Source organism: Acipenser ruthenus, chromosome 5 (genome assembly GCF_902713425.1).
Source record: "Acipenser ruthenus chromosome 5, fAciRut3.2 maternal haplotype, whole genome shotgun sequence".
Lineage (NCBI taxonomy): Eukaryota > Metazoa > Chordata > Actinopteri > Acipenseriformes > Acipenseridae > Acipenser > Acipenser ruthenus.
The window spans coordinates 18,367,521-18,439,609 of record NC_081193.1 but is presented as its reverse complement, the minus strand read 5'-3'; positions in this window follow the sequence as shown (position 1 = coordinate 18,439,609).

Here is a 72,089-nt window from a genome sequence, read left to right as displayed (position 1 = left end):
TTTACTATGTAGTGTGCACAAGCACCCCCCATCACAATAATCCCCGAAATAACTGGTAAATAAATATATAAATACATCTTGCAGATTTGCAATCTGGTCTAATTAACACCCCATCACAGAAATCCCATATAATTTGATAATAAATAAATTATTCCCTAACAAAAATTAAAATGACACATTAGGACAAAACAATAAAAAGCATTGTTAAATAAACATTAAAACACCGTATGGTCACTTTCTGAGTGAAAATTATGTCCAGAAATGCATTTTAACGACAGTTCCGGTTCTAGCCACCCGCATAAATTGACGTCATCCGAATAAATCCAAGTAATAAACGGAACAGCGGTCAAAACAAAACAGACAGATACAAAACAGACATGAAATAAAAACAAGTATTGTGCTATTGTAAACCAGCATAGGTAGCAATTGCTTTCTAATACTGACTCTCTTGTCTCATGACTCACGTCTCTCGTTCCACCTCTGAACACACACTCCCTGTTCAGCCAAAGCTGCTTGTTTTTATATTCTGGCCGAGGGATTAACTGGCTATCAATTACCAAGTTTATCCCCCGACCACATTCAGCACAGGGTTTCTCATATGCGTGGGCAATAGCCAATTTGTCAAAAATCACTCGCTGTTGAGCATGTATTCTCACGATTTTATCTGGATGGGGCATTTTAACCCCACCCAGGCTGTCAAACAATAATAACGATAAAACAGTGTGTTTGTAAATAAACACAACACAGTACATTTAAATAATACAACACATACAAATACAAAATAACACAAAACATGAAATAAGCAGTAACCTACTGGAGGCTAGATCAGCCACCTACCGTAGTGGTTTCCTCCTTTGGAAACAAGTTTAATTTAGTTTTGCTGGCAGTACACAGCTGTGCACTAGATGGTGCTGGCACTTACTAATATATATTCTAAGTTGCCATTGAAACAGAATGCTATATTAAAAAAAAATATATCCTTGTAATCTTCATGTACATGCACAGTGGCTCTCAAAAGTATTCACCCCCCTTGGACTTTTCCACATTTTATTGTGTTACAACATGGATTCAAAATGGATTTAATTAGGAGTTTTTGCCACTGATCAACACAAAAAAGTCCATAATGTCAAAGTGAAAAATAAAATCTACAAATTGTTCTAAATTAATTACAAATACAAAACAGAAAATAATTGATTGTATAAGTATTCAACCCCTTGAGTCAATATTTGGTAATAGTCTCATGGCAGCAATTACAGTCATGAGTCTATTTGGATAAGTCTCTACCAGCTTTGCACATCTGGACACTGCAATTTTTGCCCATTCTTCTTTGCAAAATTGCTCAAGCTCCGTCAAGTTGGATGGGGACCTTTGGTGAACAGCAATTTTCAACTCTTTCCACATATTCTCAATTGGATTGAGGTCCGGGCTTTGACTGGGCCACTCCAGGACATTGACCTTTTTGTTTTTAAGCCACTCCAGTGTGGCTTTGGCTATATGTTTGGGGTCATTGTCCTGCTGGAGGATGAATCTTCTCCCAAGTCCCAGGTCTCTTGCAGACTTCAGCAGGTTTTCCTCCAGGATTTCTCAGTACTTTGCTGCATCCATTTTGCCCTCTATCTTCACGAGCTTTCGAGGCCCTGACGCAGAGAAGCATCCCCATAGCATGATGCTGCCACCACCATGCTTCACAGTAGGGATGGTGTTCTCATGATGATGTGCGGTGTTAGGCTTGCGCCAAACATAGCGCTTAGCGTTGAGGCCAAAAAGCTCTATTTTGGTCTCATCAGACCATAGAATCTTCTTCCACTTGGTCTCAGAGTCTCCCACATGCCTTCTGGCAAACTCTAGCCGAGATTTGATGTGAGTTTTTTTCAACAATGGCTTTCTTTTTGCCACTCTCCCATAAAGGCCAGTTTTGTGAAACACCCGGGCTATTGTTGCCGTATGCACAGTGTCTCCCCGCTCAGCCGTGGAAGACTGTAACTCCTTTAGAGTTGCCATAGGCCTCTTGGTGGCCTCCCTGACTAGTGCCCTTCTCACCCGGATACTTTGAGGACGTTTTTGAGGACGGCCTGTTCTAGACAGATTCACAGTTGTGCCATATTCTCTCCATTTCTTAATAACAGACTTTACTGTGCTCCGGGAGATATTCAATGCTTTGGAAATGTTCTTATATCCTACCCCTGATTGGTGCTTTTGAAGAAACTTATTTGCTTTGAATGTTCCTTCGTCTTCATGATGTAGTTTTTGTTAGGAAATGTACTAACCAACTGTGGGACCTCCCAGAGACAGGTGTATTTAACCTGAAATCATGTGAAACACCTTAATTGCACACAGGTGGACTCCATTCAACTAATTATGTGACTTCTAAAGACAATTGGTTGCACCAGAGCTTATTTAGGTGTGTCATAGCAAAGGGGGTGAATACTTATGCAATCAATTTTTTTCTGTTTTATATTTTAATTAATTTAGAACAATTTGTAGATTTTATTTTTCACTTTGACATTATGGACTTTTTTTGTGTTGATCAGTGGCAAAAACTCCTAATTAAATCCATTTTGATTCCATGTTGTAACACAATAAAATGTGGAAAAGTCCAAGGGGGGTGAATACTTTTGAGAGCCACTGTAGGTATGTGCAAAAAATATATTCCTATAATATACATGTTCCTACGTCATGATGCTCCCTGGTTGGCAGGTTAATTTAAAAACAAACCTCTCTCGCTACAACAAGCACAGCGCAACAGAGAAGAAATAATAAATTCAAAATAAAGACACGGACAACCAAACAATGATGATAACTAGAATACAATGAGGTTCAGACCAATAATAAAAAGCACTATAGTATAAATGATTCATATTCATATGCAGTTATGAATAAATCCACCCACTAACAGACGCCAAAACAAAAGTTTTTTTTGGCTGAAGAATCCATTTCTTAGGGCAGGCTTTAGTCACCTGGGTTGCCTTGGGCATCCTATGAAATTCTGTCTTGCAGCTTCTACCTTGGCTTTTATGGCAGTGAGCCTGAAGCAGCCCCCTGGTCCTAAAACCTACTTCCTCAGCCTCCCGCAATTAGGAATGTTTGCATTAAAAACAACGAATTATGTGAAGTTACTTTTGAATATTAAAACTGCTGTTTCCTGGGACTTGCAGAATCTCGCCTGCTATTAACTTTCTGAAGAAAACCGTTTTATACTGTACTTCCATCATTTGTGTCAAATCTGTATCAGAGGATATTTTTTTACACATAATTGTTTTGTTCTCTATAGTAAGAACAGGTTGACAACAAAGTTCTGATCCACTGCTCAATGGCACCTCTCATTTTTTCTTATGAATATAATACACCATTACTAAGCTCACACCACACTATTGTAGTTTTGAGTGTCTGGTTTGAAGAGCATGAGGCGAAGTTTCTTAATCTCATTATTCATTTATTTTTCCCTAGCCTATCCAGTTACCAGGCTTGAACATTATTGAACCACTACTTCACTGCAGATAACTAAAGGAATTATTGGTAGTATTCATTGAGCAATGTGAATCTCTTTTTTTTAACACAGTCTTAATGCAGGGGTTTCCTTTTTTTCTCTACACCTCTATACATTAGATTACGGCGAATTCTATTGTAAATACAGTATGCATAACTGATGCTAAATGTGAAAGTAAAAATATGCTAGTAAATACCGTTAAGGCGATTATAGCTAACAAAATTGTTACATGCATTTTCTCCACCATGTACATCCATTCATTATACAGGACTCAAATATGCAGTTCTGAAAGAAAAAATCTCTGTTTGTAAGCCATGCTTTCAGACTGTCTTACACGTCCTGGGTTATCTCACATGGAGGGTGAAACTGTCGCCACCTCTTCACTGGCTTGTTTACCAATCAGCTGTTTCCTATTGACTGACATACCCACCCACTGCTGGGTTGAAAAGAACAATGAACTAAAGCAGTAATAGACTTCCTGGAAGGCAAGGCAGACTGAGAGCTTAGTGTCGTACCGGAAGTGTGTTTTAAAATGAAAACACCTGTTTGCTTCTTTAAAAACGGCACATTTGAGGCCTACGTAGCTATTGAAAGTGCAAAATTAGTAAGATTTATGGGATTGTTTTGTTAGATACATTACTTTAACCCATTATGCAGGGTTTTTGCTTGATAACTTAGCAACCGAAAACCCTTTTTGTTTTCTTCCTATAAATGAATTTGCCAAATGTAACTTGTGCAAAATATTTGACCAAAATAAAAAAAGGCATTCAGTAACAGGTCAAGGCTTCACATGTTCACTCAGAAACTGTGCACTCAGCTTTTGCCCTTAGAAGATTTGAGCCACACAAGGTTAGCAATTTTGTTTTTGATCGTTTTAAGCATTTGTTTTATCACTCAAGGAACAAATAACGTACACACGCTTTTTCAGTGTAACAAGGCTGTACCTGCTAAAAAAATAAACTGAAAAGAGCAGAAATCTTGACATTGCAAGGTACACTTCAAAGGGCTGATTATCTGGTAACAGATTATCTTAAAATAGCATTCTGCAGTGTCAGTGAAACACATAGCGCATTATCCTCTAAGTTCTGAAGCAGAGTCGTTTGTGATAAATCAGGTATTAATCGTGGTTTAAATGTTGTCTGACCACAAAACACTCCTAGATACATAGGGCCCCACAACAGTGGCAAATAAGGTGTAGAAGAATGACAGGACATTCTTTAAATAAACCTTGAAACTCAGTAACAGAAAATAATGGGATTACTATGATTACAGAGCATTTAAATCGTAAAGGTAACCCAAAAGATTTTTAAACAATTAGCAGCTAATGGAAGCAACCTTTTAAAAACGATCATTTCTTAAGTGTAGGCTTCAATCATTTCTTAAGAGAAAATGACATATTACTGTAAAAGCACTTTGCGCTGTTAAATCATACAAAAAAAAAAAAAACATAATACAAGATTGTTGAATGCTTTATCATGTACCTTATTATCTTCTTCGTGCACTGGAGAACATATATTTATAAATTGCCTCAAATTATCTCAAACTTGTTTCAGTATCTCCAATGATATTAGAGAGTAAAGTGGCATATGGAACAGGAAGACATAAATCATTGTTCCTAGTCATTGACCCCCAGACACCAGTTATGTCAGAAAATCATGCTTAATCATCATCATGAATATTAATATTTTCTCCAGGAAGTTACAGTATTTTCTTTTTCCATCTAAACCATGCATTTGCACAAGGCCATTCAATATAATACATCATGTGTTTAAATAGCTCATGTCAAGCATTCCAAAGCACATCGCCAAACATCAAGCCAGTCATTGGCCCTATGCCAGTTTACATACAGTTTAAAGTAATAAGGTTTAGTTTTGACTAGTTATGGAGGGTTATATAATTGCTTGGGTCTGATACAGTATTTAGAGGTCTATGGCTATTTCATTGATCTGATCCAGTGGTGTCCTATTCTGGTTCAGGAAGGTCATTGAACTCCATGTTTAATGGTTATGTAAGGAAACTAATTTGATGTCTGCAAACGAGTGCACACAATATGAGTTGCTATGCTAGTAAGTTTCCACTTACTGATTTCAATATTCAAACGTTACACACATATATCTTAAATATTATCATTATACACACCAATGTAGCACCTAGTTATAACAGAAATCAGATAGTGAGCAATTACCAAATTTTCTGTGAGAAAGCTCAGGTACGGCGATGGTCTGTTGTCAGGAGAAGATTCAGGTAACCTTTCTCACTAGCAATAATGAGTGCCTGTCTTATATATCTTGCCTAACTGTGAAGCTGAACTTTGTGAACTCTGCTTGCATTTTGTTTTCCTAATGATATATCTCTCAACACTATCAATTTCATGGAATGATTTACAGTGTTGTTCCAGACACAGTACCTCTCTTCTACAGAAGATCCAATGTACCCCACTTTATGAATTCATTGTTCCCCTGTATCCTGGGTTGGTTGAGTTGAAAAAACATCCTCCCACTTTGCAGCTAAGCTTGGGCACAGTGTTCTCAAGTGGGCTCACAACATTTGTTTAACTTTCATTGACTCCTACAGTTATAATGAAATAATGAACAACAATTTAAAAACAACATTTTACATATTGGTAAAACAGAAATGCAGTGTTAATACATGTTTGCACTGTTTTATTTTCATATCATTGATTCCACACACATATGGTATCTTTGTCTTGTTTTAAGATCCATCACTCTTTACATTTATTGAATAGACCCCATTGTTGTTGCTGATATGACGATTCTAACAGTGGTAATTTTTGGTATTTTTTCAGTCTGTCTAAATTAACTGTTATTAGAGTGCATATAGATTCAGTAAATATTGTTAATGTAAGGGACATCCAAGCCACGTACTGAAGAGAACATAACTAATCCTTAAATCAATCATTTGCCTTATGGGTAATTTACTAAGACATGGGTGCAATGTGACAAAAAGACCTTGTGCAAGTTCCTCTCGTTGCAGAATTTAGATTAAACTGCAGTTTGCTATAAACACTGTCTGGGAGTCCATTGAATTAAGATTTGCAGTAGTGAACCAGTGAGGTCATATTATTTCAGCCAGGAATACTCATGCAATAGAAAGAACAATATTTATTAAAGCTTTGACAAGACAATACTACGTTATACATATTTTCATTACCTCTTTGGCCTTTGCCTTGCCCTTCGAGGATAGCTTTAAGCTAGCTTAAAAGAGAGTTTCCTGCCTGAACCCCCGCTTTGCTGAATGAAAGCCAGCACACAACTCTCATACATGTTGTCAGCAAGTCAATGGCGTACACATGAGGTGAGAAGAGATTTTGGATTTTACATATTTTCAATTTTATAGCAATGGCAACAAGAATGTTAAGATGCATTATGTCAAGCTATTATTTTGTCAGTGAAGTTCTGATTGAACTAATCAGTTGGCTAAATGAATGTTGCAAATTGCAATTATTTTAATCACAATTACAGATCTGCAATAGAACATCTTACGTCCCTTTTATATCAACTGTGCAGGTGGCTGTACGATTGCAATAGATTTCCAAATAAATCATACAAGCTTAAGGCACTGCCCCTTTAGTTCATTACTGAGCGTAAAACATGCACAATCCTTTTATAAATCTGGGCCTCAATGTTCCGCACTAGTGATGGACAATGGAATCTACTCCATCACAGATTGCAATAGCAATATTGCAATCTGTTAGTGACTTTAAGGTTAGGATTCAAAAGTTCAGGGTTAAACGGATTTAAGATTAGGATTAGTTTCAGATCTAGATTCCCTGGAAATGTGGTTGTACCTGTAGCATTTGGGTTTGGATAAATCAATACCTAAATGTACATACTATGCAACATATTTTAACTAATTTTATTTACAATAAGGTGTGGATTACATCCCTTGTGGTGGTAGATATGGTGGAGGTGTGCATACATACATATTTCTCAAAATATCTCGAAAACCAATAGTCATTATAATTGATATTAACATTATTTAGCATAAGTTATTGATCATATGCAGTGCTCAGGAATGATAGACATAAGACAGTTCACAGTGAAAAAGCAGCTCTTTATTTGCTCTACACAACGATGCATATCGCACAGGTAAACCACGGGGTTCAGTCCATTAAATAATAAGACACTAAAGACACACACAAACACAACACGGTCACATGTCCAGAGTGACTGCTCTTAGTGAAAGTGGTGATTTACAGGTTTATACGTGCACAATGGTGAAGTGGAGTCCGGGTTTAATTGCTGGCGGTTTAGCTACAGCTCCTGAAGTGTAACCTTCTATAATGACAAATAACAGTTTAAATAGTCAGGCAAAAACAACACAGTTCGTCCTTATAGGTCTTTCCGTAACCATATCCAAGGAACAGATTGCTTGGCCACATCCCCTGATATACCTTCAGTCACGCCCCCTTCGGTAATGAGTTCAATCACGTATCTTCCAATCCATGACCGCATTAAGGCGATGACTTCTGGTATTGTGACTCTGCCCCCTTTCTGGATGTCCGACTTCCAACTGACCCTGGAATGAACTGTCAAACTATCCAGTCCGGGACACACTGTTCCTGTTATCTTGCGCCCTCATAGGTCGGAAGGGAGATTGTTGACTTGGATTCATCCGCTCTCTGTCACAATATGTCATACACCATCACATTTTTCATCAGACTGATAGCTCTTGAAATTATAGCCAGGGGGATGTATGTTACTGACATACTTATTATTCATGGGCTGGTCATCAGTCATTTATGTAACAACAAAAAAAAGAAGTTAGACATTTCAGCTTACCCGTTTTATTTTATTCTATTTTTTTTAGTTTGTATCCTTGAGCAAACTAAAGATACTGTACTGTCGTAATTTACTGGGAAGAGACTGTGTTTAGGCTCTGTGCTAATTTATTAGATAATATTCTATTAAACAAGACCAAAAATAAATAATGAATACAAGAATAGCTGCTGATTTCGGCAATCCTCTTGAGCAATTGTATCTGCCTGCAGTGACGGTTTCTATTTTAAACCAATGTAAGAAAAGCCGTTATGTAAATGTCACACCAATGTCAGATGTTCTCTCCTGAAACAAAGGGCACTTATTATCTGTATATTGTACCAAAAATAGGAAAAAATAAGATTATTGCTTGGAACAAATTCCAATATCATGCAGTCTCCGTCTTCAATGATTGTTCTGTTTTCTGGTCTTTTAATCTCTCAACACTCTTGAGTTTCCTACAGAAGGCAATACGTCACCATAACAACAGGTATGACAGATTGTGTTTAAATGCAATTTAAAATGGTAGAATAAAGGATAAAATTAGATTTGACAAATGAGAAAATACAATCATGTTAACGACTGCATTTGTCCCATCTGACAGTACAGAAGGAAGAACAAGAATTATTATGAACCTCAAGGAAGGACTGGGATCACAAACATGCAGCAGGCATTGCCTATACAGCAGTTTAAACATACTGTAGAGGTCACATACTGTAGAGGTCACAAGACTCTTTCATCAAAAATATAGGTAGCATGCTATGATTGTAGTGATATTATTCCTGAATCAAACTAAAAGAAAAAAAAACACTTGACCCTGTCCTTTTTTATTTTGATATGGGTTTACAAAAACATTTTTGGTAATTAAGGAGGGATTATCCTATATTATCGTAATATTTATGATGTCACACATCATAAGAACCATATTATGAATTAAACATGCATTGCATTTAAGTGCGCCAAGGTCAGACTGGAAATGACAAATGCATAAGGGAGGCAGCACCTGTGTTGAAAACTGGAAGAAAGTGGGCGGCAAAGAAAGCTGTGGAAGATGCAAAGGCTGCTCTTCGAATTGGTGATATCATGGGGCAAGTTCAGCATGGAAGAGGGGGTCTTGGTTTCAGTTCAGCTCCTCCTACATGGCACAAGGCAGCCCCAGCTCAAAGGAGGAAGCTGGTAGTCAACAAGGTGCAAAAGCAGGAGGAGAGGATGAGGTGTATAAAGGCCATTTCCCAGGCCAAGCAGGGAGAATGGATGAGATGGGAGAGTGTGGAACAACGCAAGATTGGCTGGCAAGACCTATGGTCAATGGAACAGAGTTTCCTCATCAGGTCAACATATGATGTTCTCCCATCACCACAGAACCTAAACCTCTGGGTAGGAGAGGATCCCTCATGTCCTTTGTGTTCATCACCTGCAACATTAAGGCACATTTTGACAGGATGTAAGGTGGCTCTTAGCCAAGGACGGTTTACTTGGCGCCATGACCAGGTGCTGCGATGTTTGGCCTTAGCATTGGAAGACAAGCGTAACATGACCAATAAGTTGCCACCTGTTCCATCAAAACATTACACACAAAGGACAACATTCCTCCGCCCAGGAGAGCAACCACCAAGAAAAGATATTAAAACCAATCCTCGCCCAGGACAACTGGAAGCTGCTAGAGACTGGAAAATGCTGGCAGATGTTGGTCAACGGCTTATTTTTCCACCTGAGATTGCCACCACTAACCTTCGACCAGATATTGTCTTGTGGTCTGGATCAGCACGCCTTGTTCACCTGGTAGAGTTAACAGTGCCATGGGAGGATGCTGTAGATGAGGCGTATGAGAGGAAGAAACTGCGGTATGCTCAACTAGCCACTGAAGCGGAACAGCGAGGATGGAGAGTCCGGGTTTACCCAGTGGAAGTGGGTTGTCGAGGATTTGTGGCACACTCTACAACCCGGTTTCTCAGAGACGTCGGATTCAGTGGCCAAGAGTTGCGTCGCACAGTGAAGAACTTATCTGAAGCAGCAGAGAGGAGCAGCAACTGGCTGTGGTTGAGACGGAAAGATTCTGGCTGGGGATCTCAAGCACAATAGAAAGAAAGAAACGCTGATGTACAGGTAAGTAAGCTGGGCTGAGTTGAGTGGGGGACGGAGGGGGGTGATGCTGGGACGCCAGAATCACCGTCGAGCCCTCTTGAGGTGTCGTGGGCTAGTCGACGAAACACTGAGGATGGAAGGTGCCCACTTGAAAACCCCAGAGATGTACCCTACTTAGCTCAATCCAGACGGTTGTCATGCTGATGCGCTGGGGAGGCCGCACTATGGTTGATCCCCGGAGCCAGCATCGCAGCCGTTGTGTGTGCTGATGCGCCAGGGAGGCAAAATAAGCTGATCCCTGGAGCCAGCATTACACTTCAGCCATTAACACCAGACAGAAGGATATCTACATCATCATATGGAAGGAAACGTAAATGGATGGAGACACATATGGATCACATTAGTTTACTGTAAAGCTACGTCTTAGTTGGTGCTTATCTTGGCGAGAGCCGAGTTCAAATCAGCATGAAGTTTTAACATCTACTCTCGTGTAATGGAAATCATTAGTATCTTAATATTTATGATGTCACACATCATAAGAACCATATTATGAATTAAACATGCATTGCATTTAAAGGGTATATGCATCTCAACAGCTGTCACAAAAGTCTTGACATTGTTTTTTGATTGTATGTTAATAGTGTTTTTTTCTGCAATATTGAATGCGTGCTGACATCAAAAACATATTAAAAATAATGTTCCACTCTGGGTTCCAAAAGTCATTGCAAACGTAGCCATGGTCACTGTTTGTGGGAATTGTAGTTCTGATCGGCATTGAGGCCAAATTCAGCAGGAGACACACTCTGTTGTATGTTATCTAACACTTTTAAACAATGGTGTGATTTATTTCAAATATATATTTTTTAAAAAGTATGAGAGTGCAATGGCTTGCCCCATACTAAGTACTTTGCTATTCAGCAAGTACAAATATATTCTGAGCCTACTTGTTGGATAGGGTCAGGAGGTATCTATGTAGAACCTCTCTGGGGTGGACAAGCTGTGTGTGTTTTTTTTAATAAACTGTCAGTGTAATAGGATTGTGTAAGATCGACCAACGCAGCCCTAAACTGGCAGAGTGTAAAGTAGTTCTCTGCCGCGGCACAAATTTACCCCCATCCCGAATGTATTAACTGAATGAGGCACGGTGTAAACTGCCACATTTAAATGCGTAAATGCGCTGGTGTTCTGAAACACTCAAAATAGGCTAACGGTAGCACAGATTAACAGACTAATCTGAAAAATAGCGCCTCCCCTCCAAATGGGCTACCTCAACTGAACAATCGGTAGGTCATTTGGAGAGGCAATGACCCGTGTTGACAAAGTGTCTTGACTTTATATTATATTATTATTATCCAACAGATAAAACCAAATACACATAATGAAAATGGTATAATGAACCAAGTTTATTATACGACGAATACAAACAATTGTACATAATGAAATAGCCGGTATCAAGCTATAATTTAATCCTTAGGGAGATCAAATAGGGTAATGTAGACTCTAAATACTCGCCCTTCTTCTCAGTACTCTCCCTCTGTTCCTGGTTTGTTCAGGAAGGTTAGGAGCCTGCACACTGCTTTGTAAGAAATGCCACTGAAAATTCACGCTATCAAGAATTTCACGGAAATCATGTACTGGTACTTGACTGCCTACATTTTACATCACTGTACTCATTTAATTTCATTATTATTTATTATTATTATTTGTTTATTTAGAAGACACCTTTATTCAAGGCAACTTACAGAGACTAGACTAGCATCAGCTGCAGAGTCACTTACAATTACGTCTCACCCGAAAGACGGAGCACAAGGAGGTTAAGTGACTTGCTCAGGGTCACACAATGAGTCAGTAGCTGGTGGAATACGTGCTGATCTAAAAAAAAAAAAAATATGTCGAAGTCATGCACAACAATAAAGGCCCGATATTTTCATTTTTCATATGCCAAAGGCTTGGGCTACCCCCTCAGGCAATGACTGAAGTGGGATTTGAACCGGGGACTTCCTGGTTACAAGCCCTTTTCTTTAACCACTGGACCACACAGCCTTTATCAAGTAGAAGCAGCGCTACAGTAGCTGTACCCAGTCCAGCATCAGTGCCATGCAATTCGTTGCTACGGCAATGGAGTCAAACAAATGCCTACTAATGTACAGTGTATATAAAGAAAAACACAAAAGCTTTGGTTTTGTCATTTCAGGTTTGCAGTTAACATTTCTCCCATGTTTATTATTTTGGGATTAGAGGCAGCAAAAATGGCTATTGGAATTACACCGTCATTTTAATTGATGTGTCAACATAAGTTTTAAAGGTTTACAAAACTCAAAAATGTTGCTGAATTTCTCATTCAAGGTTGTTTTAAAAAAATCTATTTTCTCTGCTTGTTACTTTTTTTGCAGTCAACACAGATCATTTTAAACATCTTGTTTCCAGCAGAAGTTTGTTACATTTTTAAAGATTGTTTCAATAGCGAATCGAGTTACGATGTTCATTTTAAAGAGTTGACTCAGTAGGTAGGTTAAATGTTAAAATGTTTCAGCCTTGGTTTTTGGGTGATGTTCTTGATGAGCTATTAATGATAACACGTTTTTTAGGTAACTTACATCAGTAGAATATAATTAGGCTTGCTACTATTCGATTTTTATTTTGTTTCCAAATGGGTGATTAATATCAATGTTTATTTTTTAAGTATTGTGAAATCGACCTTTATGCTTAACCCCCCCCCCCCCCCCCCGGGCCCCCCGCTTCGTCCTGCCACGGAGACTTCAGCCGTCGATCAGGGTATTGTGCACAATACTCATTAAGTGTTTTCCTCTTGCGCCCCATTTTCAAATCAAACTAGTAACTGTCACTGTATACCTATAGCAAAAGCTTACCTACACCTTAACCCGCTAATTTCAAAGTAGGCACTTTGAATGACAGACGCTGTAGCTGGCAAATTAAAGTGCACAGTCGGTCTTGATGACTGACAGTCATCGAATGAGAACATTCTAGCAATGCATCAGCCAACACGATCTATTAGAACACGATGAAATGACTCACGGTGAAACTACACTAGCCAATTAAGGGTCCACTGAGTTGGGGGACAGGACATACAGCAAGTATAAAAACTACACAGACTAGAGATGATTTCTAAATTATTATTTTTTGTAAGAAAAAAAAATATTGAGTATAAAAATAGTGGTCCTTGGCTCACCGCGCACCAGTGACCCTTGTAGTCTGGCAGGGAGCCTGTGGGCTTGCCTGTAAGCCCAGAGTTGCGTTGTCCTCTGACGCTGTAGCTCTGAGGTGGCTGCATGGTGAGTTTACAGTGTGAAAAAAAGCGGGACAGCGTGTGTTCGTCTTCGCTGTCTCTTCGAGTCAGTGCGGGGTGGTAGCGGTGAGCTGAGCCTAAAAATAATTGGATATGCCAAATTGGGAGAAAATAATAAATTGGCGATTACTAAATTTTAAAAAAATACTGTGACTTTTTCGGGCCCCTATATGACTGCTGCCATAATGCTCTTTCCTATCAGCTGCTTTCTGACCTTTTCTTTGGGCCCAAATAAAACCACTTTGAAATCGGTTTTCTTTGTGGACCCTTTTAGGGCCGGCGTGGCTGTTCTGCCGCTTCATGAATCTCATTTTAATAAGAGAGTTAATTTACAAATGAGCCCCACCTATAATTTGCACATGCATAGGCCTAACACGCCTTAAAATGCATGGCTAATGAGCGGCGGAGCGCATTGCACGGTGGAGCACATTTTGGTGGTGCTAACACGGCCTTAACTTGCCAAAAATGTCATGATACGTACGGGGCAATTTTAAGGCCAGTGTAAACTCGACGCTATAGCATTAATGCTGTCGCAAACGGATGATACATGTCCCCCATTGTTTTGTAATGGATGTGAAGGATAATTTATGACTATTTTCTGTTTTGTCATCTGTTTAAAATTACCTTTATGTGCAAACAAGTAACTATCATTAAGATTAACGTGTACTGAATATAACTGCATTACAGTATTATTAAGATTAATACTGTAAATATAATTGTACTACTGCCCCCTGGTGTTTAAAAGTTATTATATATATATATATACACACACACACACACACACACAGTATGTATACTTCCTTAGCACAAAGAAAGCTGCACAGGAGAGAGTGTATTAATGGGAATTGCTGTTGTTATTCTTTATGCAATGCTGTACTGAACATCAGCCAGAAAACTAGAATTATGCTATAAATGAAGTCTAGAGTGCTCGGCTTTCCAAAATTGAATGCAAATAATCTCCAGTTTTCCCTGTACGGTTTCTATTTTCTCTTGTTACTGCCCATATCTCTGAATGGCCTATCTATATACTATATGTACTGATTCTTCCTGATTGAAAAGTTTGATAATATACTGTGTATGCTGTCAGCAGTAACAAGACTAGATGTCAGCAAAGCAGCTGCTATGGGGAGTATGTGGCTGTATCTAAACACATGCCATTTTCCAAGTATAGTGCTGTGAAAGCAGTATCTTTATTATTATTTGTTTCTTAGCAGACGCCCTTATCCAGGGCGACTTACATTCGTAAGCAAATTCAAGAACATTCCTATTACAATGTGCCCAAATGAGCCCATTAACCTTTGTTGCCACTATTATCACAACTTCAGACTTCATCCAATTGAGGAATAGATCAGTCTGAATTACAACACAAGATAATAATGAGTGACTGATCTTTGGAAAAATCAAGAAACTCATTACCCTTTGGTCACTTATTATTTTTGTTTCCTTTTTGTCAGCAGACTTTGAGAAGCACATTTATCCTCCAGTTCACGATCTTATTTGAGACTTGGGTGCAAAATTCATTAAAAAAAGTTTGATAAATATAAATAACGTTTACATGGTTGAGTGGAAGCTGTTTTTTTGCAAAAACATATTTTTTAATGTGAAAATACCAACTTTAAACCAATTCTATGAGTTAAAGGGTTCTGAGAAAATTATTTTAGTTTGAGCTCCCAAGATACAATATAATATAGGTAAAGTCATGAACTGTATGTCTATATTCAGAGAATTCAGAACACACTGATTCCACAAGGTGCCTGTACAGGTCTGGTGGAATACATTCCCTAATTATTATATCCGTGGATGAGAACTGTGGACTATGACAAAGACAAAGTTCCATAGAGTCGGATAGATCTGTGCTGGTCATTAAAAGTTTGCTTTGCGCTTTTCAAACAACATGATGATTGGTAAGACGATTGGTATAGTTCACTCTGGTAGGTCCCCACGTAATTATTATTTCAATATTCGATCACCTCCTGTAGATGTAAAGTTCAATTTTGGTCAGTTCTTTGAACATGCATCCAACCACAGGTCCCTAGGTTATATACCATCAATCATAGTCATTTTGGCTAAATTGTTTATATATGTGCTTGTAGTACTTAAAAATAAAAGCAACATTCTGTCTTTATTTTTTTTAATAATATGAAAGGTTTGAAGAACAAGGATATATGAAGTAGCTACACAAGCCCTTAATACAGACTGCTGTGGGTTGCATTTGTACAAAAGTCAATTTGCTATCCTTTCAATAGTTTGTCCACGTCATATTAATGAAAGATGCTGTGGATTGCTGTTAGCCTGAATGTCAATCTCATACTATACTGTACTTTCTAGACAAAGGGACATAAAGGTATAGTTGACTATTACATTTTTTAAAGCCTGCATTCAATCTGTAATGCCTAATAAACTTTTCCTATGTGAAAGCAGAGACATTTTCTATTGTTATGTGCCAATGCAAAGGTTTTCTAATCATAGTTCTTACAAGGCCTGTTTCCAACAAATGACATTTCCTATTTGACTCTTGATAACAAAACAAAGTTACAAAAAAATAAAGTATGAGCACAATAGGCATACAACATTGGAGCGGCACATACATCATTTACTGTGCCTAATGGCTCATGCAGAGTGCCTATTTTCTATAATGAAACCTGACCGTTCCATTACCAGGTTCTGATATTAAAGTCTTCAAAGATGACTGCCAAGAGCAAGTATAGGCTTGGCAGTTAAAGTTCAGATTGCATAACAATTGCTTATGTACTGTAGAGGCATTGTTGTCTTTTTTTTCATTAGGTTGAAATGCTAAAATTCAAATGCCACTTTACCACTGGAACCCATTTACCGATAAGATGACTGAAGATCAATGGATGACCTCTGTTACAGCTGTCAAGCCAATTACCTGCAGAATCAAAGCAAAGATGTAACCAAACAACTGAACACTGGGAATACGGGCGCAGCCTGGGAAATCTCTGCTAGAACTAGAGAGAGCCTGACCGTTGGGGCTCAGTGGTACACAATGAGGTCAACTCAAATTTTTTCACATTTTCCCAATAGTTCACAGTCACATGGTCATTTCACATTTTTGATTTTGTCCTATCCAGTTTTTAACAGCTCTTCACACACTCCAGACAGCTGAACTACATTAATCACTGGACATGCTGGATTTTAAAACCTATTCTGCCCAGTCCCTGACCACATTCCGGCGCCTCCTCAAGACTCACCTCTTCAAAGAGCACCTGTAGAACTCCTCTGTTTGTATCCTGGGACACTATCACCCTTCATGTAAATGTGCTTTATTTTGCTCTTATCTGCCCCCTATTTTACTGCATTTAATCCTGTACTTCAGAATACTGTAATCTGCCAAGTGTTTAACCTGTAGTACTTTGTATTTAACCACATCCTGATGTAACTATCACTATTTAATCATATCCTGATGTAACTATCACTATTATCTGCCGTATTATTGAATTGTGGTTTGTCACACTTGTACTTTGCTTGAACAAAAGTTATTGTATTTCTTGCTCTTATTGTATTACTTGTATTGTAACACTTGAAATGTATTTGCTTACGATTGTAAGTCGCCCTGGATAAGGGCGTCTGCTAATAAATAAATAATAATAATAATAATAATAATAATAATAATAATAATAATAATAATAATAATAATAATAATCCAGATTTGTTTACCCATTTGTGACAGGGTAGCCGGGGTGGTGACGTCAGGCCAGAGACACTACACACACCCACACACACACACACACACACAGATGTACTCGGGTGCAAAAGTGCACTGTGGCGCTGTGTTTATTAACAACAAAAATGATTGAATATTTAAACAAAAACGATGCTCACAGAGCAAAGTAAAAGTTTAAACCAAAAACAAATCTCGTACACAAAATCCAAAAGAAATAAATACAATGTTTTGTTTTTACTTTCAGTTTCATTTTCTTTACCTGCTCTCGCTCTCTACTCCTAGACACTTCCCCTTAATGCAGAAAGCTGCAGGCTTTTAATACATTTGAGCATCTTTGGATTAACAATAAATTAATCAGTCCGGAGATGGTCACATTCTGCATGAGTTTTAGTGGATGGCTTTCTAATCCCATCCACGCTGCCATTCACAATAACAAACACTGTGTCATATTTTAACTAAACACAAAATACATTTAATCAATTCTAACCATAACAAAACTCTCATACACTCATACACACGTTTTAAAATAAACTTAACATTTTCCCATCACCAGTAAACACCAAACAATATATGTATTTACATGCAGAGTTTTGTCCTGCCCCCTTTTTATGTGTAGAGCTCTCTCCTACTGCCCGGCCACACCATTTTTTATTAATTTTACTATTCATCTCATTATTAGTGAATAACACATCCTGGTTGGTCGATAAATTAATCCACTAAACCATGCCCCTAGAAAACAGGCCAATTTAGGAGTAATGTGTATAGAGTTTTAAAACTCTATCTGGTCCAAACTTTTGAAACAGGAACTATTGTATGATGTTATAATTTCCACATATATCACATACATATCCTGGAACCAACTTGCTGAAAAAGTATGTGCAAATAAGCTTTGTATTAAACATTAGAAATAATGAGATCTCCATTGCTCAGATCCATGCTTAGCATAGCTATTCTACAATGGTAAGTAGAAGCTGAGGAGCAGTACTAATCCTGAAGATGTGTGCACCAGCCATAGCCCAAGAGTGTTCTGAGTCCTCTAAAACTCCTAATGTTGGCTAAGCTTTATCTCCAGAAAACCAGATGTGTTCTTAAAAGTAGTGTTATGCTCCTTATATATAGTTGGCTTTCCATGTTTAAGTTGTGCATATTTGTGCACATCCCAACATTATACAAAGACTAGTGAGGAAATGTATCTTTAAATAAAACAATTCATGTAAATGCCCGAAGTATAAGACATAGCCAATCATTAATAAATAAAATAATATGGAAGCAGGGCCTTACATAACACTATGTAACACAATTTTTGTTCCTGGGTAGTAAGTGTTATTTCCTAATTGCTTATGCCTCAAAAGTATAGAAAATGGCTATTGTTCCCCACAAACTTTGCTTTTGTGACCAGGACAGTGACTATTTCCAATGAGAAAACGGACGAATTTGTGTCTGTTCGTTGACATAAAGTCAGAAAAAAACAACATATGAATCCAAATTAACATGTATTTATACTAAAGTAATACAAAAATGACTACAAAAGATTTAGAAGTGAGTAGTTTTTCGAGATTTACGATTATACTGTAAATCACTTTCACGAATTAGCCCCCAAATATAGTCTCCCATCATGTTCTCGTTATACTGTCCTTGGTAGCGGCGTTCAAAGTCCAGTATATCCTTGTGGAAGCGCACGCCTTGCTCCTCTGAGTACGCTCCCATGTTCTCCTTGAATTTATCAAGATGAGCATCAAGGATATGGACTTTGAGGGACATCCTACAGCCTATTGTGCCATAGTTCTTCACCAGTGTCTCAACCAGCTCCACATAGTTTTCGGCCTTGTGATTGCCCAGGAAGCCCCGAACCACTGCGACAAAGCTGTTCCAAGCCACTTTCTCCTTACTAGTGAGCTTCTTGGGGAATTCATTGCACTCCAGGATCTTCTTTATCTGTGGTCCGACGAAGACACCGGCTTTGACCTTTGCCTCAGACAGCTTAGGGAAGAAGTCTTGAAGGTACTTGAAGGCTGCCGACTCCTTATCTAGAGCTCTGACAAATTGTTTCATAAGGCCCAATTTGATGTGCAGTGGTGGCATCAGCACCTTCCGGGGGTTCACCAGTGGCTCCCACTTGACGTTGTTCCTCCCCACAGAGAACTCGGTCCACTGTGGCCAGTCCCACCTGTGGTAGTGTGCCTTGGTGTCCCTGCTGTCCCAAAGGCAAAGATAGCAGGGAAACCTGGTAAAACCGCCTTGGAGACCCATCAGGAATGCCACCATTTTGAAGTCTCCTATGACCTCCCAGCCATACTCATCATACTTCAAGGCGTCCAGCAAGGTCTTGATGCTGTTGTAATCCTCTTTGAGGTGCACCGAGTGAGCCAGGGGAAGAGACGGGTACTTGTAACCATTATTGAGCAGCACGGCTTTGAGGCTCCTGGATGAGCTGTCAATGAAGAGGCGCCACTCATTCTGGTTACAGGTGATTCCGATTGCCTCGAACAGACTGGTCACATTGTGGCAGAAGCAGAGCCCATCTTGACGGGTGAAGAAGCTGGAAAAAGGTTGGTGACGCTTCCTCTAATCTGCGACTTGCACACTTTCATCCAACAAGTTCCACTGCTTGAGCCTAGACTTCAAAAGCTCGGCATTGGACTTGGTGAGACCAAGATCTCTAATCAAGTCGTTGAGGTCTTTTTGGTTGAGGTAGTATGGGTTTCTCTCCTCAGCTCCACCTCTGAAATTGTCATCTGGATCTACAACGTCTTCCTCGCTCTCTGACTTGCTGCTCTCTTCTAAAGACGGCTGCTCTCTCTCCGGAGGAGTGGGTACGGGGAGCTCATGGCAGTGTGGCACCGGGGCGATGGATGAAGGAAGGTCCGGATACGTCATAGCAGGTGCATTCTTGCCAGTCCGACGTTTGGAAGGGTCCACCATGCAGAAGTAGCAGTTGCTTGAGTGGTCAGTGGGGTTCCCGCCAAATTCTTGGGATAGCGAACTTCATGGCTCTCTTTTCCCCTCTGTACCATCCTACAAAAATACATTTATTTCACCCATGACTAATGTGTAAGAGATTCTCACAACATTTTTCATATATGATATATTTTTTCAATAACATTGAAAATTGTAAAACATTTTAAAATTAAAAACTTTTACAATTTTAAAAATTTTAACAAATTTTATAACATAAAATTCCGAGCAACAATTGTCCATCTTACCTTCCAGAGTTTTTTTGCAGTGCTCGCAGGTGAAATGAGGTGCCCAGGGTTTGTCTTGATCCCTGACAGGCATGCCGAAATATGCCTTGTAGGCCTCACACATCTTAGCAGATGCTTCCACAGAGTACTTTTTCACTATTGTCTTGATAAATTGGCCGCAGACATAGCAAAATGCGTCTGCCGGATGCTTGCAGCCTCTTGATGCCATCTCAGAAAAATGCAGATATGTATCCACTTAGGCAGCTGGAACTAAACTGAACTGGTGGGCTTAAGGCCCCTGTATTTATACTACTATTTATATTACTGGAAAGTTCTAGAAAGTTCTAGAAGTTACTCCAAGTTTACTCAGCACTGAATCTATCTGGAATGTTCTGGAAAATAGGTAAATTTCAAAATATCACTGTCCTGGTCACAAAAGCAAAGTTTGTGGGGAATAATAGCCATTTTCTATACTTTTGAGGCATAAGCAATTAGGAAATAACACTTACTACCCAGGAACCAAAAAAAAAAAAAAAAAATTGTTACACGGTGTGTCTGGTACAAAATGATTAGCTGTGTAGCTTATTGCAGACATATACATTTACTTGAGTTTGCTTTACAAGCCTATATGTCTATCATGTGTGCTTACAGTTCATTATACTCCTGGGTGGTTGTGCACTTCTCATATTCTATTGTCTGGCATTGCGCAGGACAATAGAATATGAGCAGATGCATTGCTATCTAGCTTCTGGTTAATGTATTTAAAATCTTCTACTTTGTGTTCTGTTTTGTTTTGTGTGTTATGGTCATGGAATATTTTAGTTTGATTTCCTGCAGTTTTACTTGTCTTTTCTTATTTCCCTGAAGATGTCATGTAGAGAAACATCAATATAAACACCTTATATAATGTGGCTCTGTGTTCTTCAACTTTCTATTATGAACATTTTCACAGAGTAAATACCACCAGACCCACTTTGGCCTTACTAATATTCTTGCCACTGCTCCTGCAATAGTACCGTTTACAGCATGGCTATCAATCAATCAAAACTACAAAAGAGGAACTGGCTAATTCTAACCTTGTTTTGAGTTTTTGCCATTTATATTTAAGGTCTACAGTCGGATGCTTAAAGCAGCAAAGTGCTGAAATAATAATAACAACACATTTTTTTCCATCATTATATAACTATAAGAAATGGTAGCTGCAGAGGAAAACTCAGAAAACCTACCCACTGGCTATTAGTAGATTCATGAGCATAATCATTGGTGCATTGGTGTGATTTTCTGTGTTAGGCAGACACTTTTCTAGTTGACTTAAACTAATCTACAGTATTGTTCAAAATCAATAATGCTAACCACAGGTCCATAATGTTTATTGCCAATCTATAATGTTTCTATTCTAGAATGCAGTGCCTAGCACACCTCACCAGCATGTTAAAAAACTGTAACCTTACCACTGTGTACATTTCTGTTATCAGGAATAAAGTGAGAGTTTATGACTTTACTCTGACTCATTGGAGTCCACAAGGCTATTTAATCATTATGTGTAACTCATTATATAAACTTTAATTGGATGATTCCAACAATGACACACCTCTACAAAGGTGTTGAAGTGCTGCTTCATGAAGAACATGGTCTCTCTCTCTCTCTCTCTCTCTCTCTCTCTCTCTCTCTCTCTCTCTCTCTCCAAATACTTCCCTTCTACAAACAAACTGGAACCACAGAACTCTGATGAACTCTAAGAACAGTGTCAGGGTTGCACTAATATTCTGTTAATCCAACTATACTGGACTCGATCCTCAAAAGATATTGTTATCTGAAAACCCATCTGTAACTGTTATGTTGAACATAACTCTGAATTTTAGACGTCAAGATCTGTTAAACCATGTCTGCAGTGTACTGTGTCGACTACGCCACTTAGTGAATAGACCGGTTACTAGGAACCCAAACCCAATACCAATTTGGTCTGACCGAATACTGAAGCCAGATGTAGCATTAAGTTCAAACTGGTTTCCCTTCTCACAAGTTTGAAATATGTACCTAGGTTTGGAGCAGCTGTACCACCCACCCCTCTCCCATACAGAGGAACAGACACACTGATTAGTTAAAAGAATACTTTTTTTGTACAAACAGTATATAAAAAAAATAAATAATAAAAAGCTAATTAAAAAGTCACTGTTCTGTGTAGGAAGTGTGTTGACAGGGGTATGCCCAGAGGAAGGCTGATTTCTGATGCCGTGCAGTGGAGCTTTGTATGCTGCGGCAGAGCAAACCGAACGGATACCAGTGATCTGTGGTACACAGAAGGAAAGTGATTGGGAAAGAGAAGGAATCAATAATCGGTTTTCCTGGAGTTGGTCTGGTACCAGCTGAGCCGGCGACAGGTGGAAAATGTATTAATAGAACGAGGGAACGATATGGTCCCATAGTGAGTTAGATAAAGCACAGAACAGTGACTCTTAATCAGGGCTACCAGCATTAGGGGAAGCACCAAGCCACGGTTTATTTCTGCACCTTTATTTTGTTGTTTTATTCTCAGTGTTTTATTTTCCTTTTTTCTTTTGCCTTTTTGTTTTGAATATTATTTTGGAGCACCTGTGCATGCCAGAAGCCTTGTGCACCTGACTACCATTGTTGGTACAACCTTGGGACTGTACATTAAAAAAAAAATGCCCGAAGTATAAGACATAGCCATGGCACAACAGTAGCACCTTGTTGAAAAATAAAACAGTGTGCCTAAGTGGTGTTTCAAATAAACCCTCTGACTCCTTTGTCTCAGTGAATTACACCCTCTCACAGTCAACCAATTATAATTTTTAATTACAGAACGAATAGAGTGGAGTTTCTTTATTATATTGGATTGGAAAGCATACAAACTTAAAATAGAGGAAGTTATCTTGGGCAAGTGGCAGCAACGATCCCCAACAACAAGTGCACTGTGGATATATCAGGGCCTCAATCCTGTAGTCACGCTTCGTATCCTCAATCCCAACCATTTGTTTCCTAGACCTGGCAAGCCTCCAGCAGTCCTTCAACGCTCTTACTTGCGCCTCTCGCACTATTTCGTCCGCTGAAAGTAACCCAGTCTGGCAGCGTCGTAACCAGAGCTGACGTTCTACCGAGGTCAAACTTAGGTTTCAAGCTATAGCGGGCAGTATTTATATGACTGCTTGGTTTTTACTATTCAACCTCCAAATCTATGTTACACGGCAAACCAACAGAGAGTCTTTTGTACTTTACCCGAATTTTTACATGAGCATCAGCATTGATGATGCAAAAAAACAACCCAGGACACGACCTCGGTGTCCTCATAGCTAGTTACGGCCATGCAGTCTGGCTATCCATCACGCCCTGTTATGCTCTTCTCTGCTACTCCACTCCAGCACACAGCTTCCCCACACTGTCCCAGTCCACACACCACTCTGTTCCTCTTGCTCCCATACACCTTGCCACTCTGTTCTGCTCCAAATCTACCAACCTGCGTGCGCCTGTAAAGCTCACAATAAATACAAGGAATTTCCAGGTGTAAACAATCACTTGGTCTATTCAATCAGGCACACCGCAGCACGCAAATTAATTCCTTTTATTTATTTTTTTAACCTGCAGGTGTTTGTAATAGCAGGAGATAATTAGTTTACTGGAAAAGCATTTTACACGAGGATTCTTTCTTCTCACTAATGATTGTCTTTGTTTCAGCACATCAGTTCTCTCACGCAAGTAGGCAAAAAACCCCAAAAATTTAAGCGCATGCCAAAAAAAAGTGAAAGAAAACAATAGAAATTTCTATACATAATTTTAAACATATAAAATAACACTTCAATAAAAAAGCAAACCCAACCATTGAACATGGTTAATATGACTGCTACAATAAAAATTGCCTAAGTAATTATTGCTTTAAATCCATTTCTTGAATCTGACCATCCTCATTTAATCATTTGATTGAACCTAAGAACTTAGTATTGGTTTGAGCCAATAATGAGCAATATTACTTTGAATGTTTTATAAATTAATGTTTTATTTAAAGCAGGTAACCCTTTGTTTTGCAAACGAGTAGCTGAAATAGTTTTGGTTTATGAGAAATTTAGAAGTTGACGTACCACAATGCATATCACCAAAAAGGTCTGAGATCAAGGATACCTGCCTGGGTTCAAGACAATAATATTGTTCATGAGATCTTGCATCTTGCAGGCATGTCCTAAAGGGCAAGAATATCCTAAAATAATTTGGACAACATGGATAATCGTGCAAAATCACCTCTGTGCAGCAAGTTAGAGTAGATAAAGACTTGGTTCAGATATGTCATTTTCTTTGAAGAGTTCAATGAAACGCCTATATAATGGTAATAACTGGACCTTGGGACAGGGATAAAGTGGAGGCTGTTGTATGTATGTGTGCGATTGCACCACAATGGCCACAAAGATGGGTGCTGAGTGAAAGCTTGGCTTGTTTCCATCGAGGAGGAAAGCATCTGCTCCAGAGGAAAACGACAACTGCACAAAACCCTTCCACTCCAAGATGGTGCACATGAAGGCAATGCCCAGCCTGGACGGTCGGCTGAAGCCGAAGTCGCCAGCAGGATGCCGGGACTTGAGTAGATCAGTTTAGGGTATTTGATCCTAAATCGGTATAGAGAGGGTTAGTTTGTGTAGTAGGTTCCTGGACATCTCTTTTAATGGGGGTAGCACTCACCTTGTGTGACAAACTTTTATTTCTAGCTTTGTTTTGTTTTCTTTGCTGGTACCCTATTGTCAGCACCTGTTTTGTTTATTAAATGTGCATGCCTGTGCATTGTGTCAACACCCACTGTTCTGTGTCTGATTCATTATTACTCAGTGACGGCCCATGCAGGTATCATCCACATGTCATATTTTAGATTTGTCCATGTATCTGGAAAACCCCTTCTCTAATTGTTATGAAACTTGAACTGGTGTTAGCAATATTTAGCATTCGATATTGAGAGTATTGGATTCTGAGGCTACATGAAGGTGTCTGTCTCTTCATATATCCATCTGTCAGTTTATCACACATGTTTTGCTTATCCAGTTGTGATGAAACTTGCAAGTAACATTACAGTAAAACCTCTATCATCCAAACTAACTGGGGCCAGGGAGTGTTTGGATAATCAAATTGTTTGGATCATCGAATTACAACTGTGATATCATTGATACGATATTCTTGATCAAAGCCTCCTAACAAATATACACAATACAACACCTTTACCTTTAAATACAGAACACACAGAATACTAGTATGATTCTACGACAGCAGGTCAGAAGATCACTGCACACAACTAGTCATGTTACCAAGGGGCAGTTTGGATAACAGAGGTGTTTCTATAATAGGGGTTGGTCAAGGCTTTATTGTATTAAGCATATGATATTGAGAGTATCAGATGATATGGATATACTGTATGGGGTACTCTATACTATTTGGCATATACTGCTATCATGGTCATCAACTTTTTTTTATATATTGAAACATCTCATTTTGAATACTTGTAATTATTTGTCAGGGATGATCCATAATCCCCACCCGCGTAATAATAAATAAACAAAAAAACATTATTTTAAAATACATTTTCTTTTTCAACACAAAATTAAGTGAAAGGAACAAACAAAAAACAAATGTTTTAACTATCCATATGGAGCCCAATGGCAATAACTGATCTGTGGCCCATGGAATGATATTGACAGACATTGCCTTAGGGAAGATAATAGCAATTATATTTCTTCTGGATAGCATACAAATTACCAATAGTACCTGGATCATGATTGTTGGTTAGGCATAATACTACTAGGGGTGTCTGACAGTATACCGCGATATTAACTCACCACGGTAATACCATAGCAAAAGATATTATCGGGATAACCGTGGGATCATGGTATTGTAAATAAGTCAATCTGAATGGCAGACTTTAACATATACCCATATTGCACTGCTAGATGGCTTGACTAGTAATAAGGGAGAGAAACAATCGTTTTAATGTAATTTACACACATTATGTATTAGAAAAAATACAACTGTTTAAATAAATTAAACTAAAAGACCTTTATTATTATTTTTTGGCTGGCATCAGTATAATGATTTAAAGTAGTCTGCAGCATCTCCACTCCAGCAGATACAGTATGTGTTATGCTCTGTTGAATTTTGTAATTCATGCCGTGTTCTAACTTAACTTGTAGTATGGATTTACACTGCCATAAAACCACTACTTCATTGCACAGGTTTGGATAAAATGTGTCATTAAGCAAGTATAATATCCATGGAATAGTCTAAACTGGGTCTAAAAATAAATACAAAAGCTGTACAATTAGCCCTTAATTCAGTTGCTAGACTCAAGTGAAATAATGTAATTCACTAAAATATCTGAAGCTCCCCACTGCTTGGACGATTATAAAAATAATAATTTAAAAAATACACAGGCAGCTGTAAAAACGAAAGAAAAAAAATGTTTGAAGCTAAATGACTAAATATTTGAATCAAAATATACATTTTTGGACTTAACAGCTAATATTTTACTTTTCACTATGTGCTGTAGATATGAAACGCTATGTACATGGAAGAGCATACCTGAAAAAACAACGTCAAAGAAGTGCTGCTAAAGAAATAATCTGCAGTGCTTGCAATCAGGCAAGCACTGCAAAATAATCAGATTTAGATGACTGTTATTTCCACAAAAAAAAAACAACAAAAAAACAGAGTTGACGTTTTTTGGCTTCAAAAAGAACACAGACGGTGTGGTAATTGAGGATTGCTTTCCAGTGTGCCAAACCTGCAGAAAAAAAATGCTGCAAAAAATGGAAATACATCCAACATGTTTGTCCACCTCCGTGATCATCATCCGGCACTCTACAGAGAGACAGTGGGAACTACATCTTCCAATGGAATTTTTTTTGTATTTTAAAGCTTTATGTGGCTTTGCAAAGCAACCTGTCAGATAGTTAGGACTACAAAAGGTTAGGATCTTATAATACTGGATACTTTATCTAGCTATAATGTTTAAATATTCAGGTGCACAAGGGGTTAATAAATATTTTTTAAGATCTTTATTTTTAGTATATAGCTGAATAAGACATTAGTTTGAGTATGTTAGTAGCATAAACATAATCAAATTGTGGGTATAATTTTGAAACAATTAAACAGACCCAAATTGATGATTCTGTTTCTTATTTTTGTATGCCTAATATCATCAGAACTGCTTGCTTTTATTTTGAGGCAGGCCTTATTTCCATAAAAGCTGTTTTTTATAGAGATATAAAAAGGCCCCATTTTGAAGTGAGTGCAAAGCTTGCCCTCATTTGTCTTAAAAGAATAAAACCATTTTAAGAATGTAAAACTAGTAAGAAACAACTCAAAAGAATAACGTAATTGCTCCAACCGGCAACAAATCTGTTGTTTGATAGTCTCATAATATTGAAGATGTTTTTTCTTCTCAGAAAAAAATGGGGGGAAACTTTGCAATTACTTCATAATCAGACATGTAATATTGCGATAGTCAATATATCGCAATAATTTCTGGACTAATATCGTGATAATGAAAAAGTTAATATTGTGACATTTATACTACGACTACTATGACAACTACGACTAATAATAATAATGATAATCAGATCTGATGTGTATATATATAACTGTTAAACTGTAATCCATTATACACAATATATTATGTACCAAAGATCAAATAGCTCTTAATTCCAGCAGTGTTCTTACATGCTCTATTCATTTGCACCAAGAGCTCCATTATCCTTACAAAAATACGTTTCAGCAGAATAATATTCATAACTAATGTTCTCATTGAAAATGTAATAATGCTCAAGAGACTTAAACAGACTGGAACCATTTATCTTGCTAATGTAAAAATCAATATGCCCTTGACAGCTTTTTACAGTTACTTAGATCTATATAGAGATATTTTTCAAACAGACATGCAGAGTTGATAAAGCCAGGTTTTATAAAAATGTTTTTATATAACCTGTGTAATACATGCTCTTGAGTTTCTATGGCCTTTTTCTTATATTGTTAATGAGTCTCACATTGTGACTACTGTGAAACTTAATTAAGCTTTATAATAAAACATGGAAGGCATTTCAACATAAACTTCAAACAATGGAAAACAGCAGTTCTGACAGAAAGTGGATATTAATTGAATTAACTGAAAGAAGCACATACTGTACAATTCTGGTCAGCTTTCAAGTTTTGGAACAGGAATGGATAATACTATGGGGTGGGTGTAGTAAGGTGGGCCAGTCGCAGCGCAAACATACCTCAACTTGCATTTTTGTTGCAACACTTTCTCATATGTACTAAGAGAAAATATGTTAATGAAAAAGCGCCGCAATGTACTAATTTAAATATTTGTTGTGTCTTCTTAGCGAGATCTCTATTGCGAGAGTCATGTGACATTGTTCAAATAAACAGCGGGAGTTGAGTTGTGGTTTGTTGCAGCAGAGGGTGTCCGAAGGATATACATGCAAGGGTCCAAGAATCAAAACAATATTGTTTTTTCAGAAGGTATTGGGTTTAAAAAATACAATAAAAACAAACACACGTACATTTATAGTAATATATTTTAAATATATAAATCATTGCGCTGAAATAACATGTGTTTTGAGTAAGCTACACATTACATTATGAACAAAAATAAACATTTTCTGAGGAGGAGCTGAGAATCCTTAAGGCTGGGTCACTTAACATGAAATTGAGTTATCTGGAAAAGCACCAGCCAATATCAGTTATGCTATCAAAGAGGCTATATGGTCATGTGGAAAAGTGGCTTGCAGTGCGCAGGTGTAGAAGTGATGCGATTATGAAACAGAAGACAGACAAAAAAGCTCACGATCCAAACAGGTTTTATTTTTATAATCCTGGTCTGGTGACCACAAAGAATAATCCCAGGCAATACACAGCAAACTGTTTCTAAACAACAGGTTGCAGTCCTGAAATAATAATACAAGAATTAACACACACGATCACAAGTCCAGAGTGAGTGGTTTACGTGCAAGTGAAATACAATTTATCCGTGTACAATGGTGAAGTTTTGTCCGGGTTGGTGCGGGCCTTACAAGCGACAGCACCCAGTACGTGTTAGCCGTCTAATAATAACAAACAAGTACAATTAGAAATTACAAAAGTTGTGAGGTAGATTTATAACCAAGATTCATTCTCTCTCTGTCACAGGTCCCCAATAGTGGAGAAAGCCAATGTTGTTTATGTTACCAGCAGGGCAGTCAATCAGGTGATGACCTGATCTAGGTCTAGGATGACCTGTGGAGTGAGACAATAATGCCTTACCACTGCATCCTCCGGCATCTCAAACAAAGTGACCCTGGGTTTGAATATTCCTGCCTGTCCTCAACAAGAGGGCAGAGCCAAGCGTCGCCGCATCATGAAGTGCACCCAGCAGTCATCCTGAGGCCGATGACAGGTCTCTGAAGGTGTGTGGTTTTATATAGCTCTTAATTACTTGTTTCTTTAATGATTTGCACATTGTTAGAGGATGTGCAAAGTTTTTGGAGGGTCAGCAATTGCCCAAGTGCAAGGCAAAATCTTTACATCTCATTATAATGTTTGCGCCCACTTACCATTCCAGCTCCGCACACAATTTCATGCTCTTTTCTTCATTTGAATACATTTAAATCTCATTCAAATATATTAATGATGGCAAAGTGCAAATTTGATAACATAAGAACATAAGAACATAAGAAAGTTTACAAACGAGAGGAGGCCATTCAGCCCATCTTGCTCGTTTGGTTGCTAGTAGCTTATTGATCCCAGAATCTCATCAAGCAGCTTCTTGAAGGATCCCAGGCTGTCAGCTTCAACAACATTACTGGGGAGTTGGTTCCAGACCCTCACAATTCTCTGTGTAAAAAAGTGCCTTCTATTTTCTGTTCTGAATGCCCCTTTATCTAATCTCCATTTGTGACCCCTGGTCCTTGTTTCTTTTTTCAGGTCAAAAAATTCCCCTGGGTCGACATTGTCTTTACCTTTTAGGATTTTGAATGCTTGAATCAGATCACTGTGTAGTCTTCTTTGTTCAAGACTGAATAGATTAAATTATTTTAGCCTGTCTGCATACGACATGCCTTTTAAACCTGGGATAATTCTGGTTGCTCTTCTTTGCACTCTTTCTAGAGCAGCAATACCCTTTTTGTAACAAGGTGACCAGAACTGAACACAATATTCTAGGTGAGGTCTTACTAATGCATTGTAAAGTTTTAACATTACTTCCCTTGATTTAAATTCAACACTTCTCACAATATATCTGAGCATCTTGTTGGCCTTTTTTATAGATTCCCCACATTGTCTAGATGAAGACATTTCTGAGTCAACATAAACTCCTAGGTCTTTTTCATAGATTCCTTCTTCAATTTCAGTATCTCCCATATGATATGTATAATGCACATTTTTATTGCCTGCTTGCAGTACTTTACACTTTTCTCTATTAAATGTCATGTCATCTATTCAGCAGGTGCAGAACGCCAGGGGAAAACCATTCTTTACATACGTCGCATTTTTTGTGGTCGCTAAAGTCCCAAGTTATAGCCGCTAAACACTGTTTGTGCAAGCAAAACACAGATTTTGGCCATGTATGGGTGTTTTGCAGCCGCAAATCACTTTGCATGTATCCTTATATCAGCCCCAGTGTATCAAATGATACAAAAAATCTGTACAGGTACATGTGAAATTGGTATTTTAGACGGCACTACAAAAATGATTGCTACAGCTATCATCCATCACCAGTTACCGGATTTGCATGTATTGCTATATTTTAGAAAAATTCCATTCACATTTTTTATTGCCTGTAGTGTTGCATGGGAAATGAAGGCAGGCTCACACAGGTATTTCAGGTTCTCGAATGCAGTGGTTTATTAAGCCGGGACTCTACACTTGACATGTAAAGTGTGCTGCTTTACCAGCCAGTGGTACAACTACAGCTGAGCAGGATAATGCTACTCAGACTGACAAAATAATCCAAGAAAAGAAAGTCCAAAGCACACTGTTTTGGCTGTGTGCTACAGCCAATAAGTGCAGTTTCTGGTTTCTTCCGTGGTTCTCTTTAGTCCCGCTTCTCTCTGGCTGTCCTTGGCTGTTTCTCTCCAATCTTTCTCTCTGTTCTTCAGTTCTCGCTTTCGTCTCAGCACCAGCTCTTTTTAGTCCCCGTCCAGGCCCCGCACCCAATGCATGCGCCACCAATCCCAAGCATGCACGGTTTCCCGCTCTCGATCCTTGACGGCCGTCCCCTGATTTGAGACAACAATGTTGCAAACGGGACCTGCTGTTGCTGCAAGCCGAGCTTCTGATTGATGGTGAGTCTCCCGTCTCTGACGTCTCTGAACACCTGCTGCAATTCAGCCTTCGACGCTGGGTCGTTACAAGACCTTCACAATTGGATATACATATATATACAGTATATATATATACAGTATATATATATTTTTTTTTACCACAGACATATCTGTTAAAAAGGTTTTTAATAAATGGTAATATTCAAAATTATGACAACATGCAAACTAATGTGGCTTATTAGGTGGTGCTTATTACTTGTAAGAAAAATATGATGCCACCGGCAATTAGAAAACTGCTTGTTAGGCGTTACACAGAAATGCTTTTCTTCCTTTTTGAGGGAATTTGTAAAGGCCTCAGAGTCCTGTAAACTCACAATTTAAAACTAATGAATGATTTAAACAAGGTCAAGGGCAGGACTCACCTTTTGTAAAAAAAAAAAAATCATTCCAATTAAAAAATGATTCAGAGTTCAAAGATCTTTTATTTTAGCATTAATACCCAGACACAGCAGACATTACCTGCTAGATAACTGAAAACTGTGACAGTTAAAAGACCAGATTAATTATGTAGCAACTCATTTCTACTAAGAAACTGTACAATGACCAAAAAGTACTTTATTGTATGAATATATATATATATATATATATATATATATATATATATATATATATATATATATATATATATATATATATTTATACAGAATCACATAATACGACTCCAAGCTGTTTTGACAGGTAGTGTCAAGATTTCAAACCTGAGAGGATATCTACTATAATAAGAACTCTACCCATAACAGCAAGGTGATGCTGTTTATAAAGTTGGCATGAACCTGGTTAAATTAAGAATGTTTACAGATTAAGCTCAGTCATGACTGTTCATCTTCCTATGTTCTTGAGATCACAGAGGACAGGCAAAATATACTAAGCAGCCTTGGTTTGCTCATTCCACATTCTCATGATACAATCTCTAAAACACATGGAACCACTTTTTGAGTGGAAAATGGCAAGATTTTTATGATCTCTTAAATCGTCATGACCCAGCCTAATCTACTGTAAATAGCCCCTCCCTCATTTCAGCTACCAGCCCCTCAGTCAGCTTCTAGGAACCAGCTCTAATGGGCTGCATAGCCTCCTCTTGTGCAAATTTCTGTGTGTTCTTATTTCCAGTGGTGTAGTGCTATATTTATAAGTGAGGGGTCGCTATTATCTACCCCCCCCCCCCCCCCCCATCTTTTTTATATCTGCAAAAAGTAGCCACCTTTTGCAGATATAACAGCCGAACACACTTGTGTCATTCTTTCTACAATGGAAATCAAATATTGTTCGGAAAGTTCTTCCCAACACTGTTGCAGAAGTTCCCACAAATGTGTTGCACTTGTAGGTTGCTTTGCTTTCACCCTTCTGTCCAGTTCATCCCAAACCAGCTCGATGGGGTTTAAGTCTGGAGACTGCCCTGGCCATTCCATGATTTGAAGCCTACCGTCTTGTTCTTTTCTTCTAAGGTAGTTCTGACATAGCCTGGAGGTATGTTTTGGGTCATTATCTTGCTGTAGGATGAACCCCTGACCAACTAGGCATAAACCAGAGGGTATTGCATGGCACTGCAAAATGCTGTGGTAGCAGTTTTGGTTCAGGGTGCCACTCACTCTGTGCAAGTCGCCGACTCTGGATCCAGCAAAAGAGCCCCAGACCATCACGCTTCCTCCTCCATGTTTGACAGTTGGTGTCACACACCGAGGAACCATCCTTTCGCCTACTCGACGGCGTACAAAAACCCTGCGTGATGAACCGAAGATTTCAAATTTTGATTCATCGGTCCATAACACCTTCTTCCAGTCTTCAGTAGTCCACTGGCGGTGCTTCATGGCCCAGGCAAGCCTCTTTTTCTTATTTTGCCATCTTAGCAATGGCTTTCTTACTGCCACTCAACCTGTCAAACCTGCAGCTCGAAGTCTTCTCTTCACAGTTGAAACTGAGACTTGCTTACTTCGACAAGTGTTAAGCTGTGCTTGAAGCTGTTGTCCTGTGAGCCGCCTATCACACAAGCTGTTGACTCTCAGAAACTTGTCTTCTGATTCTGTTGTGGCTTTGGGTCTGCCAGACCTCTTCCTGTCAGAGTTTCCTCCAGTTTTCAAGTGCCTTTTGATGGTGTAGGAAACTGTACTCACTGACACCTTGGCTTTCTTTGCAATTTCTCTAAAGGAAAGACCTACACTTTTAAGGGTTATAATGGTCTGTCTGTCTTCCTTTGTTAATTGCCTTTTTCTCGCCATTATGAGAGCAATATACGACTTCCTGCAGTAGAATACTGTCCAAATAATGCTTAAGAGGGTGTAGTAACACAGTCTGTTCCAACACTGTGCCTTCTGTTACTGTGTGCCATTCAAAGCTAGAATGAGATGATCCTCTGTACAGAGTTATCTTTGTCAGCGGTATGATTTTCTTGGCAGGCTGTTGCCTTGGACTGCAGTGATTATGACTGAGCTACCATTTAACCAGCTTGTGACACAGAGCGAATGAATCTGAATCAACAATCTCCCTCTCGACCTGTGAGAGCACTGTACAACAGGAACTGTGTGCCTGGTGCTGAATGGTTGGGCAGTTAATTCCAGGGGCAGTCGGAAGCCGGCCATTCAGGAAGGGGACGGAATTACGGTACCAGGAGTCACCGCCCTAGTATGGTGAGCGAAGTTTCAGTCATGAATTGGAGGAGACGTGATTGAACTAGCTATCGGAGGGGGCAGGGCTGAGGGTACTTTAGGGGGACGTGACGCCATAATCGGTTCCTTTGTTGTGGTTAATGTGATGGAAACGAAAACATAGAAAACAGAGAATGAATTGTTTGTTGCAAATAACTGTGTATCATTGTCTTTGCCAGACAGCTATTATACATGTCCGGGAGCTGCTGCTTCAAGCCAGCCATAAGCCCAGACTGCACTGCACCTGTACACCAGCAAGCACCCCTGGATCAAGCACCGCACCTGCACCTAGAGCACGCATTGTCCGGAGACGTGTCTGTACCTGTGCTGTGTGTCTGTGTTTTGTGTATTATTATTTCGGGACTGCAACCCCTTGGTTTATACACTGGCAATACCTGTGAACATTGTGTTTTGTCGTTGTCTGGAGCACCTGTATCACCCTTTCACTGTGCACTGCAAACCACACGATCACACAGCTAGAAAATAATTTTGAGTTTATTGTGTTAGGCTGCCAGATCTGCTTTCTAAGTTGCAAGACAGGTGAAAAAAACACCATTTCATGCATGTCTGATATGCTCATGACATGTATATGAAAGAAAAGCCAGAAGCATATTGTGAAGAAAAAAAACTCTTATGAAGCACTCAATTAATTTGCAAGACAACACACTGAGGATGACGCACTGCACATCCAGGAATTGATCTTCCTAAGATACAGCTCCTCACTAATCAATAGTGACATTCTATCCAATAAATCAGTTCCATTTTTAAATTAGACAGATATTTCTGGCCCAAGAAAAAAACAGCATCCCCATGTATTCAAGTCTAACAGCTTGGTGCTAGGTCCCAATTGTTAAGCTGCATTACTGATACAGAATTGCTATTTATCAGCATGACCTAGACAAGTCAACAAATCACTCAAAGACAACAACAAGAACACTCCATCATGTAAGGTTGTCTTTGTCAAGTTGGAGAAGAGGAGCTCTAATATAGAAGTGTACTATGGTATTTCACAGTCATTTTGCAGTGTCCCATGCCTTTCCCATACATGTCACAGTGATTTAGCGTGGTGTTTTTACAATGTTTTACCTTTTCTTCACCAATGCTTTTTCTGTGCCTTACTACACTTTACCACTCCTGCACTTTTGTATTATTATTATTATTATTATTATTATTATTATTATTATTATTATTATTATTATTATTTATTTCTTAGCAGACGCCCTTATCCAGGGAGACTTACAATTGTTACAAGATATCACATTATTTTTACATACAATTATCCATTTATACAGTTGGGTTTTTACTGGAGCAATCTAGGTAAAGTACCTTGCTCAAGGGTACAGCAGCAGTGTCTCCCAACTGGGATTGAATCCACAACCCTCGGGTGAAGAGTCCAGAACCCTAACCACTACACCACACTGCTGCCCTATATACCATGTATATTGTAAAGCTGCAGGGTAAAATGAATCATATTTAATTTGACAGACTACTGAGGTGTTTTCACATGGTTTTGAGTTTATGCAAAGACTACTTTATAAGCAGGTTTATAGCAGTTCCAAGGACTAACTAACTATTATACAATATAATAGCACCACTAACAAAAGAAAATCTCAATGTGTTTTTGCATAACTTATGCACCGCGATTGGAAGCATCTGCAAAAACATACAGTTGATTTTCTTTCAAATCATGTTCATCTGATACAAGCACATGTTTATAAAAAAAAGGTGGGTCTTCATTTTGATTTCAGAGACAGAGACTTAAGTTTGGTCCAGGTAAACTTTGACCCCTGATAACAACCAGTATCTTGTGAGTAAGAGACAATCCATCAGCAGTGTAACTGTGGTTGTACTGTGTACGAGGGGTCAAGTTAATCAGACTAATACTATGGCAGCACTACTGTAATACAGTAGTCTCTGCGTACAGGATCACCTCCTAAGAGAACACTTTGCCTAAGAGAACACCCTTGTGGTGAAACAGATTTTTCCCATTGTAAATGCACTGCCTAAAGGAACATGAACTTAAAAGAACACCTTTTTGGCACCAATAGCAAATCTTTCACAACTGTACAGTACTGTTTTGTAACCTGGTAACACATCATCATCAAACTTAAATTCAAATGAGCAATTTTGTGTTTTCTGTTCTGGTGAGTTGATTCACAATTCTGTTAAATGATGTTGTGCATGTCTTGAATATTGCTCCTGTACAGGTATTCATAATTAATCTAGAGCTGCTGCTGCATTTTTTATGTGTATAGGGGTGCTGTGTTAATTTAGCTTGACAGTTAGTTTATTAACGTTAATTTGTCTGTTAGTTTATTATTGTAGTTTATTAACATACACTAGCCTATTGCTTTTAGTACATAGTCTCCGGGAAGCAAGCAAAGTGCTTTTTGAGCCAACATGTTCTTTAAGACAGAGTTGACCACCAGTCACAATATGCATCTATAAATAAATAAATATGTATTACTGGTCATGACACACATGCATCAACATATGAAATGAATAGAATAACTAAGAGAAAAGCAATAGGCAAATGTATGTTAATAAACTATAATAATAAAGTAACAGATAAGCTAACTTTAATAAACTGTCAAACTAAATTAACACGGCATCCCTAGCTCTACACATGTTAAAAAAATGCAGCAGTAACTCTAGATTAATTATGAATACATGTACAGGATCAATATTCAAGATATGCACAAAATGATTTAACAGAATGTTGAAGCAACTCACCAGAACGGAAAACACCAAATTGCTCGGCGACTTGTGTCTGATTCAGGTTTTATTCAATTTCACCCTTTGTTAATGTAAGAGGGTTCGAAAGAAATACAGACCAGGAGGGAGTGAAATGCAAGCAAGCCACCTTACAAGAACATGGCAAGTTTATTTAAACAAAACAAATGGAAGAATCAATGCGCAGCTAACTCGTAACAAGACTAAACCTGTCTCCCCACAAACCCCGTTCCTCCCTCACTCACTCTGACATCACCGGTCAAAGTTCACTTTTCATTCTGCACCGCAGATTCCCCACACTCAAGCAAATAACACTAACAATGTAAATTTAGACTAACCACGTAAAGTAGTTTCAGTGGCACTTTCTATTCACTAAACTGTCCACTAACCAAACTAAATGATGAAAAATAAATCTCACATTAACATGCCTTTTTGTAGCGATGAGATGCACTCATAGAAATCAGAATACAAAACGAGACAATGATATCATGGTGGTTCTGGAAAGATTTAATAAACCAATCAGTGTGTGCCTCAAGACACTCTCGCGATGACAAGTCACATATGAAAAGATTGAATAAACCATTTGAATTTAAGTTTGATGATGATGAGTTATCAGGTTACAAAACAGTACTGTATGTTGTGAACGAATCGTTAGCGGTGCCATAAAGGTCTTCTTTTAAGCAAAGTTCCTGTTCCTTTAGGCGGAACATTTACAATGTCAGGAATCTGTTTCACCACAAGGGTGTTCTCTTAGGCGAAGTGTTCTCTTAGGAGGTGTTCCTATACACGGAGACTACTGTAAGTGATGTTTTAAAATTGCAGGATACCAGGCAGACACTCAGTACAGTGGAATCAGACTTGTGAAATGTGAAATGATTACTTCTGATGACAGCATGCTGGCTGGATATTTCCATTTTCACAATGAATATTTCAAGCTTCTTAAGCTCACAGTCATAGCATGCAATGACACTGCGAGAGCCACTGGCACAATTCAGACTGAAAAAAGGGCGAGAAATTAAGTAATCTGTCAATCTTATAAATGCCAGTTTCAAAGTCATTTAATATCAGTTTGTATTCTTGTGGCCTTTTTATCACAGAAGGGCTAGTGTAACATTTTAGGGTGGGTAGTCCACTCCAAGCCTGACACGACCTATTTGTGTTCTTAAATCGGCTTTTTTACATTTCATAAAACATGTTCTCCATTTTACTGGTTAATAGTTCCTAATCACTGCAAGACAACAGTGGAGTTAATCTGATGTCTCAAGAGCCAAAAGCATACTCAAAAATACATCAATTACATTAAAAAAGATACATTACCAGATACACATGTGTACCATAAATTATTAACAGACCTCTCTGGCAGTTGTTGCATTTCTTACAAACACGCAATAAATGTTTGCGGACTCCGATCTTGTTGAAAAATGAAGCACAAAGCACCAAGTTTTGAAATCTAATATATGCTTTGCATAAAGCACAAGCATCTGAAAAAAACAAAGATGTAGTAGTGCAATCTATTACTTCACAACACCGCTGTTTATAAAAATGTGCCTTGTTGGAGTCATGAGCTTTAAATATCACAAATAATGGAGAAAGATAATAGCTATCCACTGACAAGTAATGCTATATAAAAAAGAGCACATTATATACTCAGGATCTGAATATCATAATAATCCCCTTTTTAATAAAATATAAAGTACATTGCCCTGTAAAAGAGTTTTTTCATCAGGATTTTATAGAACAACTGGGGTGTGTGGGGGGGGGGGGGGGGGGGGCTAGCTGGTGGAGGTTAGGGAGGAGTAGGCGTAATGGATGAGACGTAATGGATTGAGGTAAGATATACATAATTGCATTGCCAATCATTGGATACTTATCGAGGATGAATAAGATGCCATCTATTCGAGTGACGATTTGATCTGGTATTGAAAGCACCTAAAATATGCTTGATGTTTACATAATTTAATCTAAGGTGAGTTCCCTACCAGAACCACAACTTTGCTTAATTGATGCCTGTGACAAAGTGACTGAGTGGATGCAGGTGCAGGAGTGATGCAGTGCGTGAATGAAACAGACAGAGATGATTGTAATCCGGATTGGAAAGGATTTTATTAATGGATTCGAGGTCTGGTGACCAAACAATAATCCCCCAGCAATACACACCAATGTGTACTGCACGGGGTAAATAACAACAGGATTGCAGTCCCAAATAATAAACAATAATATCCGCCCCACAATAATACAAACAAAGTCAGCAGTCCTGGGTTCGTGCAGTAGTGCTCCTGGTGGGTGATACAGTTTAATTCATGACAGCGATGAACTGTTGTTCCGGCTTTGTGCTGGCCCAAGGCGACAGCTCCGGAAACGTGTTAGCCATCTGATAATTCACAAACAAGACAATTACTAACAGACACAAAAACAAACAAAACACTCACAAAACTGTTACGTTCTCTGGGCTCTCACAGTCCTTCTATGGTGAATAGAAAAACCAAAAGCAAAGGAACAGATTACGATTCTCCGTCCCCTTTTATGCTGTCACACATGACCCCTTGGTAAACGAGTGCAACCGCCTCTCCAATCTGCGGCTGCCACATCATTTCCCTTCCGGTCAATGCTTTATTGCAATGGAGTCTCACCCCCTTCCGGGCTGGCCAACTTCCCTTGAACCCTGGGAAAAAACTGTCAGACCAGCGCGTCCAAGGAACTCTGTTCTTGCTGCTTAGCGCCCTCACAGGTCGGGAGGGAGATTTACAACCAAGAATCGTTGTATTTCTGTCACAATGCCTTAACTGATTTTTTCCAAATGAAAACGTTGGGGAGGCGGAAATATGTTTTCGCCCCCCCCTGCCCCCCGAACTCTGAGTCTCTTTAAGGAATGTAAGTGGTATATCTGTATATTAGGAAATGGATCGGAGATGTCCTTTAACCTGAAAAATATGTAAACCCGCTAGGTATTCTTTTATGTATTTGACTTTTTCTGCTGATGAAAGAAAATCTCTGTTCTAGTCACAACCTCTGAATGTCAAAGTCAGCAGCAATACAGTAAGCCCAACAGGAATAGCAACTTGTCTCTGGTTTGTATGAAGTTGTAGAAATCAAACAACTGGATGCACACTGATTACTTTGAATAAACTTTATGAACACACACTGTGAACAAGCAAGTTACTGAACAAACAGCATAATTATCACTAATACTACTAAGTTATTATTATTATTATTTTTTACTTTTGCTAATACATTTTCGCATCTAATGGTAACTTAAATGTACACATATACATGAAAGTGCACTCAACACCTAATTAAAAAATAAAAAGTTACAGGTACTTTTATTGTTTTACATTTTACATGTTTTTAAGAGGTTGATAAAAGAAACCATGTTCGTTTTTTTATGTAGGGGGTACCTGAAGTAAAGATGAGTTTTCCGGTAAAGCCATCTTTCAGTTTTATTGCTTAAATTAAATATTTCAGTTTCAGTTAAATGTACTAAAATACTGACTGTCATAAACTAAAATAAACTCTCTAGCAATGTTAGTCATGTTCAGTTCATCAAGAAACATCATGAGAAGCTTCTCTCAGCTGTAGCACTGCATATTGGCAAGGTGAGGACAATTTTAATTGCAAGTGAATGGATTTCTGAGAACAAAACATCTGATGATGGGACAGCCTTACACAAATCAATTAAAGTGGTGACTTTTGTGACTGTATTGTCACTCAGTGATGAAACATTCCCATTAGATGCATGAATCCAATCTGGCAGAGTTCTCAGCTGGTTTTCTATATGATTACAATCCAAGTCTTTTGCATAAGTGACCTTGATTAGTTGTTGAATAACATTTTCTCCACTGCTCTGCAGCTGATATCCTCCTCTGTTGGCGTGTGAAACCAGTAGGTTTTCAATTGCCCTTGGAGCAGCCAGCAAAACGCAGTTTCAATTAGCCTCTGGTAATATCCAAAGCTTCAAAACACTCCTGTTTAAAGAAAGCTTTTGGTGTTTCAAATCAATGAAAATGCAGCTCAATTGTGGCCAAAACATGAAAGAAATGCAGCGATGTAGTTATACTGCCAACTTTTGAAAATACCAAATCGGGATTTTTTTTTTTTTTTATGTGGTGGTTTATAGTTTCCCCTGTAGGGAGACCGAGCTAGCAGGGTTGGTGGTGCTCAATTAAGATATATACATACCAGTTTTTATAGTTTCCCCTGTAGGGAGACCGAGCTAGCAGGGTTGGTGGTGCTCAATTAGGATATATACATAACATTCTTTACTTTCCCCTGTAGAGGAAGCGAGACAGCGAGTGAGTGGGGGTGCAGGGGGGCAGGGGGGCAGGGGGGCGCTTGTTAGAGAACATTCACTTAAGGTAATAATACATTACAATTGACAATCTGTAATATTGGGAGTTTCTTGAGTTTCATCGGGAGACGAGAGTATCATGCTCTAAATCGGGAGTCTCCCGACGAAATCGGGAGACTTGGCAAGTATGTTTATAGTGCCTTATTAATTAAGGTAATTAAAAAAGCCATACAACATTTCATTTTCTTGGTAGAGTACTTTGAAGTTTGAAACCCTGATGAAAAAAATGTATTTCACGAAAATCAGATTACATATACCAAAGCACACAATCAGTCAATATAATAAATAAGCAGAATAGCAGAATAGAATACAGACCACAAAGCACACTGAAGAGTTCAGTTTACAGATGGCTTGGGAACTGAGGATCCAGTTGAAAACCCAGATTGGGAATTCCGAACTGAAAGATAAGGGACTTCTGTTTCTATACAAGGTTCAAGGCTGCTGCTAAAAAGTCAAAATGCTGACTGCAATTCAAACTAATTCAAGCACCATTATGACAAACTAAGGCATATACAAGGATTGTGAGAAACCTTTGACATTTGACCTCCAACCGAAGGTCACAGAATACCAAGCCGATTCTCTGTTTTTGACTTTCTCATGATTGGAGTAGATGCATAGAACCTATGATCCAATTTGTATAACATTTTGTAAAATTAAATAGTAAGTCAAAGTAGGTTATAATAATAATAATAATAATAATAATAATAATAATAATAACAATAATAATAATAATAATATAGAGCTTTTTGTGGTGAATATACAATTCAGTTAACTGTACAATATAATATATATAATCAGAAAATAACAGCATAATGCATCTAAATTGAAAGGATAATATGAATAGAATCAGTGTTCTATAAAGTACAGCATCTAGTATGATTTATGTAAGCATTCCTATAATATATATTTCATTTAACTATCTAACTGTCTGTCACATATTACTTTGTGAACATGATAACTGCCTTGATTTTGTACCAGACTTTTACTTTATTATTTAATCTTAGCCTATATATGTTTTGCATTGCATTTGACTAATATCTTTAATTGATATTACTGTGAGCTTATTACGTGATTATGATGAACCTCTGTATGAGCCTGCACTTGTTTTCATTATTATTATTATTATTATTATTATTATTATTATTATTATTATTATCATTATTATTATTATTATTATTATTATTATTATTATTATTATTATTATTTATTTCTTAGCAGACGCCCTTATCCAGGGCGATTTACAATTGTTACAAGATATCACATTATTTTTACATACAATTACCTATTTATACAGTTGGGTTTTTACTGGAGCAATCTAGGTAAAGTACCTTGCTCAAGGGTACAGCAGCAGTGTCCCTCACTTGGGATTGAACAAGTGTGTGTTTTGGTGTGTTTGTGCTGGTTAATTCCCCTTCTCTGAAAAACATGTGAGACTGTGGTAGTGGGATAATTAGTTAATTGGTGCAAATAGGTTCACACAGGTGTGTAAAAGGGAGCTAGAGGTTTCATTCAGGGTAGCAGCCCTGGAGAGTGTTTGTCACCAGGTATTCGTGTGTGGTGATTACCTTTTTGTGTTATACGAGAATTATTTTGTTTAACTTGTTTATTTCTGTTGCCCGTTTGCGTTCGTGGTTGTTTAATAAATACGCGCATTTGCGCTTTCAACCTGTTATTCCTGCCTCTGAGTCTCAGGTGCTCCAGGCAAAAGACAAACACAAAGTTCACAGTTCAGGTTCTTTAATATCCTTGAAAAAGATTTTAAATAATAAAGCTGGCTCTACCCAGCAATGGGTATTGCCAGCGCCAAAACAAGGGCTTGCAGACACAAACAACACGTCTCCAGACTGTGTGTGCTCTGGGTGGAGGTGCAGGTGCGGTGCTTTAAGTGGTGGTGGTTTGTGCGTTCAGGTCCGGGCTGGCTTCTGGCTGCAGCTCCCGGCTTCGTATCAGCCGTCTGGCAAACACAAATACAGTAATTTTATCAATGGGACAACACTTCATTCACGTTTCCCGTCCTTGTTTCCTCCCATTAACTACAACAAAGGAACCGATTACGGCGTCACCCTAAGCCCCGCCCCCTCCGATAGCTAGTTCAATCACGTCTCCTCCAATTCATGACTGAAACTTCGCTCACCGTACTAGGGCGATGACTCCCGGTACTGTAACGCCGCCCTCTTCCTGAATGGCCAGCTTCCGACTGCCGCCGGAATGAACTGCCCAACCATTCAGTACGAAGCCCGCAGTTCCTGTTGTACAGTGCCCTCACCTGTCGAGAGGGAGATTGTTGATTCGGATTCATTCACTCTTTGTCACAAGGAGTAACAAAGCTCTTCTTTTGCATGCACACATTGCATACCCTGGAACCCTTTTCTCCATCAATGTGGTTTACAGTGTGTATCATCAACTTGAAATGGAGGAAACTCCTCCCCAGAATTTGGTCGACTTGAGTCTGATTGATCCTGCAGTGTCCCACAATGTATAGAATGGCCTCCATTGGTAGGCGTCCTTGGCCTGAATTAAAGCAAAGTTCATAGCAGTGCCATTGCTAACTTCATAACGTCTATTGCGCTACCATGATTTTGATTCAATCCAGGCCCTTGTTACTTTTTATTTGTTTACATTTCCCAAATGTAGTTTAAGCAGTAGGAACTAAAATCGCCAACACCCCCCCATGGTTTGCAATTATTTTACTAAGCAACTTACAACCCTGCTCCTGCTGCGGTTTGCAGCTGAATGTTCTACATCTTCAAGTTGTTACAGCTTAAGTATTTCTGTTATACTGGTAACATTTTATAAGAAACATCTGTTCATTTCAACGTGGGTTTATAAAGGAAATATCCTGTTTATATGTAAAACAAATAAATATGCTTAACTGTATAGAACCATTTGAAAGAATGAATGATTATCATGGGTATTTTTTCTTCTTTATTTACCATGAGCAATCATTTTTGCTTTGCTGATCATTCCAAAAGTTATTACCACATCCATTGACGAGAATAATGCATACATTTCCATAGTCTTTTAGGTGATTAGCACTCTTATTTTGCTGTAATTGAGCTGCCAATATTAACCGGTTCTTATCGCTGACAACATCAAGCCTATGCAAGTACTCTGAAATAAATTGCTATTGCAAAAAAAGAGAGACTAGCTGTTTAACAGATAAGAAACCCTCATACAAATTGAAGTGATCTACCATAACTTCTATATTGCTAAAACCTACAGTACACACAAATGTCTGTGCTGGTTTACTGCTATGTTCCTCTTATTTTGTGTTTTGACTGATAACCCATCCCTGTCACTATATCTGCATGCACACTTACATTTTTAAATCTGTGAACTGGTCACACTGTGCAGCAGGCTTCCAGTTTGGGTGATAATAAGCATAAACATACAACAGTTGTGAGCTTGCCCTGGGGCTGAAGAGTTGAAAATTCAATGTCTCAGCTGAGGTCTCCCAAGGACAATGAGGTAGGAAGTAAACAACAGTGATTCATTGTTCAATCAGCAAGACAGCATTCTGCAGGAAGCTGGAAAGAGAAGAGGTGCATTCCAATGTGAAGGCCACAGCGGTTGGTTAGGCTCCATGTCTATGCGATTTAGTTTTTAATTTTCCGTAATATTCAAGATAATGTGGCTGCTCATAAGTTTCTTGAGGATTATTTTCGGTTGAAGTCAGCTAACAACATTTTTGTGTTACTTTATTTGACTAAAGTGCAATGATACCACAATTGGAGTTGTATAGACAATACACTGAATTGCTTAGTGTGTAAAACTACTGTATGGTATGTTTTTTTTAATATATTTTTGATTGCTGTTCTTCAAGAAAAATCAATGGGATACAGGTATTGAAAATATACTGTAAACATTTCAAATTGAAGCATAATGATTGATCTGCATGATGCCAAAGCATCAGAAACTAATTTTGCACTATTTCACTCACAATTAAATATACCTAATATTTATATGTTTTTCTACTTTAATCTTTTAACCTTACACTGTATATATATATATATATATATATATATATATATATATATATATATATATATATATATATATATATATAACCTTTATATAGCGCCTTTCATAGTGGACCACCATCACAAAGCACATTACAGAGATGTGAACTGTGTATTATATGTCACTTATAATAGGACATTGATTTAACATATCATCCACAGGATGGAGCACAAGGAGGTTAAGTGACTTGCTCAGGGTCTCACAGTGAGTCAGTCGGTGACAGAGGCGTGATTTGAACTGGTGACCTTCTGGTTACAAGCCCTGGACTTTAACCACTGGACCACACTGAATCCGATATATACAGTATATATATCTTAAACGTGGGCCGAATAGTATACTAGAGAAGTGACTGTCAGCTGCCTCAGAACCTGGCACTTGACTAATAACATGCTTCAACTTCCCAGCAGCAGCAGCATAGTCCTGTTTTGGTGTGTTTAAAGTGTACACTAGTAGCAAACTGCCAATGGAAATATTGTCATTGTATTTTGCTGTTTGAATTGAAACAGAAAGCAGCTGTGTACAGTTTCAGATGGACAGAAGTGCAGTTGTGGTTGCAATTCATTACACATAAATTATATTGTAGAACATTCTAAGCAGAGTGTTACAAAACTGTGTGTCCAGTGGTTAAATCCCAGTTCACTCACTGACTCACTGTGTGACCGTGAGCAAGTCACTTAACCTCCTTGTGATCCATCTTTCGGGTGAGATGTTGTTGTAAGTGACTCTGCAGCTGATGCACAGTTCACACACCCTAGTCTCTGTAAGTCGCTGTAAAGGTATGTGGTCAAGTGGTGTAGCAGGAGTAGCAAAAAGCAGACAGCAGACTTGATAAAGTGCAAAAAAGTCAAATAAGTTATTGCAGTTTAAAAAGTAAATCCCAATTAAACAAAATGACAGCTGTATATATGAAAAACAAACAAAACAAAGATGCAATAAACAAGGCGCTATGCCTCTGTACTCAGTACACTCACTATACTTTTCTTTATTTATTTATACTGAATACTATATCTAGCCAACCCCCAAAATGAGCTTTTGCTAGCTATTTATACCTTTCTAGACCCTTTTCACCTCCCCTGGGTTAAACCAATTCACAAGCCTGAAAATAAAATGTAATTTAATTTAATTTAAACTTGAAAATGGTATGTACTGTGCATAGACCTAACACAAGTTTACCATTAGTAATAAACAAAGTAATATAACAATGATAAAACCGTTAATCAACTCGCTAGTATTTGTATTGAATATGTGCTCCTATTCCACACAATTAACACAAGGAAGCATCGCGTTCATAAGAAAGAAACAAACATTTTTAAACCGGCTTTTCTTTTCTCTCTCTTTACAGGTTCAACTGCCAACACACGCTCCCCTGGGACACATGGCACCCAGGTAGGTTAATTTTTTTATGATTATTTTTCCTCTCGTAGTGCCTTTCTCTGTTTAAATAATAAATTTACACAATTCTATTTTAACAATAAGCAAGAGTTTGCAAGTCCTGTTGTTTGTTTCACTCTTTCTACCGTGATGGAGTTTGTGTTTGCCACACTCTGTCACAGTCGCCTTGGATAAAGGTGTCTGCTAAATAAACTAATAATAATATTGTACGTTACACAAATAGAGCATCAGACAAGTGTTTCTTTTTTTAAGTGGCAACTAGTCAACTATTTTTACCTTGACAATTCGAATCTGGCTAATAAAGTAGAGCATGTTTGAGTATCAATCATGGGGTTTCCATGCGGGGCAAAAAACGGCCAAAGAGAGGGATAGGGTAAATCTCATTTACTCGTGTAAATGACGAAACACACAGGGAAAATCCACGCCCAGTTTCGCATGGAAACCCGCATGGTGTAGTTCACCTTAATGATAATGCAGGCGGCTTTTTGTATTATTGTTTTTTGCTGTGTCTGGCCTGTCATGTTGTATATCTCTTGTGGGTTAAAAGTTATGTATAAAACCACTTACCATGAACTGCGTTGTGCCTTTATAGTATTAAAGCAGCTGTTTGAGAATACCCTTGCTGTAAAAACTTTGCTAAAGTTAAACACACAGAGCAAGTGAGCTGCTTACTAAATGTCTGTAACTGAATTCCCTTGCTTTTGATCCAAGCTATGTCCAAAGTCAACACGTGTCCGCCCTTCACTCAAAATGGCTGGAGCGAGGAGGAAACCCGGTCATTAATAAGTATAGTTAGTGACTTGGGTGTGTTGAGCCAGCTTGATTGCCAGAAACAGCGTAACAAGCATGTGTACCAACAAGTGGTTGATGCCCTCTCAGAAAGAGGAATAGAGCGCACAATCCCACAAGCTAGAGACAAAATTAAAAAAATTGAAACAGTCCTACCTGCAGGAACGAGCAAGGTGGTGCCGTTTGGCAGAAGCAGGACGGTCCCGCAGAGCAATGCTTTTTGCTTCACTTACATCTGGCATAGCTGACAAGTTGACAGACTTGTAAATACAGTGGTGAACTGGGTATTATGCACCCCAAACACATTGCCAACTACCCTGTACTGAGTAACCCTAACCTTGTACTCAGCTGAGGATGCCAGCCTATACAGAGCAATCGCCACTCTTTTTTCCACTGGCAAAGGAGGCAGTACGTAATTCCTTTTTGACTGCATATCTTCTTTTACCAGTTCCACTATAATGCTGAATGTTGCCGAAATGACTCTCTCCACTGCAGATCTGAAAGAGTGATGCAGCACAACCTCTTCCCACCAGCAACATGTCCTTTCGCTGGCCATTAGCATTAGATAACAAGGCAAAGGATTTGTTGGTAGAGGGTGTTTGGAGGTTCAAGCTCCCGAAACAAAGGTAAAACATCCACTGTTCCCAGTCCAGACAGCCTTGGGAGCATACATGGAAGATGTCTTCGCCGGTTTTCAGCCATGGTGATCTGCAATACCTGTGTTGGTCAGTTTCATTTTATACCTCTCAGTTAATTAGTTGAAACAGATTCAATAATAACAACACGCCACCCTGCCAATGACATTTAAAAAACAATTTGGGCAACAGCAGTAAAACACATTATTAACCAACCCGGCAGAAGGTATTTTGCTTTATTACATCGGCTTAGATTCACTAGTGTACCAGTTCTCTGTGCATGGAAATCACATTTTCACAAAATGTCACTAGTAATCTTCAAAAACAGCATGAGTACTCTACGCATAGCTAATTTACATATCAACCCCCACTCTTCCCATTCATTTGCATGACGTTGGGTGAAAAGCCCGGTTTACTCGAGTAAAATAAACTGAGCGAACAGAAACCCAAAAAAGTATTTTACACAAGACATTTTTCTCGAGCTAAAAAAAACATGCATAGAAACTCTACCAATGTAAATAAAGCAGTATACAGACAATATAGTGATGCATTTTTGTAAAGTTTATGTAGTGATAATGCTTTAACTGTCTTTTCAGTCAGCTGTATGCTCCAGATAAAGCCACCTTTGCAAAGTGGTGTTATACAGTATATTTATCCGTTGAGTGGATACGTTAAATAATTGTGATGATAGTGGTGGCAACATTGAACTCTAGTGTGCACTGTCTCTATAGTATGTATCTTGGCATAGGGTGAAATGCAGTTTCACTAAAAACATGTTTCTTCAATAACAAAGTATGCACCCTTATTAAAGGAGGTATGCAAGAGTGATTAATAGATACTACTGTGTTTTGGCAGAGAGACTGAAGTTAAACCAGCTTATTGCATCTTTGCTCATTGCTGTAGATTGCTGTTTGCCCAGGAGATGTTTAAGATCAATCATGTCACAGACCTGAACAAGTGCAGAAAAAATGGACCCAGGAGAAGGCCATTTTCCAGGGCTTTCCAGGGTCTGTAACCTTGAGAAGAACAGACTGTAGTGGAAAGGCTGTCGGGCATCTTCCTTATTCTATCAGATGGGAGGGTTTTGCTGGACAAATTGGTGTTGCCATCCCCAAGAAAGTTGTAAGTGACTGCTAAAATAACTTGTATAAACAGACACAATCTGAATTCTAGAAAGATTGGTTAAACACAACACTAATGTTTTATTTTTCATGTTTACTCAAGGCTGCAGAATCCTATATTTTACTACAGTATATTTGAGAAGCGATCGTCCCGTGAGGGTGCCGACGTTAACTGCCGTGCAGTGTTACGTGTGATGGCCTTTGAATTAAAATGACATTACGCAGTACAGTATTTTATTGTCAGGATTAGCACTGCATATAAGCATCAGTGGCTTGCTTTTTTCAGTTGCAATGCAAATCTCACAGTATTTCACTAAGCAGAGATGCAAAGCTCTGCAACCCCCCCCAATGCATATCACACAATAACAGTGCTCTACTCAGTATGTATTCAATGAATCTGTATTTACTTTATTAAAACAAATTTTCACTAACAGAGAACAACAGCAACAAAAAAAAACTGCTTTCTCCTGCCATGTCGAGTCACAAGTAAACTGCACAGCTTACTTTTTTTCTACTGGGAGTCGTTGTGTACCAGGGATTATACTGTATCCACACTGCGTACGTGCCTAATCACACGAGATGTCATTAAATTCAGAAACAGCTTTATTAGCTGTACACATCATTGCAATTGATACAGTACAATATTACATGTAGTCAGTTTGCCCCAAAATGATTCTTATAAGCGAATTGCTTATAAGAATAGTTTAAGAATGATTTTGTCCCAGTGGTTTTGATCACTATATGCATGTGGCTGAGTGAAGAAAAACAAACCAAAAAATACTACGGTGCAAAGGTGCTGCGGCACCGTTTATTTTTAACAAACAAAATAAATTAAATATTCAAACAAAAACAGTGCTCACAGGGCGAAAATAAAAGATAAACAAAAAACAAATCTCGAACAAAAAACAGCCAGTACAGGTCAGGCTGGGCAAATGCTGTCACTGATCCTGTATATTTTTTAAATTTTCTTTTCTCTGTTCTCTTCTCGCTCTCCCGTACTCTCCTCTATAAATATATATATATATATATCAATAAACATACCTTTTGATTCAGTAATCCTGCTGTTCCATCGCCTCTCTGCAAAGGCAAACATTGGCTTCCACAATAATTACATAACTCATAGTTCACTATATATATATATATATATATATATATATATATATATATATATATATATATATATACACACTGCAGCTGCTGTTGTGCTCAATTTACTATTTGTGTGTCTTTAAAACAACTTTTTTTAAACTGACCTGGTGGATGTTTATAGAACAAACAATAATGACCCATTCTAAAACTCCTGTAAGATGTGTGGGGAGCAAAAGATGTATATTGTTTTAACACTTTGTTAAACTGACATAGGGCAAATAAAAAATAAAAAGATGTGTGGAAATGAAAAATATTGAAGTTGACAGATTTGTCATTGCAGTATGATAGCCAAAGACAGTTTTTCTGATTTCCAATTTCTGTAAAGCTGACAAAGCATGCTAAGGAGTAAAATGAAGCTGTAATTTATTCAGTCCCATGGGTTTAGTGTTTGTTATGAATTAAAAAACAAAAAAGTAAAGGGACAACAATACATGGCACGCAGCCAGTGGTTTATGCAGCTTCGCCACGCAACATCAGTCACAAGACAGACAGCGCAGCTGTGGATATGAACACTGTGATACAGTAGCACCTGTGGACAAATGTCATGTACTGCCATACAGAAAGCAGTGTTCATTTGAAGGACAAAACTTGTGATGCTGAAAAAGCACAAAACAGTGTTCCTTAACTTACGATAATGAACGATTCCTTGGTGGCTGAATCTACTTGAGCTTTTATACTCTCTGGGGTTAGGCTGTAACATATATATATAAGTGACATACTTTTGAAACATGTCACACAATTAAACAAAAATGTACTTTTAGGACATTGTCTGTCACTGGAATATACAAGCGCGGTATATTACGTGGTTATATTGAATCTAGAAAATGTGAATGTTTTAGGTGTATACTGGTAAACAGGTATTAATTACATTAATTACAAAGGGGATAGTAAAAGAAAGCATTGCTCAGTCACTTCATCTTAAGCAGGACAAATCAGCATATTAATTTTGTAATAAATAATTCATGTTTGTGGAAATGTATGTTGTTGTTGTTTGTTTGTTTGTTTTTTTAATGTAAATCCCTGTAAACAATAATGTTGCACTAGGGCATTAGTATAATCATGTATATAGTTTTAGTTTTCTTTGCCCAGCAAATGGAGCTCCCTGAATGGTGGATGAAAGTTTTTAACGTCTAAACATCCCGATTCAGTCTGCAGAAGCTTTGATAACATTACCATTCACCATACCTGTGACAGGGACTGGGTAAAAGCCGGACTGAGACAAAACTGTCCGGATGGGGAAGTAGAACTGTTCAGATCGTCATAAATCATACATCTAATTATTACTCCCTCCCCACTCATTACATACAAAGTGGAATTTTCAGGGAGGTCCATTTGCTGGGCAAAGAAGAATTTTCATTGTAGCATTCAATTATATATATACTACAATACTACAATAGCATTCATAGGTTTTTGCAAGATTGCCAAAAATGTAGATCTGTGCAATCAAAAAATGCTACCTCTCTCTCTCTCTCTCTCTCTCTCTCTCTCTCTCTCTCTCTCTCTCATACTGTATTTTAAATGAGTAAGACACAGAAATATGGAAGGTTCTTAAAAGAACCATTGAAATGATTACCTTAATGTTAAAAAATGAACTTGTCCATGAAAATATGATTTATGAAGAACCTTTAGGTTCTTAATCGAACCCATGAAGAACTTTTACTTTTTAAAGTGTTCTCCTTGTTATAGCAAAGTCCTTTAATCATGTCCCTCATGTAATTAATAATGTCTTTTAAATGACTTCAAACACTTGTAAGTTCTCAATTAACCATGCGATTACTTTGACAATGTATTACTAACAGCTGTGTCATCAATTCCACTTGGAATTGGCTAAATACTAGCACTTGTTATTTCCATTTGATACATTAGTCAAATGCATTTGAAATTGATCAAATACATTCTATCAAGTGCAAACACGTTGCAAACGGATGCAAATGCAAATGCGGTGTACATTACTTCAAACACTTGTAAATTCTCAATTCCCCCTGTGATTACTTTAACAATGTATTTCTAACAGCTGTGTCATCAATTCCACCTAGTCACCCATACCGCAGAAACTGACAGGAAAGGAGGCCACAATCATCTATGAGAAAAAGAGAATGCCGCTTACAATTGATCAGGCATTGAATATACTGCAAAATCCAGACAAAGACACGATTTTGAGGCTCCCAGCAACTAACCCAAAGCATGGTTAGATTCATCATTTTGACTGCGAAGGATGACCAGATGCATGCAACGACTAGCGTGCTGATCAGTGCCGATGGATCCATAAGGGAAGGCAACTGATTCCTCAGAGAACTCTGGTGTTAATGAAGACGTACCATCAGAGAACAATTAACCAAAGGACAGTGAATTTTCACAGATATGGGTATGACATCGAGAATGGGAGTATACAAATGGTGCTGGTGCAATATGTTGGTGCCGATTGCTTGAAAAAAATGCACCCCATGGCAATAAAAGAGGTATCCCAGCAGAAGCCATGTGTGAACAATGCCTTCAGTGCTGAAAAGAATTGCAACTTGTAAGAATCAGACTCCTATAGTCTCGTTCCTGATTTTGTTGTTGTTTTACCTCTTCCCGAGGTTATCAACATTTGTCGGGAAGTCTTGGCACAGACTCCCATTCACTCCTTTCATATGACACCACTTTTCAATTGGGAGACTTGTACATGTCTGCCCTGGTCTTCAGATGCACATTCTTTGAGGAATACCCAGCACTTATCTACGAGAAAAGGAGCAGGAGCGAAGGCAGACAGAGCTGTATATTTGAATAATGTTCTTTATCTACTGGAAAGCAAAACAGAGGATGGTTTTGTAAACCTTTTGGAGCAACTGGATAAGCAATTGAGTTTAGCCTTTCTACAGTACTTTGAAAAGAACTTAAAGAATGATATCATTGGAAAATGTGGTTGTTGGATGATTTGGGTGTTTACACTGCAACTAGTGGTGTAACAACAAACATGTCAGAAAGCATGAATGCTGTGCTCAAACGACTCACTCTATTTTCTGCAAACGTTTTATCATAGGGAGGTTTTAAGAGGACCCTGTGGAAGTGGAAACTACCACCTCAGAAATGAACATTCCCATATGGAGACGGACCCTGCAGAGACTGAGTTTCTCCATGACTTTGTTGCACCAGAGGACATTATAAAAGTCTTGCAAGGCAGCAAGTGGAAATCAAGCTACGAGGATGAGAAACCAGAAATAAAACTGCACAGATCGAAAACATTACAGGGATTAGCGGAGATGATTTTAAAAGAAAACTGTATTTCTTCATGCACAGTCGGCTAACTTTATTGTTAGCCCTTACTTAACCCTTTGCAGTCCTATGTCGGACCTGGTCCGACATTGCAATTATTCCTATCAGGTCCAATGTCGGACCCTGTCCGACATCATCAAAAAATTGGTTTCTAGTCGTTTTTTCTCCGGAAAAAGCCGAGACAACCATTCAACAGGAGCCGAGACAAGCCGAAAAAAAGCGTGTATCTCATGAATAGTCATACTTGCCCCTGGGATCAGATAACGGCGGCCATAAGGAAACAAGCTGGCTGTGACTGCATCAGCGCTCAGAGAATATCATGGATATTTGCAGAGCTTTTTTCAGATGTTATAGTAATAAAATAATGACTTGGATCGCATTATTGAGGCGTTTGGTGATAAAACGAGTGATCAGGAGATGATTGATCGGTATGTACGACTATTATTATTATTATTATTATTTATTTATTAGCATATGTGAAAGCTATAGCGAATGAAAGGGTGGGGCGGGGCTGGAGATGCCTAGTGAGTGCTTTGTTGATATGCAGGGCCATTTAAACCCTTTTGACTGTGGAAAAAAATACTTTTAAACAGTGCGTCTAAAATTAACTGCGCCTGTGAAAATAAGTTGGACCTGACGCGCCTCACACGCACTTAATAAATGGATTGCAAAGGGTTAAAGGGCTCAGAGATAAGGATTATGTAATCAATCTTTTTCCTAACGAAAAATGTTAATAAGAACATAAGAACATAAGAAAGTTTACAAACGAGAGGAGGCCATTCGGCTCATCTTGCTCGTTTGGTTGTTAGTAGCTTATTGATCCCAGAATCTCATCAAGCACCTTCTTGAAGGATCCCAGGGTGTCAGCTTCAACAACATTACTGGAGAGTTGGTTCCAGACCCTCACAATTCTCTGTGTAAAAAAGTGCCTCCTATTTTCTTGCCTGCGTGCAGTACCTTACACTTTTCTCTATTAAATGTAATTTGCCATGTGTCTGCCCAGTTCTGAATGCTGTCTAGATTATTTTGAATGACCTTTGCTGCTGCAACAGTGTTCGTCACTCCTCCTATTTTTGTGTTGTCTACAAATTTAACAAGTTTGCTTACTATACCAGAATCTCAATCGTTAATGTAGATTAGGAATAGCAGAGGACCTAATACTGATCCCTGTGGTACACCACTGATTACCTTGCTCCATTTTGAGGTTTCTTATCTAATAAGTACTTTCTGTTTTCTACATGTTAACCACTCCCTAATCCATGTGCATGCATTTCCTTGAATCCCTACTGCGTTCAGCTTGAGAATTAATCTTTTATGCGGGACTTTGTCAAAAGCTTTCTGGAAATCTAAATAAACCATGTCATCTGCTTTGCAATTATCCATTGTCAATGTTGCATCCTCAAAAAAGTCAAGCAGGTTAGTTAGACATGATCTCCCTTTCCTAAAACCATGCTGACTGTCTCCCAGGATACTGTTACCATATAGGTAATTTTCCATTTTGGATCTTATTATAGTTTCCATAAGTTTACATATAATAAAAGTCAGGCTTATTGGTCTGTAGTTACCTGGTTCGGTTTTGTCTCCCTTTTTGTGGATCGGTATTGCGTTCTAATGTAACAGCACCCAGACATGCTACCATATTTTAGCTGCAAGACTGTCAATTGCCGTGAAGAAGGCACAAAAGAAAGTGTATAGTTTGAAAAACTTAAAATGAATGCCTGGAGGTTTAAGTCAGGAAGAAAGAGACCACGTCAAAAGGATACACTGGAGACAACAGCAGCTCCATACTCATTGGAGCAGGATGAAGCATTGGGGGTAACCTTATTGCCAAGAATGGGAAAAGAGGAGATTCATTCTTTTGAAGAACCGCTTCTTACTAGCATGCCAAAGAAATTCACAGGAGAGACAGGCCCTTGGAAAAGTGTAGCTGAATCTCCACAGTTCAAAGGTGTGACAGTGAAGAAGATTTCCATCAATGTGGCAGACATGGATTCCCTATTGAACAATGGATAGTTAACTGGAGGCTGTGTGGTCCAGTGGTTAAAGAAACAGGCTTGTAACCAGGATGTCCCCGGTTCAAATCCCACCTCAGCCACTGACTCATTGTGTGACCCTGAGCAAGTCACTTAACCTCCTTGTGCTCCGTCTTTCGGGTGAGACGTAGTTGTAAGTGACTCTGCAGCTGATGCATAGTTCACACACCCTAGTCTCTGTAAGTCGACTTGGATAAAGGCGGCTGCTAAATAAACAAATAATAATAATAACTGATGCCATCATTGATGGATTTCTCCTGACCAGAACAGCAATGGTGAATGTCACAGAAAATGACGTAGATATCTGTGTTTTCCAGCCATCTGATGAAATCCATTGAATGCTGTGGATGTGGCATTGGAAAAAACTTGGATTTGATGACAAAAGATATCTGGATTCTTCCAAGTCAAGTACATGGCAACCATTGGATTCTAATGGTTGTATTCATGAAATGGAAATTGATTCTGTACTTGGATTCAATGCATGGATACGTAGAGCCAGTGATCCACAGAATTAAAGGTTTCATTGCCCATCAGCATCAAAATTGATTGGACTGGATGGAAAGTTCATGCACCACTGGATATTTCTGCTCAAAGAGATTCTTTGAACTGCGGTGTTTACGTCTGTCTTTATGCACATATAATGTGTAGTGGATCTGCTGTGCCATTTCCACAAGACATGACTCCTGTTGGAATGAAACAACAGTCCATACAGACGCAGTTTTCCCAAAACTGGAAAACAAGAAGATCCATACAACATCAAAGCCTGTTCAAAATCAGGAAGTTTTCAGAGAGTCTCCCAAAAATCAGGAAGTTTTCAGAGAGTCTCCCACAAATCAGAGATCAACCATATCTTTCCTTACCCATGCAATTTCTGAGTATTTTGTTTCAACGTGAGCATTTTAGGCAATCAGTGTAAAAAAACAAAAACGTGTAAAATGGTCTGAAAACGTGTAAAATGGTCCTATGCCAAGGAAAATGTCAAGACTGGTACGACCTTGAATGTATTTAAAACACAACAAATCTCACGAGGGAAAGATGTATTTGTCCTTAATGCATGTAAACCGATGTATGGCCTCTTGATGTGATTTGTTTTGTGTTAGTTGGAACCAAATAAATCCAAGGGAACTGCCATTTGTTTTTTATTATTTGTTTTTTGTTTACTATTTGAGCTCCTTTTAAAGATTATTTGTATGTCATTTATTTTTAATTGATGCTAATTGGGTCTATTCCATTTCACAGAACATTTTGTAATATGGGGTAACTGGGGAATGTCTACTGACAATTAGCCTATATCACACTGTAACAGGGGGAGATTTATGCAGGCTATCGGGCGAATGAGTGGTCCTTTGGGCGGGAGGCAGGGGGGGGGGCGTTGTGGTGTTGGAAGCCCTGGTTTGAACCACCTGTCAATCATAGCGTTGACACAAAGAGGTTGAGCGAGGGTGTGTTGCTTTGATTAGTTGAGGGGGGTTGGTCAGCCCCATAAAAATAACGCTGTCCATTTCTTTGGGTTGCCCATAGCAAGATACACTGAACGGAAGCTCTGCCCATGGAACTGGAGTACCCACAGGTAAATAAGCAAACAAATAAAAGAAAGAAACCGCTGGTGCCTGATACAGCAGCAGGCGGCAGTAGAGAACAAGGAAAGACAGCAGAGGCGGTTGAAGAAGACAGTCGTTCGATTTGAATTTAATTACGTGCCCAAACTGGTACAGTACAGTCCCTGGGACGTTCATTATTTTGACTCCCGCAATCCTGTGCTGAAATTCAAGCCCTGCAGCAGCTGAAGCTGAATTCAAAAGTGTAAAAAGAGTGTTGACATTGGTTAACCTTTCAACTGAAGGAGATTGCCCTTACTTCCCCAATAACAACAGCGGAATGAAATGTATAAAGGCTTTCCTGCGCAATACAATGATCCAAGACAGATTTAACACACCTGGTGTATGTTTGTATTTATTTTGTTGTTTAAATAAATACGGGCTCAAGCCTTTAATATACCTACCTTGTCTGACTCCATTCATCCTGGAACCCAGCAATGTTACAATATAATAAATAGGAACAGAATTTGTATGGTAAAACATAAAATCAGATAAGCCAGATAATCAAATGCAATTAGCTATTTGAATTGACACTTTAATTAAACAAAAAAAAAAGGTTTCTTCTGCCTGCATCCTATTTATAAATGTAATTGCCCTGAAGATGTAAATTCAGAATACTTTGCCATTCTCCACATTAACAAATCTGTTATTCTTTGTCTTAAGATGCGTGGCTTAGTAGAGGAAATTTACTTTAACATAATTTAACATTTTTCATTCTGAATCTCTACCATGCAAATGAATATATGTGGAAAAAGCTGGCATGTGGTAGAGGTGTTTTTTTTTTCCTATGCAGGTGTTAGCTTCCAGTCGAGTTGTGAGCTACTTTGTTTTGTCCCTGTAATCCAGCCATGTATGACCAGCTTGTAACCTCCCAAGGAATTTACAGGTCTGATGGGTGTTTTATTCCTTTTCCGAGAAAAAAAAAACCATTTCTCAACATAAAATATGTTTTGCAAATCACTATCCAGAATAACATCAGTATGTGACTGTGGGTTAGATCAGTGGTTCTCAAACTTTGTGGATCGCGCCCCTTCCTCTTTCCCCCCCAGCATGCCACTGGCTTCCATCATAATAAGAGCAAACTTAACACTTCAAGTAACAGCTTCCTGATTGTGTCCAATGCTCACCACGTAGTAAGCTGATAAACAACGTATATAACCAGATGGCAGCAGACTTTGTCCAATTATATGCAAGCTTAAAAGGCACCAGTCAGAAGCACATTGTCATCTAGAAACTAGGACATGCCAGGAGGTGTCAGCAGTAAGTTTGGCTTTAAGTTAATATATGTAGGTTAATTAATTAATATATATATCCTGAACCTTTTCACGCCCACCCCGGGATACATTATAGCTGTTACTTCGTACCAAATGATGACAAATAGACAAGGGGCTAGATTCTCAAAGATGCTTACTCCAAGTATTCATTAACACACACAAGCCTAAAATGAAAAAGAAACAACTTTAGACTACTTGCAAGTTCCTAAGTTTTTTTGTTTTTTTTTATCTGGTTTTGTATTATTGGGTGTGTTTCTCCTTTCTGGGAAAAAATGCTAATGACTGTGATTATGTCTTTCTTTCATTAATTTAATATATAATCCATTATCAGTCATCTGTTTAAGATCTTTGATTTTCTAAGAACATTTCAAACAAAGTTTCCAGTGAGTGTCTCTTCTTCTGAGTGTTCAATAACTGAGCAGTGAATCATACTCAATGCTCATGTGTAATTCCTCTTTCAGTCAATCATTCAAACTAAAGTAGCTTCAGTGTTGCATGCTGAGAGATGTATTTTTTTTTCACACTTTGTGAGACTCACACGTTGCTATGGACACGAGCAATCAATTCTTTGACTCGGCTATTATAAGCATGTTGCAAGTGATTGGTACTCTGTAACTGTATAGATGAGGGCAAATGAAAGAAAAGCACTGGACCACATTTTTAAAGCCTTTATTTAACTCCAAATATGTAACCTTCAAAGCAGAAAATTCCAGGCTACAATTACCAAAAAAAAACCTACTTGAGAATGCTGGAGAGACTTTGCATTATATTACTTATTTGTTTAGTTCTTATTTGTTTCTTTCTTCTGTTTTAAATAATAACTGCAAAGAAAAAAAAAAAAACATGTTAATAAGCATAAAAGCATAAACTTCCTAGTCCCTTTATTTGCTGATTATGCTCTTGTTTCGTTGCTTCTGTGTTTACTGGTAATTTATTACACCTTCCACTGTCTTTTGCACAGTGGGCTTTTAATGCATTTTAATCAATTGGCTTAATGATCAGACTAGAGTGAACCTGTTAGGTCTGTCTCTTTTCATTTGTCTTAGTTCTGTTGACAACCTGAATCTGTTCAGCAGCTGAAGGCCTATTTATTCTAATACTGGATTTTATCTAATCATTATATTAGAAACCACCAGTGTTGTATTTATTTACAGGATAAAGATCTGGCTCAGCCCCCACAGGTCCTTTTCTAAAAACAGCTTAGAAGTTTATCTGATAGAGCTCGCTTCATGTTTCACAGGTGGGAGCTAGGGCTGCGTGAAAATATGGATTAGTATTTAGAGGCTTAGCCTTGAGTGAATGATGATGACCTGCAGGCCAGGAGTGCTTGTTTTGAAGTGTTAGTGGCCTACGGGCCAGGGCAAAGGACGGAGTCCGGAGGCGAGAGCGAGAAGGCATGATGTGAATGTTCTGCCTTGGGAATAATGCGAATTGCGAAATTGAATTGGCCGAAGGGAGATAACGGGTTGCATATTGATTGATTTTTGATACTTTTAAGTTGTTGTTTTTTTTTTGTTTTTTTTTTATAAATTTAGTCGTCGCCAATTATTTTTACCCCGGTTTTCACCCCAATTTAGCATGCCCAATTATTATCTGTATCCCCGGCTCACCGCTCGCAACCCCCCCGCCGACTCGGGAAACGGAGGCTGGAACACGCCTCCTCCGAAACGTGCTCCTTCCAAGCCGTCATTTTTCGCACTGCAGATCCACAGCAATGCCACCAGACCTATAGTGCCGGAGGACAACACAGATCTGGCGGCTCCGCTGCAGAGCCACAGGCGCCCTATCGGCCACAGGGGTCGCTGATGCGCGGTGAGCCGTGGATTCCCCTGCCGACCTAAGCCCTCCCTACCCGGGCAGCGCTCAGCCAATTGTGCGCCGCCCCCTAGGAACTCTACTTTTAAGTTGTTAATGAACTGAGGAATGCTTTCCATGATTGTCGAGTGGGAGGCTGGCTTAAGATTTGACAGTGTCCTGGGTGATTCTAAGGAATCCTAGTCGGGCTGATGGTTATCTTGAAGGTGAGATGCCTACTGAAGAAATTGCAGATTGAAGATTGCTTAAGGAAGGGGGTCCGAAGGTGGAGATACAAGGAGAAATTTGATCCCAAACAGGTGGTGGAGGGAGGGATGAATGGGCATGACTTAAAAGAGCCTAAATCCACTTTTGCGAGCCAGGTGGCGTGGCCTGCTGCTTTGATGGATTTAATAGCATCAGAAGCTGTAATGTAATGAAGGGAGAATTGATCGTGGGGTATTAGGATGTTGAGACTGGAGTGGAACTGCCTCTCAGGGCGGAAAGATCAATGATTAGGTGCTTTCCCCGATATTTTGCGGGTTGCTTTTCCGATGGGGCTAATTCTGAAGATAGGGAACGGAGCTAGGAAGGAGCCGGCCCTGAATTCTTTGTCCATCTGGACTTGGATTAGAGACTCAGTGATTCTGGGTTTGGAGGAAGCAGAATGAAGATTTTTGCATATAAATGGGATAGAGGGAGATTATGAAGGGGGCCAATGAAGGCTTTAAAAATAGGGCGAGTCTGTGACTGCGGGGCGGTGCGGAGCGTATGAGAGTCTGTGACTGCAGGGCGGTGCAAAGCGTATGAGAGTCTGTGACTGCAGGGCGGTTGAGAGCGTCTGAGAGTCTGTGACTGCAGGGCGGTGCAAAGCGTATGAGAGTCTGTGACCGCGGGGCGGTGCGGAGCGTATGAGAGTCTGTGACTGCGGGGCGGTGCGGAGCGTATGAGAGTCTGTGACTGCAGGGCGGTGCAAAGCGTATGAGAGTCTGTGACTGCAGGGCGGTGCACAGCGTATGAGAGTCTGTGACTGCAGGGCTGTGTGGAGCGTATGAGAGTCTGTGACTGCAGGGCGGTGCAAAGCGTATGAGAGTCTGTGACTGCGGGGCGGTGCACAGCGTATGAGAGTCTGTGACTGCGGGGCGGTGCAGAGCGTATGAGAGTCTGTGACTGCAGGGCGGTGCAGAGCGTATGAGAGTCTGTGACTGCGGGGCGGTGCGGAGCATATGAGAGTCTGTGACTGCAGGGCGGTGCAAAGCGTATGAGAGTCTGTGACTGCGGGGCGGTGCAGAGCGTATGAGAGTCTGTGACTGCAGGGCTGTGTGGAGCGTATGAGAGTCTGTGACTGCAGGGCGGTGCAAAGCGTATGAGAGTCTGTGACTGCGGGGCGGTGCACAGCGTATGAGAGTCTGTGACTGCGGGGCGGTGCACAGCGTATGAGAGTCTGTGACTGCGGGGCGGTGCAGAGCGTATGAGAGTCTGTGACTGCAGGGCGGTGCAGAGCGTATGAGAGTCTGTGACTGCAGGGCTGTGTGGAGCGTATGAGAGTCTGTGACTGCAGGGCGGTGCAGAGCGTATGAGAGTCTGTGACTGCAGGGCGGTGCGGAGCGTATGAGAGTCTGTGACTGCGGGGCGGTGCGGAGCGTATGAGAGTCTGTGACTGCGGGGCGGTGCGGAGCGTATGAGAGTCTGTGACTGCGGGGCGGTGCGGAGCGTATGAGAGTCTGTGACTGGGGGGCGGTGCGGAGCGTATGAGAGTCTGTGACTGCAGGGCGGTGCACAGCGTATGAGAGTCTGTGACTGCGGGGCGGTGCAGAGCGTATGAGAGTCTGTGACTGCAGGGCGGTGCACAGCGTATGAGAGTCTGTGACTGCAGGGCGGTGCACAGCGTATGAGAGTCTGTGACCGCAGGGCTGTGTGGAGCGTATGAGAGTCTGTGACTGCGGGGCGGTGCGGAGCGTATGAGAGTCTGTGACTGCAGGGCTGTGTGGAGCGTATGAGAGTCTGTGACTGCAGGGCGGTGCAGAGCGTATGAGAGTCTGTGACTGCAGGGCTGTGTGGAGCGTATGAGAGTCTGTGACTGCAGGGCGGTGCAGAGCGTATGAGAGTCTGTGACTGCAGGGCTGTGTGGAGCGTATGAGAGTCTGTGACTGCAGGGCGGTGCGGAGCGTATGAGAGTCTGTGACTGCAGGGCGGTGCAGAGCGTATGAGAGTCTGTGACTGCAGGGCTGTGTGGAGCGTATGAGAGTCTGTGACTGCAGGGCTGTGTGGAGCGTATGAGAGTCTGTGACTGCAGGGCGGTGCAGAGCGTATGAGAGTCTGTGACTGCGGGGCGGTGCGGAGCGTATGAGAGTCTGTGACTGCAGGGCGGTGCAGAGCATATGAGAGTCTGTGACTGCAGGGCGGTGCGGAGCGTATGAGAGTCTGTGACTGCAGGGCGGTGCAGAGCATATGAGAGTCTGTGACTGCGGGGCGGTGCGGAGCGTATGAGAGTCTGTGACTGCAGGGCGGTGCGGAGCGTATGAGAGTCTGTGACTGCGGGGCGGTGCAGAGCATATGAGAGTCTGTGACTGCAGGGCGGTGCAAAGCGTATGAGAGTCTGTGACTGCAGGGCGGTGCGGAGCGTATGAGAGTCTGTGACTGCGGGGCGGTGCGGAGCGTATGAGAGTCTGTGACTGCGGGGCGGTGCAGAGCATATGAGAGTCTGTGACTGCGGGGCGGTGCGGAGCGTATGAGAGTCTGTGACTGCAGGGCGGTGCGGAGCGTATGAGAGTCTGTGACTGCGGGGCGGTGCGGAGCGTATGAGAGTCTGTGACTGCAGGGCGGTGCAGAGCGTATGAGAGTCTGTGACTGCAGGGCGGTGCGGAGCGTATGAGAGTCTGTGACTGCAAGGCGGTGCAAAGCGTATGAGAGTCTGTGACTGCAGGGCGGTGCAGGGCGGATGAGAGTCTGTGACTGCAGGGCAGTGCGGAGCGTATAAGAGTCTGTGACTGCGGGGCGGTGCAAAGCGTATGAGAGTCTGTGACTGCGGGGCGGTGCACAGCGTATGAGAGTCTGTGACTGCGGGGCGGTGCAGAGCGTATGAGAGTCTGTGACTGCAGGGCGGTGCACAGCGTATGAGAGTCTGTGACCGCAGGGCGGTGCACAGCGTATGAGAGTCTGTGACCGCAGGGCGGTGCGGAGCGTATGAGAGTCTGTGACTGCAGGGCGGTGCAAAGCGTATGAGAGTCTGTGACTGCGGGGCGGTGTGGAGCGTATGAGAGTCTGTGACTGCAGGGCGGTGCGGAGCGTATGAGAGTCTGTGACTGCAGGGCGGTGCACAGCGTATGAGAGTCTGTGACTGCGGGACGGTGCAGAGCGTATGAGAGTCTGGGCCGCGGGGCGGTGCGGAGCGTATGAGAGTCTGTGACTGCGGGGCGGTGCAAAGCGTATGAGAGTCTGTGACTGGGGGGCGGTGCGGAGCGTATGAGAGTCTGTGACTGCGGGGCGGTGCACAGCGTATGAGAGTCTGTGACTGCGGGGCGGTGCAGAGCGTATGAGAGTCTGTGACTGCAGGGCGGTGCAGAGCGTATGAGAGTCTGTGACTGCGGGGCGGTGCGGAGCGTATGAGAGTCTGTGACTGCAGGGCGGTGCGGAGCGTATGAGAGTCTGTGACTGCGGGGCGGTGCGGAGCGTATGAGAGTCTCTGACTGCAGGACGGTGCAGAGCGAATGTGTTTCTGTGACCGTGGATCAGAACACAGCTTGTAAGGGTTTGTGACCGCGGGGCAGTGCAGAGCGTATATTTGTATTTGTGACTGCAGGGTGGTGCAGAGCGTATGTGTGTATCTGTGACTGCAGGCCGGTGCACAGCGTATGTGTCTGTGACCGCCGTGTGGTGCAGAGCGTATGAGAGTCTGTGACCTCAGGGCGGTGCTGAGCGTATGTGTGTCTTGTGTGTGGAACTTGCCTTTGGATCAACGGGTAGAGGGCATGACGTTGTATGGCGGCTGCTGATTGGGAGCCTGAAGCAGATACTGTAACCAGGTTGTACTCTGGAATGCTGATAGATTGGGGCGGGGCCGGAGCTGCCTGGGCTGGGGCGAGCAATGGAGCTGCTTTGGATCACCGGGGAGCCACTGAAACAGAAGATATAATGAAAGAGGGGGGTGAGAATGGCACATGAGAGACTGAAGGAGGAACTGCAATGGTGCTGGAGCAATTGTCTATGCCATCTAAACAAGTGTTTATTGCTGACAAGGCGTTGCTGGTGCTGCAGAGTGAGCAGGGGACGGGCACAACTGAAACATTCAGCTTTTCTGGGGTAAAATCGAAATTATGAAAATATCTTCAGTTCAGTAGCAGTGAAAACTGGAAATGTACAGGATGGGAAAGTCCAGTAAAAAAGCAGTGTGAAACCTGCTTCCAAAAACTAAACTTGACAGAAACAACAACTCAGCCATTTCTTAGTATTTGCAAACAGTCTAATTAGCACTGTACTTGAATGTTCCCTTTCAGAAAAATCGAATGAAATGAGCTGGAAAATAGCTTTGAGAATCTAGCCCTCAATGTTGCACAAATACCAAAAGTAGAAACCTTTTGTGGTGGCTGGACTTGATGTCTGACTACAGACACTTGCTATGGACCATTGAGAGTGGCTGATGCCCAGTTGTAGGTTGGAATGTCAGCTGTGGGGACCAGAAGTGCTGAACCCAAAGAGATGGCGGCCATGATTGCAGTGGCGAATACTGGCTTGAAGTAATGGAGTCATATTGTTGAACCGTGTATTAATTGAGGCAATTCAGACTGCAATGGGGTGAATGAGGGACTTCATGTCCTCGAACTACTGTTATGAAGCTGAAGGATGAGTTTGTGTACGTCTCCTGGTTGCTGCGCTGTGAACTGCAGCCTGTCCTGGGACTTTGTGCGAGCAAGTTTGCGGAAGCATGCTTGTGAGAAGGAGGCAACATGGATGTAGCTGATATAAAGGTACATTTATTATTGAGCATCACCATACGCTCGCTTCCAGCCGGGTTGTTGATATTGTTGTCGTGCAAGGTTTTTTTTAAGAGTTTGGCCAGTGGCGGATCCTTATAAAGTAGCTGCTCCAGAAGGCTGAGCCTGCTGGCGGGGGCATTTTGATCTCCGTAGTGCCGGGGAGCAGGTCTGGTTGCTGGGTAGAGGTCTGCATTAAAAGTAGACGGTCCATTGGAGAAATGAATAAGAAATGAATTTTTAGAATCTGGCAGGGAGGTTTCCTGCAACGTATGCAAAAGCAAATCACACAAAAAGCAAAACGCAAGAGAAGGCACATAGATTGTGACGTGGCTTAAATAGGCAGATAGCTTTGATAGGCAGGAGAAAATAGGAGGAGAGCAGCTCTATCTCCTGCCCCCGAATCCCCACTTAAAGTTAACATTTAAAAAACAATAACATAACACATTAATGAAATATAAAATGGGGAAGTATATCATATGAAATTACACCCCCTATAGAAAAGACTATATAAGTGTAAATGGGGCAACATATTTGCATTTTAATTATTTAAAGAGGCAGTAACTAAATACACAGTAAAACCTGTCTCAGTCATTGGCATTCTATATCAGTGTAATTAGGGGTTCCTGATCATATCCCTATTGGCACAATTTCCGGGTCCCAAGCAATGCCCTGTAAAACAGGCTTTATTAGACACTATTGGAGGCTACAAATTATGTAACAAATACAGGTTTTGCAACATATTTGATTACTTGTAGGCTTTGTATGTAAACATATTTATCTGATATTAATTGTTTGTGTTTATAGATATATTTATTTTATTTCAGTATTGTAATGTCTCAACTGTAGTTTATATCTTCATCTTCAGCCATTGTTTGAATGAAGTGAAGCAAAAAAAAGTCATACAGTTTTTTCCATGTTCTTTTTTCAGAAAAAACTTAGCATAAGCTGTGCTTTTTTCAGCATAGGTGCAGAAAGATTGGCCACACTCTTTACCTGGTGGTTAAAGAGAAGCCAATGTAAAACTACTACATTCTTTCGATTAGGCGTAGGATTAGGGTTAGAGTTAGGCTGATGTAAATCTTAAGCTCAATATTAATTCTCTCAGCTAGCCCAATACTGAAAAGCCTGGCCCGTCTTTCTTCATCTATGCCACTTTCTCCTAAGCGAGAGTAGGCTTTTGAGGTTATTTTTTTGAAAACATGTTTTCATCAAACTCATGTATCACATTTTGCTCCCCCAACAAAAAATAAAATCTGTAGCCTAAACAATAAAGGGCTTGTATACTTCTATATGCTTCTAAATGAGTAAAAATCAATTAATTTATTAGAAAATACACGTTTTCTTCCCTTCTCTTGTTTCCATGCCCCTCATGAGAGTGTTTGTGTGGTTTCAGACCCTTCTGTTTTCAGTACATGATAGACTGATTCATGGAAATTGTAACTTCATTTCCCTCTCAAAAGGTAAAACAGCCCTGCTTTCTATCTCTCCCATTTTGCGTCACCTTAAATTTCACTAATGGTTTGATTTGATGCTGCCTAAGAGAAACCACAAACTGGAAAGCCACACAATTTCCACAGCTTCTCTGAACACACTTAGATCTGCCTTAGCTTTAGATTTAATCTACCCCTAAATCAAGAATTGATAAGGTCAGTGTCATTAATTAAAATAAAAAGCCATGTTGTAACTGTTAGCCCTGGACTTGCCACACACTTTAAAAAGACTGGCAAGTGTGTAATTGTAGTGGTACCTTTTCTTGATCCATGCTTTACTTTGGACAGTAAAATATATATTATTCTCCATGACACCATGAGAAATTAATCATTTTGCTTGTCCTCAAACAAAGGAAAATAGCCATATCATCAGAATATTGTCTCCACAATCGTACATGCAGCTTCAAATCCTCTTTTGCTTTACTTAGACAGCCCCATGATTAATTTAGTACCAACATCCACATCTGGTATCTCTCAATAATTACATTTCCAAGATTCTCCTGTCTGAAGTGCTTCCTACTGCAATACCAAAGGATTCTCCACTGGTGAGCTTTTTTAGGCCCAGTGTTTTGCCCAGCATCAACAATGTCTAGATTTCATATTGACATTTGAAAGTGTTTATAGGTGTGAACTTATCTCTGTTTTGTTTAACTCTTTGCGGTCCTATGTCGGACCAGGTCCGACATTACAATTTTTCCTTTCCCTGTCCAATATCATCAAAAAGACGTAAAACAGGTCTCTAGTCATTTTTTCTCCGGAAAAAGCCAAGAAAACCATTCAATTGCCGAGAAGAGACCGATAGGAGAAGCTGAAAAAAGGGCGGATCTGAGCAATACACATAACCCCATCACCACAGAGATAACACAGCCTTAAACAAACAAGATAGCTGCTTCTGCATCCAGCGCTCAAAGAATATCACAGACATTTGCAGAGCTTTTTGAGATGTTATAGTCATAAAATAATGACTTGGATCGCATTATTGTGTAGTTTGGTGATAAAACGAGTGATCAGGAGATGATTTATCAGTATGCATGACTATGGGGCGGGGCGGGGCTGGAGAGGCAGTACTGAGTGTCCTGTTGATATGCAGTGCCTTTTAAACCTGTTTTACTGTGAAAAAAATACTTTTAAACAGCGCATCTAAAATAAACTGCGCGTGTGAGAATAAATTGGAGCTGACGTGCCTGAGATGCGCTGAATAAATGGACCCCAAAGGGTTAATATTCTCATTACTTTGAATCATTTCTTTAGGCTCGTAGATGACATTTTAGTAAGAAAATCATTTTCAGCATATTTCCTCAGAAATTATAAACAAACTATCCTCATAAAGGTAGGGTTACCATATGTCCGTTTTTTTCCCCGGACATGTCCTCTTTTTTGGGCTTCCGATATCTGGGCAGATTTTCGGAAAATGAATGAATGTCCGGGATTTCGCCTGCTCACCCCTTTGCTGCTGCTGATGCTTGCAGAACTGCAATTCCCGGCGTGTCCTAATAGCGCCGCGCCTGCGCAGACGGTGTGCGGCTGTATAGTTCACTGGGGCCGGTTGTACTGGATCCCGGATTTGATCTTGCTCCTGTGACATATTGGGTTGCACTAAAAGCATCAGGGTTGATCCTGAGTTCAGTTTGAGCCCCACATCTGATCCTTACTCGATCTTGCTTCAGAGCAGGATCACAATCGAATCAGAGCTTGATCGAACGTTTTTAAATGGAGGAACTTAAACCAGCCGCTTATTCATAGCGGCAATAGTGTGGAATAGTGGTTAGGGCTCTGGACTCTTGAACAGAAGGTTGTGGGTTCAATCCCCGGCAGGGGACACTGCTGTTGTACCCTTGAGCAAGGTACTTTACCTAGATTGCTCCAGTAAAAACCCAACTGTATAAATGGGTAATTGTATGTAAAAATAATGTGTAAAAAATAATGTAATTGTGTGTAAAAATAATGTGATATCTTGTAACACTTGTAAGTTGCCCTGGATAAGGGCGTCTGCTAAGAAATAAATAATAATAATAATTCATAGACTGAAAGACGAGAGTGCGTATTTCGTGATTGGCAAAAGCCTCTTTGGGTTTATTGCATTATAGCGTGCTCTGCAATCCTTTAGTTTTGCTTCAAGTAAATGCACTATGTAATATAAAATATAGTAAAATGAAACAGGATAAAACAGGATAGCCCTTATTTTTTGTATGCACGGAATACATTTGCATCACGTCCACCACAAAACTACAAAAATAAAACAACTATAATATAACACATGTTGTTAAACGAGCCAAATATGTATGTGTCAAAACATTTAACCAATTTAGTTTTTCCATGTTCATTTTGCACAATGAAAGATTAATCTTGAATAAAAATTGGTCCTGCCAGTCAGCAACCCCCCTGGGTAGTGTCCTCTTTTTGAGAATCTGAAATATGGTAATCCTACATAAAGGTAAAGCATGGCTGTGCAATGTTTCTTACTCTGATGTAAGGTTTTGCTGACCCCAAGCATCGTGCAAATTGACCCCTTAATGATCAGATGGGCGTGCACAAAACTCAGGTACCATTGAGATTATTGACAGATTAAAAACAGTCATAAGGGCCTTCTGCTGTGCCTGGGCTTCTAAAAAATAAAAAAGCCTATATTTAAAATACTAAATCCAGTGCTTAATTTGAGCCGAATCCTGCCGGAACAGGATCCGGTACCTCTCAGATTTGACTTTTTTCGTTCCGGCACCTAATTTGCCCAGATCCGGTATGATTTATTATTATTTCCACTGTTTGCACTGTAAACATTCTAATAAAAGCGATTAGAAGTTCCCTCTGCCTCGTCGTTATTTCTCCTGCCCCCAAAAGCGCATCCTATCCTGCCACACCGATTCCAGACCTGCTCTCTTATTTGTACATAGAGGTTATGGGGCGGGCCGGCGAGGTAAGTAACTGATCTTGAAACAGTGGTGGTCACCTAGTGAGAGGTCCCTACATAATCACGTCACGTAGCCTAGGCTAGTCGTCGCTACTGAATTTGAAACGTGTCTTGGGAAAGGAAAGCCAAATCAAAAATGAGGGGCAAACTGCTCCTGATGGCGATGCCTTAGCTAGCAGCGCTGTCTGCGCTTAATCCCGCCAGTTCAGCATCACCACCGGCACATCCTCCACTAGCTAGTAGGCCTACTAGTGAGTCAGACTTGGCGGGAGAGGGTGACGGGGTCGGGGAGGACAGTGCATCCACCGACGTAGTGCCCGGAGCAGGTGCAGTATAACCCCTGGCTTGTCATGCAAAATTCAAAGCTGGGCTGTACAACATGCAAAAAGGTAGTCTGGAAAAGACTGGAGGGATGAAACTAGCAAAAGAGTGGGTGGAATGTACAGTAACGTCCTCTGCCTCCGACGTAAAAAAACAACAAAGAGCCCTTAGAAAAAAGGTTTTTGAACATGCCCCAACCAAGGCCCATTTAGTGGCAGCAAGCATTGTAGCCAAGGCTAAAGATGACACCTTAACACAGGTTATAGTTACATTGTCTGGCTACATTGTGTTTGTCACTTTTTTTCTCATGCGTTCCGGTACCTCAGAGCCCCCCGGAACACCCCCCCTCTCGCGCTCACTATGTGTTCCGGGACCTCCCGATTTACAAATTAAGCACTGACTAAATCCGTATATCATGTTAATGTAATGTGTACTAATTATGATGTCATTTTGTACTTAGTCTCAATTACAACAATTACACATGCGACGAATCACATATTTTTTGTTTAGTATATAGAACAAGAAGTTAATTTAATGTTAATACGTAATGTTAAAATCTGAATCTTGCTGACAGCCTTTTTAGCAGATGGAATAAAGTGTCTTTGTGGTGCGAGGCGCCATCAATTGTCTTAATTACATGTGTATGGAGTGTGTAGTGTTTCAGTGCTGCTCCCCGGAATAAAAGAACCTAGCCTAAAGATAACTCTTAATTATTAATCCCATTGTCTTAAATTACAAAATTGTCTCCCGCAGTGGGAGTGACAGTCGGACTACAACTCAACCTTCCTGTTTTTGTTAGTTTGCATTAGGCGGGGCAACTACTAGCTGCCTCTTGTCCGCCCGGTATTGAGTGTTTGTGACACACAGGGGTCTATTCTAATGATCTATTTAAAAACAGATTTTTGTATGAAATAATGTTACTATTGCGTCAATAAATCACCCCTGTGGGAAAACACCAGCAGGATTAATGCAAAGTTAAAATGTGGCAGAATTTAGATCCACCACAGTTTTAATCACTCAGATGTGGACCGATGTGGTCATCTCCTGTTTATTCTAGGAGTCTGTCCACGTTCTCAGTGATGTGCGTGACAGAGGCTCCTGGAAGGCAGCACACTGTTGTAGTAAGGGGGTCCAGCCTGCAAACTGAACTTGCTGTGTTTCTCAATATGGAGTCCCCAACAATCAAGACCTCCCTTCTTTTTGATGTCTGGCCAGTGTCAAGATTGCACGTACTCTTTTTATTTATATATATATATATATATATATATATATATATATATATATATATATATACTCTAAGCACACTCTTAAACTCAGGGGAGACGTTCAGGAGGACATAAAGATGTTTCTGACTCCTGTAAGTGGATCATTCGTGCACTGTGCTTGCAACGTATCCAGATGACTTTTTAATAATCAAGAAAATCACACAGACTCCTTTAATTTGAAGTTTTAACGAATCAGGGCAGAAGTAGTGCTCTTTTCGATTAATGAAATGCTTTAAAAATTAGATTGGTTGGTTGCACAGACCACCGTAAATCTCAAGTAAAAAGCAGTCTGGGCGATCTAGTGCTTTACAGGTTTAACAGTATTAGTACTTCAATACAGTAATACGAATATTGTTATGATATATTTAGCCTTCAGGCTATGCATGCATAAAGCTAAAAATGCCCACCGCTAAATTCTAGAACATTCAATATGTTCTAGAATTGCAAAAGAATCTAATAACTTATAACAGGATCTAATAA